At 38.1% G+C, this 61,022-nt stretch overlaps 14 protein-coding genes and 1 long non-coding RNA gene across 23 annotated transcripts; 9 read left to right on the top strand and 6 right to left on the bottom strand.

Annotated features, from left to right (window-relative positions):
- The first annotated feature begins 2,110 nt into the window (after positions 1-2,110).
- Positions 2,111-3,351, top strand: LOC119072464 (superoxide dismutase [Cu-Zn]). The gene is made up of 3 exons (XM_037177688.1): positions 2,111-2,290; positions 2,719-3,076; positions 3,143-3,351. Exons 1-3 carry the CDS (start codon positions 2,225-2,227, stop codon positions 3,172-3,174), a joined length of 456 nt encoding a protein of 151 aa, XP_037033583.1. The 5' UTR covers positions 2,111-2,224; the 3' UTR covers positions 3,175-3,351.
- Positions 3,169-4,607, bottom strand: LOC119072462 (mitochondrial substrate carrier family protein ucpB-like). Its single transcript, XM_037177686.1, has 3 exons — positions 4,407-4,607; positions 4,143-4,347; positions 3,169-4,084 (listed from the first exon to the last, which is right to left on the bottom strand). Exons 1-3 carry the CDS (start codon positions 4,505-4,507, stop codon positions 3,479-3,481), a joined length of 912 nt encoding a protein of 303 aa, XP_037033581.1. The 5' UTR covers positions 4,508-4,607; the 3' UTR covers positions 3,169-3,478.
- A 276-nt stretch (positions 4,608-4,883) lies between these two features.
- LOC119072455 lies at positions 4,884-6,714 on the bottom strand. The gene is made up of 2 exons (XM_037177679.1): positions 6,491-6,714; positions 4,884-6,426 (listed from the first exon to the last, which is right to left on the bottom strand). The coding sequence occupies exons 1-2, from the start codon at positions 6,602-6,604 to the stop codon at positions 4,900-4,902; spliced, it is 1,641 nt and encodes a 546-aa protein (XP_037033574.1). The 5' UTR covers positions 6,605-6,714; the 3' UTR covers positions 4,884-4,899.
- A 2,950-nt stretch (positions 6,715-9,664) lies between these two features.
- On the top strand, positions 9,665-12,593 carry LOC119072454. Of its 2 annotated transcripts, none has more exons than XM_037177678.1 (4): positions 9,665-10,186; positions 11,620-11,840; positions 11,895-11,999; positions 12,160-12,593. In XM_037177678.1, the coding sequence occupies exons 2-4, from the start codon at positions 11,686-11,688 to the stop codon at positions 12,512-12,514; spliced, it is 615 nt and encodes a 204-aa protein (XP_037033573.1). In that variant the 5' UTR covers positions 9,665-10,186; positions 11,620-11,685; the 3' UTR covers positions 12,515-12,593. The 2 variants fall into 2 exon arrangements, with proteins under 2 accessions (XP_037033573.1, XP_037033572.1); XM_037177677.1 differs by having other exon boundaries at positions 9,691-9,922.
- Positions 12,594-12,865: 272 nt separating this feature from the next.
- On the top strand, positions 12,866-14,479 carry LOC119072138 (putative mediator of RNA polymerase II transcription subunit 26). Its single transcript, XM_037177280.1, has 3 exons — positions 12,866-12,932; positions 12,993-13,575; positions 13,651-14,479. The coding sequence occupies exons 1-3, from the start codon at positions 12,866-12,868 to the stop codon at positions 14,417-14,419; spliced, it is 1,419 nt and encodes a 472-aa protein (XP_037033175.1). The 3' UTR covers positions 14,420-14,479.
- A 1,082-nt stretch (positions 14,480-15,561) lies between these two features.
- Positions 15,562-17,189, bottom strand: LOC119072453 (BTB/POZ domain-containing protein 3-like). Of its 2 annotated transcripts, none has more exons than XM_037177676.1 (2): positions 17,088-17,189; positions 15,562-17,022 (listed from the first exon to the last, which is right to left on the bottom strand). In XM_037177676.1, exon 2 carries the CDS (start codon positions 16,997-16,999, stop codon positions 15,629-15,631), a length of 1,371 nt encoding a protein of 456 aa, XP_037033571.1. In that variant the 5' UTR covers positions 17,000-17,022; positions 17,088-17,189; the 3' UTR covers positions 15,562-15,628. The 2 variants fall into 2 exon arrangements, with proteins under 2 accessions (XP_037033571.1, XP_037033570.1); XM_037177675.1 differs by having other exon boundaries at positions 17,093-17,189.
- A 2,024-nt stretch (positions 17,190-19,213) lies between these two features.
- On the top strand, positions 19,214-25,915 carry LOC119072452 (stAR-related lipid transfer protein 7, mitochondrial). Its single transcript, XM_037177674.1, has 6 exons — positions 19,214-19,635; positions 19,804-20,134; positions 20,195-20,361; positions 20,428-20,775; positions 20,834-20,969; positions 25,422-25,915. Exons 1-6 carry the CDS (start codon positions 19,387-19,389, stop codon positions 25,514-25,516), a joined length of 1,326 nt encoding a protein of 441 aa, XP_037033569.1. The 5' UTR covers positions 19,214-19,386; the 3' UTR covers positions 25,517-25,915.
- A 5,283-nt stretch (positions 25,916-31,198) lies between these two features.
- LOC119072451 (antigen 5 like allergen Cul n 1-like) lies at positions 31,199-32,670 on the top strand. Its single transcript, XM_037177673.1, has 5 exons — positions 31,199-31,356; positions 31,415-31,659; positions 31,894-31,975; positions 32,045-32,213; positions 32,276-32,670. The coding sequence occupies exons 1-5, from the start codon at positions 31,326-31,328 to the stop codon at positions 32,505-32,507; spliced, it is 759 nt and encodes a 252-aa protein (XP_037033568.1). The 5' UTR covers positions 31,199-31,325; the 3' UTR covers positions 32,508-32,670.
- A 3,659-nt stretch (positions 32,671-36,329) lies between these two features.
- On the top strand, positions 36,330-38,332 carry LOC119072450 (protein disulfide-isomerase-like). Its single transcript, XM_037177671.1, has 3 exons — positions 36,330-36,741; positions 36,810-37,842; positions 37,913-38,332. The coding sequence occupies exons 1-3, from the start codon at positions 36,525-36,527 to the stop codon at positions 38,295-38,297; spliced, it is 1,635 nt and encodes a 544-aa protein (XP_037033566.1). The 5' UTR covers positions 36,330-36,524; the 3' UTR covers positions 38,298-38,332.
- A 1,160-nt stretch (positions 38,333-39,492) lies between these two features.
- On the bottom strand, positions 39,493-39,955 carry LOC119072449. The gene is made up of 2 exons (XR_005086867.1): positions 39,811-39,955; positions 39,493-39,746 (listed from the first exon to the last, which is right to left on the bottom strand). It is a non-coding gene; the product is annotated as an uncharacterized LOC119072449 (long non-coding RNA).
- On the top strand, positions 39,704-46,344 carry LOC119072446 (ornithine aminotransferase, mitochondrial). 3 transcript variants are annotated; one of them, XM_037177665.1, is made up of 6 exons: positions 39,704-40,361; positions 44,077-44,252; positions 44,318-44,456; positions 44,818-45,127; positions 45,580-46,084; positions 46,153-46,344. In XM_037177665.1, exons 2-6 carry the CDS (start codon positions 44,078-44,080, stop codon positions 46,323-46,325), a joined length of 1,302 nt encoding a protein of 433 aa, XP_037033560.1. In that variant the 5' UTR covers positions 39,704-40,361; position 44,077; the 3' UTR covers positions 46,326-46,344. The 3 variants fall into 3 exon arrangements, with proteins under 3 accessions (XP_037033560.1, XP_037033561.1, XP_037033558.1); XM_037177666.1 differs by lacking the exon at positions 39,704-40,361 and adding an exon at positions 42,471-42,589; XM_037177663.1 differs by lacking the exon at positions 39,704-40,361 and having other exon boundaries at positions 43,596-44,252.
- Positions 46,345-46,347: 3 nt separating this feature from the next.
- Positions 46,348-48,675, bottom strand: LOC119072447 (uncharacterized protein DDB_G0286299-like). Of its 4 annotated transcripts, none has more exons than XM_037177667.1 (5): positions 48,528-48,675; positions 47,476-48,017; positions 47,267-47,410; positions 46,587-47,023; positions 46,348-46,523 (listed from the first exon to the last, which is right to left on the bottom strand). In XM_037177667.1, exons 2-5 carry the CDS (start codon positions 47,986-47,988, stop codon positions 46,496-46,498), a joined length of 1,122 nt encoding a protein of 373 aa, XP_037033562.1. In that variant the 5' UTR covers positions 47,989-48,017; positions 48,528-48,675; the 3' UTR covers positions 46,348-46,495. The 4 variants fall into 4 exon arrangements, with proteins under 4 accessions (XP_037033562.1, XP_037033563.1, XP_037033564.1 ...); XM_037177668.1 differs by having other exon boundaries at positions 48,456-48,566; XM_037177669.1 differs by having other exon boundaries at positions 48,401-48,536.
- A 2,409-nt stretch (positions 48,676-51,084) lies between these two features.
- On the top strand, positions 51,085-54,694 carry LOC119072445 (zinc finger protein 569-like). Its single transcript, XM_037177662.1, has 7 exons — positions 51,085-51,487; positions 51,552-51,780; positions 52,026-52,158; positions 52,240-52,332; positions 52,400-53,671; positions 53,744-54,130; positions 54,190-54,694. The coding sequence occupies exons 1-7, from the start codon at positions 51,298-51,300 to the stop codon at positions 54,634-54,636; spliced, it is 2,751 nt and encodes a 916-aa protein (XP_037033557.1). The 5' UTR covers positions 51,085-51,297; the 3' UTR covers positions 54,637-54,694.
- An 853-nt stretch (positions 54,695-55,547) lies between these two features.
- LOC119072444 lies at positions 55,548-56,484 on the bottom strand. The gene is made up of 2 exons (XM_037177661.1): positions 55,942-56,484; positions 55,548-55,869 (listed from the first exon to the last, which is right to left on the bottom strand). The coding sequence occupies exons 1-2, from the start codon at positions 56,363-56,365 to the stop codon at positions 55,697-55,699; spliced, it is 597 nt and encodes a 198-aa protein (XP_037033556.1). The 5' UTR covers positions 56,366-56,484; the 3' UTR covers positions 55,548-55,696.
- A 995-nt stretch (positions 56,485-57,479) lies between these two features.
- On the top strand, positions 57,480-59,407 carry LOC119072443. 2 transcript variants are annotated; one of them, XM_037177660.1, is made up of 7 exons: positions 57,480-57,964; positions 58,031-58,240; positions 58,297-58,570; positions 58,635-58,662; positions 58,718-58,823; positions 58,880-59,206; positions 59,267-59,407. In XM_037177660.1, exons 1-7 carry the CDS (start codon positions 57,544-57,546, stop codon positions 59,299-59,301), a joined length of 1,401 nt encoding a protein of 466 aa, XP_037033555.1. In that variant the 5' UTR covers positions 57,480-57,543; the 3' UTR covers positions 59,302-59,407. The 2 variants fall into 2 exon arrangements, with proteins under 2 accessions (XP_037033555.1, XP_037033553.1); XM_037177658.1 differs by having other exon boundaries at positions 58,629-58,662.
- Positions 59,408-61,022: the final 1,615 nt, after the last annotated feature.

The following is a 61,022-nucleotide window of genomic DNA, read 5'->3' as shown; positions in this document are numbered from 1 at the left end:
CTCAGTCTAAATCCAGCCCTGCAGTGTTATATAGTGGGTCAAACGTATATTTGATGTAAATAATTTATGAACTTTTTACAATCGGCAATTTCTAACCTTCTGCTGTGTTGTTCTGCAAAGTCTTGTACTTCATTTCTTTAAGCCATATAAGAGAACCACAGCCACCAGTTTGTATTGATGAAAACTCACTAGCCATTTCATAAAGTGTAATGAGCAGCTAAACTGGATATTATTAAAAATTCATTTTCAGAATTTAAGTTTTAGTCACAGCCATAAAACTGCAGATACAGTCACTTGGTTTCGGTTCCACCCCAGAGCCTGCTTTCGAGAAATATATTTCTTGGAATTTCTCGATTTTCTTGAAATTTTTTTCGGATTTCTTGAATTTCTCGAACCAAGAAATTCGGGAAATACAAGAAACTTTTCAAGAAAATCGAGATATCCCAAGAAACTTATTTCTGACTGTTCCAATCTGTGCTCCAATTTTTCATTTCAATATTCCCACAAGCATACCATAAACCATTTATAGCTATTTTTGTACTCTAATAGTCCGTTTCCAAGCGTAATGTTAAAAATATCGACAGGGATTCTTTTGAAAAATAGCAGAATAAAAAATCGGTTCGATTTCGTTGGGCTGTTTTTCAAAAGAATTGCCTTACACTTAGGAATGGCTTTCCGTTTCCCTGTATTTTGTTGGCCCTTTAAGGTGTAAGCTGGCAACAGTATCTCCAGGAATTTAGCCCGAAGAAAATTGGAAAACAAGAAACATTTCATGAATTGGCAGTTCGGATTAAGGTCTTATCCGAAATAACCTGCAGCCAGTCCTCCACTTTCACTAGGTTACGGTTCCCAGAGAAGTGGCGGATTAAGGAATCCAGCGTCCTGGGCATTGGTTGTCATGAAGTGAGTAGGTGATTGCAGCGCCACATGCATTGATTGTGAAGTAGTGAGGAAGCTATCGCGAGCGGAGCGAGCGAGTAAATTTTGCGATTTCCTACTTTCGAACCTTTGTATTTCTCATTCTTCAGCGCCCAAAATTTCCAGCGCCCTGGACAATGTCCCGATGGGGTTAATCCCCCACTGGCCCAGAGTTTTTGTCGCTTATAAATTTAGTGGACAAAGTAAAAACGCTCGTGCTGGCTCAGGAGAAGGCTCGCGATAACGGCAGTCATGGAGGCAGTCACATCAGGATTCATTCTAATGGTTAAATGGTTTCCATGGTCAAGCCGAAAGTCGATAGACAATGGTTTCGAACGTCAAGCCGAAAGTCGGTAGGCATGGTTGTAATGACTGAATCGATTGGGAAATGGACAAAACCGTGAAGTCATTCGGTAATGTGGTCGATGGTTCTATCCAGCCGATAGGAATCGAAAGACTCCACCTAATGGGTACAAATGCCGTACAAGGTCGGTGTGGTTCAAGATCCATTGCGGTACAAGGTCGATGCGCCACAAGGTCGATAAAGTACAAGGTCTATGTGGTGAGACTTCGAAAGAGCATTAACTGGAAATCGGTCGCAGATAGTAAATGAAGTCGAAGATTGGTTGCTCACATTGGTCTGCCACATCAAATCAAAATTAAATAAGAAAAATGTAAACGGAGAGAGAATATAGTAAATATTAACGACTTAGTACCCTCAGTTAGGATGAAAATTGTATTTGTTACTTTCCAATAAACAGCCGTAAGGTAAAGTCATGTTTCATTGGAGGTCCGGATAAAGGACTTGTACGAAATATCCTGAAGTCAGTCCACACATTCCATCACACACAAAATACATTCTGAAGGACAAGTGGATATGTCATAGAGTATACCTCTATGTGATAGGCCATTCCAGACTTTTTTGTGAATGAAATTGAAATACCTTACCTTTTCCCGCATTTATTTCAAACAATGTTGAAGCAGTCGATATCCATGGGAGAAGTGAAGTTCGTTGAAATCACACAAACATCAAGTGGAAAATTGTTGTATTGTTGCCCTACACAAATGAAATGAAACCGGCTTTTTATACGAACATAAAATAAAAATATTTACAAACAAACAATCGAACGCTCGTAGTGGTTAGAAGCCGAACATTGACGAACAACAATTTATCATTCAATAAAAAAGTGAACCGAACGAGAAAAAAAAAACTTCAAGTCACTTTTCTGAAGGAAGTCTAATTGAAAACGTCGTCGTGAACATTCACCATAGATAAACTCCATTTAAATCGAAACGCAATAAGAAAATGTCGACAAAAGCAGTTTGTGTAATCAGCGGAGATGTTAAGGGAGTCGTATACTTCGTCCAGAATGTAAGTGCTTTAAATGACGTTCTAACCGAGCAAAATATAGTCCGTAAGCTTATCAACTTATCAATGATGATTGTGCAATTAAAAAAAATGTGGAGGAAAATTTTAAAGTATGTTGATGGCACAGCTTTCCACTGTGATGGACATTAACTGTTGCATCAAGTCACAGCCACTAAGTGTTGCTATGATCAAACATAATGTTTTCTTGTCCATTTTCATAGTTGCATCACAATCAATTTTTCATAATTTGTACTTACTAACATCATCAACCGGCTTCGTATATTAATACCATTCCAATGTTCAATTATACGTCATCGTTGACCGTACACAGATTGTTGAGATCGTTTGTTGGTGTATTTTCCTTTCGTTCACCAATTTATATTTATTTTCTTCATCGAACGATAAAATCGAATACATTTTTATCGACATAGGGTGACAGTGTCTCTGTGACTGGCGAAGTCACCGGTTTGGCACCCGGCTTGCATGGATTCCACGTCCATGAATTCGGCGACAACACGAACGGTTGCATGTCGGCCGGACCCCATTTCAATCTCAACAGTCAGGAACACGGTGGACCCACTGATGCGGTAAGACATACCGGCGATTTGGGAAATGTTGAGGCCAACGATAATGGGGTGGCCAAAGTCGACATTACCGATAAGCAAATTTCGTTGGTCGGTGATAGTAGCATCGTTGGCCGTACGGTGGTCGTACATGCCGATGTGGATGATTTGGGCAAAGGTGGACATGAGCTTAGCAAGACAACTGGCAATGCAGGAGCTCGTTTGGGTAAGATGAATGAATGTGTTTCATCGCCAGGCTGAGCTGGACTAATCGAGAAATTATTTCGTTTAGGATGTGGTGTCATTGGCATTTGCAAGGCTTAAGTTGCAATAACGTAAAATACAAAAATGGGTGGAAGAGATGCATTTCGAATTTTCCGTTTTGTTATGAGATTAGCACATAGTCATGGATCATGGGATCAAATCACTTTCCTTTTTTAAAAAAAAACTTTTTTTTGTCTGTCGAAATGAACACATGAAAATAAATGGATTCCCTTCACTGTAATGTCGTGTTTAAATGCATGGACCAACGGTGTGTATCGTCGATCAATATAATCAAAATGTCTAAGATTTCGGGTCGGAATTCTGTTTATATTGAGTTCACTTTACGGAGTTACAATTATGTCAATCAAATCGGTTTCAATCCGAAAGCAATGCACATGTTATCGTACATCAACAGTGAAATAACTGAATGCGGTCCAAGGCGCATCCAATTCGGCAGAAAACCTTTGTACAAACCGAACACACCTTCCGCCTTAACCGATTTAACAAAACAATCGAAGACACCGGAGTATATGCCCAAGTGGGCGGGCGTATTCTGATACCGAGTTTTGATGACATCGACGGGTGACGTTGTTATTGTAGCAATGAGACCTGCACAGAATGACGCTACCGTATGCAAAGCCAAACCTTCATTCATGTAGTCTCGTTCGATTAGGAATCTTTTAATTTGATCGTACGATGCTACTTGACTGCCGGTGATGACAGCGGCACGGATCATCGTTGGCGCCCAGCCTTTGTACAGTCCAGCAATGCCTTCATTTCTGCCAACATCAATTAGACCGTGTGTTAAGCTACGGTAACGTCGTTCACCTTTGACTTGAAGACGGATTTTTACGACATCTAGCGGAGTAGCGACAAAACTCGATATGCCGCCTGAGCAGATGCCAGCCAAAATTTTCTCGTGAAGATGAACACCACCTCCGAATACGTTTTTAAACGGCTCGTACAGGTACTAAGATTCAAAGAATATGTATCGCGTCATTCAATCATTATACAATAGAGCAGCATACAATCCTCATGCCCGAGTAAGTAACATCTCTTAATGTCCCAGGAACGGCACCGCGCATCAGTCCAGAAAAACCCTCCTCTCGCATTATGCGAAGCGATCCGCGAACGAAACCCTTGTAGTAACGGCTCTGCATTTGTTCGCCGACATTTTGCGTTTTCTTCAACTCTCCATCCACTTGCATTCGGGTCTTAATCACATCTATAGGACTTCAATTAATTGATATTTTAGATGAGAACAAACAGAAAATGCAATCGATTTAACTGACTTTGTAACAAAACCAGCGAAACCTTGAGAGGAACTGGCGAAAAAGAACCGAAGAAGTTCGTTCGATTTCGGAGAAGATGTTGTGTTGGATTGTGAAGCCATATCAAAATTGTAAAGACGCGTATCACTGTGTACATAAAGTGCTCGGTACAGTGATGCACCCTTCTCGCAAGAGATACAATTGTGAACTGAATTTATACTTCGCTGCTTGGTTCGATGGCAGTAAACAGATAACGATTGTCAGACTATCTGCGATAACGTCGTTTGAATCTACAGAGTTCTTATTGTGGTATCTTTCTCCGTTCGCTTTGTCTCGTGTGAAGCACAATGCTTTTCAATGTGTCGCTGGAGCGGAGAGATAAAATTTTCTAATTTGAATATTGATAGATTCGAGGCACTGTGTTAAATAGTGAGTTCTAGGGCTTCACGAAATTTACACATCACCACAAACTGCTGACAATGAAAACACAGATTCATGAAATTGTATCAGCGCTTTATTCAAGCCTAAGCCAAATCAACTCTTTCTTTCGCAATGGCATAGGTGTGAATGGTTCCACTGCTTCGAAGCCCAAGAAATTTTCTTCGACTTCAATGTTGAAGGTTTTTCGTCCAAAATTTTTCCTTCTTAGATCAGCTGCCGTCTTCTGCTTTTCCTGCAGTTCTAATTTCCGTTTTCTCTTCCTTTCCAATTTCTGTTTTTCCATCCGTTCCAATTTCAGTTTTTCCTTTTCAATCTTCAGTTTCTGTTTGTCTTGGCGTTTACTCTTTGCTGTTGGCATTGTAGGCACAATATTTGTTGCAGTGTGATCCTGTCCACACAGGTTGATGTCGGTTCCCCATTCGGTATTGATGATTTTAGAATCGGTGGACTGACTATCTTCGCTGACAAAACTTGAACGTTCAACATTCGATTCAATTGGCATGATATGATCTTGCGATGAGTCATGAGTCATGACATGATCTTCGGATGACATATTTTCTGGCGGAGCACGATCTTCGGTTAACAGATTTTCAAACGTTTGTGTAGCAACTGGCGCTTCCATTTGATCATTGGTAGGCTCGACTTTGCTGTGATCCAATTTGTATAACAGACATGGTCTCGTATCGGTTGACAATTTATCCGATCCGAGTGCCTCGGGCGCAGCAATCAACTCAATTAGAATTGGCTGCACATTGTTGGCTTCGGTAGATGTTTCTGCGTTGCTAGTCGAAAGGTCAGTGTTAATGGTATTGAGATCACTGCTTTCCTTGCATTCGTTCACCGTCGTAAATTCCAATTCTTGAATCTGCTTCGGTTCGGTTTTACTCACGACGTTCAACCATTCGAGAAATCCTAACGGATGCTGTTCCACAACAGATTGAACTGGCCTGGTCTGTCGATTCTTGCTGTTTCGGGCCTTTTTAAATGACGTGAGGTCAGTTTTTACAGCTGGCGCTATGTTCCGGATTGCTGTAGATTTGAATGTGGTTAAAGGACGTCGCACTGGCGTCTTCGATTTGAGTTGATTGGAATTTGTCTGCTTAGTCGGCGATATGTGTTCAATATGCTGCAGGCATTTTGAAAGCTTTGGAGCTGTTGATTGGGGTGAGCACACAGTTCCATTTCTCGCTGGAGAATTAAATGTTGCCGGTGTTGTAGCTTCGACCTCATTACAAAGATCATTTATAATGTCTTTGATATCACAGTTTTGTCCCTCCGACGGCGCGGATATAATACTGTCCAGATCATCGGTATAAACATCACCCAACCAGCTGATATTGAACTCATCGATGTCATCGGTTTCAATTTTGGTCGGTGATGTGAATGTTTTCTGGTCCGTTTTACTGTCGTTCGTTTCCGCAATCCGTTCATAGCGGAAAATCGTACGGTCGACAAAGTTCTTGTATTTGAAATTGCGGAATGGATACAGACATGTCGGACTTTCGCATTTGTAGATGGCTTCGTCCAAGTTTACGTAACTGTACTTTAGAAGGCTCTCTTTGCCCACGGTCCTGCATTTTGGACATAGCTCTTTCCGTTCCTTAGGCGAAAGAAATCCAAAATTTAATAGCTTACCGAAAAGCTTACTATTAGTTCAAACTAACCTCATCAAACGGTTCACTCAACAACACCTTTCTAGCGTTCCATTTCAGTAGAACGTCGTTGACATCTTTGTCGATTGCCTCTCGTATGTACTTCAATCGAAATTCAATCGACATTTTCTATCGAAAGTTTAAGAAAAACGTTCTCAAACAATTTAAATGTTAAAACAATTTGCCGGTGGCGGTATGTGATTTGTGATGGTTTTTGTGCGTGTTGATGGAGACGAATAAACTGTCAAACCGAAATAGCGCGATTAGTGCTCAATTGAGTGAGTTTTATCCAATTTACGCGGAAAAATTTTTCATTTTAAACATTCAAAACTTGCGACGTAAAAGCTAGTATAAGCAAGGTTCTGAGTTTTTAGTTAATTTTTTATTGCAGATAGAAGACCCAAATTAAATGAGTAAAAATTGATCGACACACACACACACACACGTTAGCCGTATTTAAATTCCTATTACGAAAACCAAAATTCCAACATTTGTTCAAACGAATGAATTAAGAGACATCGATGCTTTGCTGAAAAGCTTACAATTGAAATCCAAGGGATCTCCGAATCTTTTTCGGTATGGATGGATTCGTTGGACTCTGCTGAGTCATTCTCCAAACACTTTCACCTGAGGTGTGTACCTCTGGAAAAGTGATCTACACCGCATGGGGCAAAAGTGTATTTAGGCAATATTCTCCTTACAACTAATCGGATAAATGTGAAATGATGGTCAAATACTAGCCTCAACAAGGTACACATTTAGCAGTATCGATATGTTCGAAAAGGTTCTGCTACGTGGCTCCAGAAGTACTTTTACCTCGAGAAATTGACGATTTTCAAAGAGGTCCAGAGGACGGCGCGATCCGGATACCTGCAAAGTAATGGTATGGGATGTCGATCCGTGAGATCAAGCATTGTCAATAAATTTAAAAGTCAGTTTTCTTCGACTCAATTTGAGTCATTCTCGGTGTAGTAGTGATAGCAATAAAGATGCAATGGGTTCAAACGAAAAATTATTGTTATTCAAATTCTAAAATACTGTAATCCGGTTACTAAGCAAAAGTATAATTGAAATGACACAAAAATTAAGAAATTTGCATCTAAAATCCGGTCCACACAATATACCTTAAAGATTTCTTTACTGATTCCGATATTTATTATTTTCTTTTAAATGTAAACTTACTAATAAAAAAAGTTTACACTCGCCACACTATGAAAACACTATATATATCACGCGTCAACGTTATCGGAAAACACACTTTTTTAGTTCTCTCTCAACATACCTGGTAATTATGTATAGCGATGGGAACACAATTTAAAATTAATTACCGAAGATCAAAAACAACTAAGAAATCACAGATTTTTTATTATGTACCGTTAAGGAATTTTAGGGAATTTAATTCCCTTAAAATAGGCACTGCATCGAATCATCAACTCGTACGGTAATACCGCCCAAGACAATATCGGCCAGAATACGATGATAATATCCAAGGTCATTACGGCTCTCACCTTCAGCTCGACCAGCAATGCCCACATTTTTGGCAAGTAGTGCATAATCTTATATAATCACGTCATTAAAAAAGGGTGGTTTTCCCCCTCGATATTTATTTATGCTGCTAGAGTGTCATTGTTTCTTTTTCTTTTGTTTTAGTGTGAATGTTTTTGTTTTCTTGTTGTGAGAATTGGGGTGAAAGTGAAGTGAAATGGATAAAGTGCCGGATGATGTGTGAACGAGTGAATGTGTGTTCAAGGTCAGATCCTTATTCTTTGTTATATTTTTATAGTTTTTCAATAAAATGTTCGGTAATGGTTCGCAAACGATTGGTGACTATTGTTACGTTTACTGATCTTGTGTTTTTCTAATCGTGCTTTTTCCTTTGATTGACATTTATCCTCCTTACCGTAGAACGCATATAAATTGAAAAACTACCACACATTGTCGTCCCTGATGAGTTCCCCAATGTGTTTGTCTTCACTTTACATTTCACGGGAATTGTAAAGATGAACTCCGAAGTTTTTGAATTTAGCGGAACGAAACGGTGTCTCTACGTACTCTAGGGATAAACGAGACTCGGACAATTTTTTGTTTTTGTTTAATTCGCTCTTGCGTTTTTACGCGAATTTGACTGTACTTGGACTTAGAATATGGCCCTTCTTTCGTGGTCTTCATTGTTCTGCTTTAGCTCGGTTGAAGTCTTGAATATGTTGAGAAACTGACGCTGAGACTCTGAGTGAACGATGGATCAATGGACGAAATTTCTTTTCTTGCACAGATAATCCGTAGACCCTCTAAACCCCTGTGCGTCTTTCTCTTAAGACGACAAATGTGATATTGGGGTCAGGAATGAATGTGTTAAGAGGTAGAAAAGACGAGGAGGAGACGATTGCTTCATGGATCAGCGAGTTATGATTCACTTCAGGTTATACTCTTCAATGAGTATATAGAAGAGAAACGGGCAAGGTAGGATAAGTCCCAAACACACCGATATTTTTGACGGGGCATTATTGTTGGGAATTATTGTTTATGTTGTACATTATCGTTTTTGTCCAAAAAAGCTGGGGTCCTCTATTAATGCCCATGGCGGTATTACCGTCTCTAGGACCTCTAGGACCATGTTATCGTCTTGAGGACGATGTTATCATCTTCGAGTTTATATTATCTTCTGAGTCGACAATGATCGTGTAGAAAAGTCATGTCTCTCCCAGTGAAGTGGCAGTTTTTCCCAATTTCTCTAGCTCTTTTTAGATTAAACGTCCATTATATTAAAATCTATATTCAGATCTATATACTTGAAATACGAGACTTTCTTTATCGAACAAAGAGAAGACAACACTCTGTTCACAATCAGTTAGCTCTTCCTTTTACTGTGACTTATTTTAATTAAAAACCAACATTTGCATCTCGCCTCGTTGACTTCATGTGTGATAAAAGTACGTGCACCTTTACATTTGCACATAATACTTTAATAAATATACGAAACACTGAAGAACAATATAATGTGTAGAAGGCAAGAGAGTCAATCATATAATTTATTTAATTGCTTCTGTTATCAATGTAAACTATTTGTATTGAGCTACACAAAATATCTCTGACAAGTGATAATATGCAATCAAAAAGATTAGCTAAAAACAACGATTCAAATATAGATATAAAATGTACATAAATAGCTGTACAGTCGTCGCTGAGAGATATCGCCTTGCTTTGTACATTTACGATATTTGTATAATTTACTAAATAGATTTCATTGTGTAGTAACGTATACCTATTTCGTTTACATTTAATGCTATCTTTCAGTTAAAAACATTTTTTTGTCAATGTGAGACATGATTGCAGCTCTTCGATTAGGCTCTGCAAATTAAATTTTCAGTTATCAATTAGTCATTTAGTTTAATAGCACTAGTTCAGTGATATATTCGGGCGAATAAATTCAAATGAAATTGATTGGTAAGATGGATGTTTTAGTGATTTTCTTTGGAGGCACCAAGTTGGAGTCATTCTGTTTTTTATTTAATTTTTTTAAGTTTTGGATAACGTCAGTGACTCATATCGTTTAGTATATATATCAATTGTTTGTTTTACAACCTAATTTCGATGAGATAAATTAGTCATTTATTGTGCGCCTTACACTTTAACGACTGAGAATTCGTGTCTTAGTAGTGCAAAATTGTTCAATGAAAAAGTGTGCAAGAAACATTTTGGTGTAGCAAGGTAAAAAAGAACTATCGCAGCAGAGCAGCTCGGAATTCGTTGAGATAAAATTGTTTTCTTTGGTAGCAATTAGTGGTTGAGTGGTTCGTAAAAATTGTTTTATCTTTAAAGTCAAGTCTCGCTTTGAGAATTCTTCAGTAGAATAAAACTTAACTTGTTACAGACAGCAAGGATTTGACTAGTATTATCGTCAGGTCTATTACTTCCATCGATCAAAGTATTTTTAGTCTGTTGATTTCAAATCTTGTACTTCAATTTTTTTAACATGCATTTTACTATATAAAGGTCCATATTACCCAGAGCTTGTCATTATTTTTGTCGTCGTTATCGATAACATATGAATGACCGTATATGACATGTTAAAAATACTACTGAAAGTAAGGTATAATTAAACCGTAGTTCAATCACAGTTCCATTACATCGGCATCAAGCTAAAATTATTTGAATTGAAAAGGTAGAACAAGAAATCAGTGGCATATGTAGATTGGAGCAATTGAACCTTCTTTTCATGATAATAAAATTAAATTGATTCCAAGGCGACATTGTCTTATTGAGTATAACAACATGTGTACTGTGTACTGCATACATTAAATTAAAATTCATCGTTTTGAACTTTTGGCTCGTGATTGAAGAGCAATCAGTTGTGTCGTCGAGAAGTATTGTTACTCGATTGAACACTTTTTCTTAATATCTTCAGCGATTTCAGTCTTCAGTCTTGATAGAGCGTCTGATTCGATTAATAGACTAGGGGGAAACTGCGCGAGCAAATACTGGGACAGGTGCTATTTGCTATTTGCTATGGTATCTACCAATAAACGCCAATTCACACCAATAGACACCAGTAGACGCCAATAGACACCAATACTTACCGATAGAAGGAAATTGTTCGGCAATTAATGCTTGCTTATAGTCGTTATTGGTAACTATTTGCATCTATTGGTGCCGGCCCATCGTTAATAAAGGGCATAATTTGAAGTAGAATGGATAAGTCGTTTGACCAATGAACGTCAACACAAGTTATGGTCGAATGTCAAACTTTGTATGGAACGGAGGACATAGCGATTTCATATAAACAAACTCACCTCTCATGAGAGGTGAGTTTGTTTATATGAAATCGCCATGTCTTCCGGTTGTATGAATCGACTATACCTGGTTTTGACTCAGTAACTCTTGGTCGACATTCATTGCAATGGCTGCAAAATTATGAATGAGAATCTGTCAGCTTAACTCTTATCCATGCTCTTATCCATTACGCAATTAAGGATGACTAACGTTTCTGATGAAAATAAATCATTGCAGATTGGGTCGCTAACGTTAATTTTTACGGAATTTTATGCCACAAAAACATTTAGTCTTTTTTTTCAGCTTATCAACGCAATTTTATATTTTTTATTGCACACTTCACTTTATTATTTCGTGGATTTCCTTTGTAGATTAGCACGGTATTTTGGACGACGTAAATATCGTATTCCTGTCAGTGCAAATTTCAACTATTTACAATGGACATTGAACTGCAAGACCAAATATATATTGTTAGTGCTGCCTTGGTTGTTGTTACGGTGGTTCTGTTAATATTCTGCATCACACTTTGTGTCAGCATTGGCCGATTGAAGAAGACTATCAGCGAACAGAACAGACGAGATGTTGCAACAAGGTATGACCATGAAATTGAAATGAAGAACAGAAATCAGTGAAAATGAAATTGCAGAGAAAGCAAATACGCCTACAATAATCCTTCAATTCAGCCAGATGAGGAGCTTCACCACAGGGGTTATCTGATGCATCAAGGCCAAATAGTTCCGCGTGTCATGAGGTATGTGTTTGTAAATTCGTAATCAGATATTTCAATTAAAAAAAAGTCCAGCAAGTGTCATCAGGTAATGAGTCACTTCCGTTGGCTACTGCGAGTAAAGAAACTTCTCTCAATTGCTCACTTAAATCGATGTTAAGTAAAAGTAAAATTTGAATTTCAGCACCAGCAACGGTGGATACTCTACAGACCCACCACGTAAACCAACGAAACCAAACAGTCGCTCCTCTCGAGATTTTATTCCGATCAACGACCGAAACGGTACCAAAGACGCCTCAAAAGATTTCCGAACCGTTTTGAATCCGAATTCAAGTGTTTTTGACGACGACGTCAGTTACAACAATGAAAGTCAACCGGTGTCCAGCAAGGTACCGATAACAGTAAACAATGTAAATAGCAATCGATATACGCCACCCAGGCCATCGCAGTTCAACAGTAACATTACACTGGGACAGAATCAAACTGAGACCAGACAGGAAGGTGTAACTTACTTCAACAATAGGGCAATTGACTATTAACTGACGCAAATCATTACTGAAACATTATGTTACGGACGAACGACAATAAAAATTATTTCGAAGAAAATTTAGCGGCAAATGGGAATTTTATTTCAAAACAGAAAAACATGTTCTGCAGAATTGCATCTGACTATACTTGGTAATCATCGTCTATCGTCATTGCTGTGACGGTTTTTTGGCGACTTAATTAACTTTTGCTATCTCTAAATTTGACCTACTCTTAGTGGAACAGACAGTATGCTTGCAAATTATTATATATTCGCAGCTCAGTGTTCGATAACATTATCGCAGTGATTCTCTTGGTCATTGGCAAAAATTCTAAATCTGTTCATTTCAAAAGTGTACCTCGAAATGAGAACTTACCAAGTTTTGATATTATTTGTGTCTTTGTATGCCAGTACTACATGTACAACCAATGGTTAGTCTTGATAAGTGTTTTTTTAAACGTGTAACTGAACTGCGTTCTTTTGAAAATAAGGTCTATATTTTCAACACCAACCTCCACCACCATCAACAAAGTGGGCATTTGCACAGTCGTATTCCTGGGCAGCTTCTGGCAATAACTTTTATCCAATAGGACAACAATCACAAACCCAAATGGCACCGCAACAGCAGGAACAACAAAGACTGCAAGACCAAGTTCAGCAAGCAACGCAACAACAGCCAATACAAGATGAGCTGAATCGTCAAGCCCAAATTCGACAGGCAAAGGAGCAACAGGCAATACAAGATGAGCGGAATCGTCAGGCCCAAGTTCGACAGGCAATGGAGCAACAAGCATCGCAAGAACAACAAATGCGTCAAGCCCAAATTCGGCTAGCACAGGAGCAAAAAGCATTACAAGATGAACGGAATCGCCAAGCCCAAATTCGACACGAAAAGGAGCAGCAGGCAATACAAGATGAATGGAATCGTCAGGCCCAAGTTCGACAAGAAAAGGAGCAACAAGCATTTCAAGAGCAACAAATGCGTCAAGCTCAAATTCGGATAGCCATGGAACAACAGGCCTTGCAAGATCAATTGACTCGTCAAGCCCAAATCCGACGGGAAATGGAGCAGCAAGCAGCACAAGAACGAATGCTGCAACAGCAGAAAGTAGATCAGGAACGAGCGTTGCGAGCAAGGGAGCAACAGGCAGCACAAGAACGAGCGCTGCAACAGCAGCGAGCAGAACAAGAACGAGCGTTGCAACAACAAACAATGGAAGAGTCAGCATTGCGGCAGAGAGCACTGCAGCGTGAGCAAGATCTGCAACGACCACAACAACCGATTGTACAAAGTGAAAAAGACAAACTTCGATCTAATGACGTCATAGTGCCGAACGAATCCAATGGACACGCTAATCCTAATACTATGAGAATTGGAAATGATGGTTCAAATTTCTTTCCGCAGAAAAACGAGTTTCCACAGGAATTGTCAGATGAAATTGTTCGAAAGGTTATGCAAGAAACTCGTGGTCTGCCAATGAGTAGGGAAGATATTGAGAAAATTGTGCGCAATATTTTACTCGCAACTGCATATAATAATGGCAGAGATCCTAACTCGAATAGTAATCGCTTAAGCAGATATATGGATAATGGTTATGGAGACGTTTCAAATAACAATCAGAATTTGAATGGATGGAATGGAATTGCTGGCAATCAAAGGGAAACATTTAATGCAAGAAAAAGTACTACTAACCCAACAGAACAATTCAATTCCGAAACCGAATGCTTCTTTAACTGTGGAAATTCGCAAAGTAATGGACAACCGATTGCTGCCGCGGCAATGGCAATGGCTCATTCAGGAAATTCACAAAGTAGTGGACAACCGATTGCCATGGCCATGGCTAATTCATTTTTTCCAATAAACAAATTGACTGATCCAAGGATAGGAGCTAATTCATTTACATATACGAGTGTATGATTTAACATGCATTGTTCATATTTCTAGAATGGACAATAAACCACTGGTATTGAAACAAAAGCCCAACCATATCCATATCATTTTTTCTTCATTATACCCAAAATGACAGAAACTCTGGAGGGAGATGTGATACACTACTTCGTTCTAGTGTTTAACATAGCTAACACGTGAGACAAATATCTGGGGAATATTTGGTGCTGAAATTTAATTTTGAAAAGAAAAATTTGGTTCACGGGTGGTGACCGAACCCACAATCTTCAACTTGCCGGGCTGATGTTCTATTGAGCTAGCGTGGAAATCTTCTTTTCAAACCTAAATTTGAAATTACACGAAAGCTGATCAATTGTCGAACTTGGTTTAAGTTAGAATCACGCTACTCGCCTGGTCGACTCACCCGGTTCAATTATATTTTTACTTTGTCTAGTCCAGAGTGGAGAGCCGAAAAATAAACGCCGGCGGCGTCTAGCCGTCTAACAATATTTTCTACAAATTCTTGAAAATTTTCTTAAATTTCTCAAATTTTCTTAAAAAATTTACGAAAATCAAAGTAGAAAATATCTTAAAGATAGGCATCGCAAGGGACATTAAAAGTACGGGTACATTCTCAAGTGACTGTATTGTCCCAAAAAATGAATTTGTTGGTTTGTGTCATCTTTTTGTCTCTTATGGATAAAATATACACCAGCCGCCGAGTTAGCCGACCTAAACCACTGGCGGCGGCTTACGGCGGCTAGCTGCAATTAGCCGACCAAAATCTCCGGCGGCGGCGGCAGGTCGTTTTGAACCTAGCCGCCGTTTTTCGGCGGCTGAAATTTGGCGGCTCTCCAGTCTGGTCCAGTCATCTGCAAAATGTGACTTTTCTGTTGAATTTTTGGTTTTTGTTTTCAGCAACTTCATTTTATTGGACCATCAACATCTAATGGCAAATTAAGTTTTCTCTGTGCCTTGGAACTTTATGGTGTTTTCAGAAAGAACACAGACGTCTAGACATGCAGTTAATTTGTCCTTAATAATAATCGGAACCTTGACGCACATGGCTCCGTTGGCTCCGACTGGTTTAAGCCCCTCTCAGTCAAAGTTTAACAACTTGGAGTACTTTTGTACTGGTCAGTTTTAGAAAATAAAATTCGAATAATTTGAACACGGATCTTGAACTCCTTCGCGAAGTTTTATTAAGCGAAAAAAAAATTAACAAATTTCCATCGAAAATTAGATTCGGTTAAAGAACATTGCGCTGACTAATCCGCAACCGTTGAACATTATTTGAAGAGCACCAAGCTCTACTGTTCCATTAGCTGTTGCTATATTGAATTGTCCGTTATGAGCAGAGCTCATTACAATTTTATACGAGCGCTTTGGATGGATGATAATGGGTTTGTCAAATTCAACAAAAATATCTTCTTCAGAACTCATACAAAAATTGGCCTTAAAAAGTGACTCTTCAGTGAATTTTCCATGGTAAATTTGAAACAAATCAATTTTAATGGTGTCAGGGTCACGGCTGTCACGGCCAAATATGGCTTGTCTGGTAAATTTAACTTTCGCCAATTTAATTCTTTTCAACAGAAGTGGCTTATTGCACGAAAATGTGAATGAATCTTTCGTCTGTCGGAATGGATCAAATCCGGGTCTCAATTTATCGGAAAGTGAACACTCAAAAACGCGTTTTTCATCCCAAGTGAATATTTCGTAGCTAAGAGGCTTTGTTGTGAACAAATCGGATTTGAATTCTTTGTTTGCAATGATCTGCAAAATATCCCGTACATCCGTGATCGAGAATAGGTCAAAGTACTCTGCATTGCGCGACACAAAATCTTCGAATTTCATTCGACGAAAATGAATGAAACGCATCTCTCCACTCAATTGCTTTCGTAAATTTTTTACAATGCCAGCATCCTGCCCTTTCTTTTCGCAAGACTTTTTAGCCCACGCTATGCAAGCATCGAAAATGTTTGTTTCTTCGCACAACAAAGAATCCATTTTCAAGATATGTTGCAGTACAGTCCGATCACAGTTGAGAAAGTCATCCGTTTTTAAGACATCCTCAGCGTTACCAGAAATTTTTCTTTCACAAAATCGCTTCAAATCGTCCAAATTAAATTGAAGAGCCAAGTGGTAAGCCTTACAGACGTCGTTGTTGGTCATCGTGTTTTTTAGAAAATCAATGCACTGGACCATACATCTTTCGATTCCATATTGCTGGACAAAGTTAATCACTTGAGCGATGTTGTCCGATGTCATTGTTATGTCGTCCAAGTAGAAAAACTGCAAAAATTCTTTAAACGCTGATGAATCGCCACTCACTATGTTAACTACATCGCCTTCTGGAAGCGAACCATGAAACATGGTTTCGAAAACATTGCTGCCTGTTGACAGAATCAGTTTGTGAGCTGGAACGCGTTCGATGCCATTCGCTCCGAATGAGAAGTGAATGTCAGCAGTCTTTTCATCCAGATACAATTTATGAATTATCGAAGCGCATAAGTTTGTGTTGGTTGAGGACGAATCTTTGCCGTTATGCAACACTTCGACGCCATTATCCATTTTCATTCGCTTTGCTTCGTTTTGATATTCAGCCATTTTGGTAAGATCTTGACTGAAACCTGCACAGAATTCGTTTTATCTTTAAATATTCCATTTTTAATCCATCACTTCCAAATAGTAGTACCTTACCTTCGGCCTTAACTTTTTCTTTTTCACAACTTTAGCGGTTAGGACATCTTCTCACTTTGAATGTGATATATAATGAATTGCCAGGTATGGCCGATTCTTCAAAATGAGTGCGTTTGAAACATTTTTTAAAATCCTCAGCGGTAACATAAAACAAGGTAACATAAAAGACCCAAGGTTCTGAACGAACAGCAAGAACAGGTTAGGACCGTTAAGAAACTTGTGTGTTAATCACGAAGGCGGTGGAACACAAATTTTGACAAGCCATGACTTGTGAAATGCACTCATTACGTAAGTGTCTTAACCATTAGACCATACCTGGCAATTTACATTCTATTTATTGATGCTATTAAGACTCTAATCACGTAGGCGGTGACATAAATATTTCTCTGAGGTGCCAACCAAGGTTCTGAAAGAACAGGTTAAGACACCCACCAAGGCGGTGACACCAATATTTCTTTGTGGCGCCGTCTTCGTTTACAAAAATTTATGAGACAACTTCAACTTTAGAAAAATAAAAAAATGTAAATTATTTTGTTCAAGTTGAATTTTCACACAATTTGTGATGAGTGCGTTTAACAAAGTTGGTGTCACCCACCCGCCTTCGTGGATCGTGGATGTCTTAACCTGTTCTTTCAGAACCTTGGGTGACACCAACGTTGTTAAACGCACTCATTACAAATTGTGTGAAAATTTCCAAGGTTCTAAAAGAACCAGGTTAAGACAACTCTGAGTTGAGGTGTCATAGCCTGTTCTTTCAGATAGCAAGTCTATGACGATTTCAACTTACCGATTATTTTTTAAGTTAACATTTCACACAATTTGTCATATGAGTGTGTTTAATAAATTTTGATACCAACCGTGGGCGTCTAAACCAAGGTATATACATACTGAAGGTAACGCAAACCCTCAGGGAATAGCAAGAAATACGGATCCAAAGTTTCGGTTGAATATAATATTTGTTATTCCGAATAAAGCTTTTATTTTATCAAAGTAAATTGTGATCATTTTACATGTGTTGGTTCAAATATTTATAACTTAAAAATTTCGTCAAACTTATAGCTTGTTTGGTGGATACCTAAAATGCTGGCTGCGTTGCCTTGTTGAATAGCCAACGATAAACGGTTGTATAAGAATTGTTTTGCTCGAATGTCACCAGTTTCTTCAATTAACATTTTGCCAATTGAATCTAAGAATAATTTTGTTTCCTTGCACTACGGGCCTAATGTTTCGAATGCTAAACCAGCCAACAGAAAACCTGACGCTTTGAGTTTCGTATAATGATGGCATGCTCGTTCAGCCGCTGAACCTGCTACCTTGCTTGTAAGGTATGATTTGTTATGTTGCATCCGTGACATTTGGCATGATCATGTTGTTGGGACTGCGTTGTTTAGTATTGAGTGTTGGCATGTGTTGCAACCTGACAAAGTGAATTTGACTTGTGTCCAACATTATAAGGATTATATTCACCTGAAACTTTGGATCCGTCTGATCTTGCGGATTTGTGTTACCTTCAGTATGAATACCTTAATCTGAACCTGTAACAGGTTATCTGTTCTTTCAGAATTTTTCTCGCTCTAAGAGGGGAGTGGCATCAAAATTTGTAAAACACACTCGTGAAAATTCAACTTGACGAAAATATTTTTTATTGTAAGTAAGTATTGGGGATTCATAAACCTAGATGAATCCCCAAACTGGCTGACACAGATTTTGTGATCCACTCAGTGGTGTTTTAACCAAAGTATATAAACATACTGAAGGTAATGCAAATGCTCAGCAGATCACAAGTTTTACGGAACCCAAGTTTCGCGTGAATATAAGACTTGTTATGTTGTTTGCGTAACGTTTGGCGTTTTAATGTTGTTGAAATGTGTTGTTCTACATGCAATTTTGTGTGTTGAGTATAAAGATGCAACCTAACAAGGGGAATTTGACTAGTGGCCAACATTGTAAAATTATATTCACCCGAAAGTAGGGTTCCGTGAGTTTTTGTGGATTTGCATTACCTTCAGTATGTTTATATGCTTTGGTTTCAACCTGTTACTTTCAGAACCTTGGATATGATCACATTAAAAAGTGAGCGACGTTTAACAGAAATGTCAATGACAAAAGTGAACAACATTTAACAGATAATGTCAGTTATGTCACGCGAAAAATTATATCAAAATCTTTTGCTCCTCTTCACTCAGATTTAATTTACTCTGTAGTCAGTACCCCTCACAAATTTTAATCGACGAATTAAATTTAGTGTGTTGCAAACAATGCTGATCCATCCCTGTGCAGTGTGTACGTGATTGATGTTGCAACGGCCGACCGTCATGATGATGAAACAGAATCTATCATACAAATTGGTACTATCTCGTCTCAACAACTACATTGCGACCAATTTAAAAAATCGATCGGACACTATATTGAGGTTATGGGCAGCACAGTGTGAAAATATTGTCGCGCAACGGTTTCGTCGCGGACAGCAAGTGTTAAGCTTATACGCAAAAATCTGGGAAGACCGAGCCCTGAAGGAACTATTCTTTCGTCTCCGTCGTCAGGTATGTCAAAGGCGAAATTCATTTGTATTATCCAACCAAAATACGTTCGAATGTATTGCGGCGGCGAATGTTTATATCTCTCTTTGTGTTTATGCATCGTTTGCTTTGAAATCAGCAGTGAATGTTCTAAAAATAAATTTTCTTTTTTAAAACTCTTTTAATTTGTAGGTTCATCGTCATGCGAAAGGTTTGATGCTTGGCAGTGTCGGTGTTTATGCGTTCGATTGGGATAGCGAACGAATTACATTGGATTCAATACGTATGCACTTTGACGAAATGGATAACGTTCGGCGCTTACAGAAAGATTCAATCATCTGCAGCAATTGCAATCGACGTAAAATAATTGATTGTCGCGTCGAGGGTATCGTTTATTGCACCTGTTCGAAGGAGATACTCAAATATGCTGCTTGCGAGGACAACGAGTGGAAACCTTATTTGGAGAGGAAGAACATGATTGTGTGGAGGAGGGAAGAGAGACCGGGACTGTATGCTTATAAAGGTTTCGCATGAACTTCCAAAGATTTTTCCACAGTTCTACAATTCCATCTAATCGTTTTAGTGTACGCGTCTTATCCTGATGTATCAGCCGACGATTTCCTATTTGTTCAAACCGACACTACTTACCGAAAAGTATGGGATAAAAGTGCAATCACTCTCGAAGTAGTTGATAATGACCCGACCAACATTACAAAGAGTCAGGTCATTTACTGGGAAATGCTGTGGCCTGTAAGTGAACGATTCGTCGTTGCCTGTCCCAACTTATTTACCAACCGAATTCCATTTCCATTCCAGAAACTGTTCGCAAACCGTGACTACGTATTCAATCGTCGCTACCTGGTTGACAATTCACGCAAATTAATTGTCATTGCAAACAAAAGCATCGTCCATCCGTGCTGTCCGGTTAAGCCAAACAATCAGCGGGTGCGTGAATATTGGAGCTACATGGTGATCAAACCGTCGACAAATAATTTTAAGAAACCCGGTCTAGAATATGTGTTAACCTATTTCGACAATCCGGGCGTTGTGCTACCTCCAGCCATTACATCATGGGTGGCCCAGAAGCAAATGCCGGACTTTTTGAATAAACTGTATTGTGCCACATTGGAGTATGCGAAACAGAGGAAAGAGGACGATGTTGTGGTAAATGTTGCTGATGATACAGTGGCACGAATGGGAAGAGTAAATTGTTCCATTTTAGTATAACTGTTGGGACCGTGTCCTCGATCCAGGCTTTGAATATCCACCAGATCCAACAATAAATTACGAAGAGAGCGATTCCGACGACCGAGGGGATGACGGATCGAATGGCAACAGTCGTGATAAGTCTGAGAAAGGTGAGCGATTTTGGATTGGTTTGTTTGTTTCAGTAGATCTAGTTTTTAAGTGAATTTGTTACGTACCATGGTTGACTTCCAGTCAAAACTACTCTTTAAAAGACGAAAAAACCACTCACACTGCTTGCTGCACTTTATAGTTCGTACATAATAACACTCATGCGTTACAGATTTTAGATTCGCTAATGACGCTCCATCGTTAACAAAATCGAAATCTGACCGTTTGTTGTCTTCTGAAACTCTTCGGTTGGTGACAAGAGCTTTTGATGTTTGGGCAAATGAATGTTAAATGATCTTAATGAGCAATGCAATCGGGTAGGACTTTACCTGAAAAAATATGAATAATTTCAGATTACAGTGAAGTTAACCAAATTTTGGTCGATTTGAAATTGTTCGATTTTTTAAAATGAAATTTTCCTTGAAAGTCTCAGGATCATTTTTCTCTCACAAAATGAAACAATCACAAATGTTTCCATTACGGGATTACATTCTGTAAAAGGATCATTTTTCAAAATCGGCCAAATTCTAGTCAACCAATTGTAGGTTGAAACCTTAGACGAACTATATCTGATATCTGATACATCTCGCAATGAGAATGGACTTTTTTACCTGTCGTCTTAAGAAAGACGCACAGGGGTTTAGAGAGGATCTACGGATTATCTGTGTAAGAAATGAAATTCGATCCACCGTTCATTCAGAGTATCAGCGTTAGTTTCAGTTTCCATCACATTCAAGACTTCATCCGAGCTAAACAGAGCAACAAAAAGCCATGAAACGAGCCGTCAGAACAGTCGGAGCGTTTGCTGCGGCTGAGCCCCGTACATCCATTGCGCACGTGACCCTAGTTCGTCCGTCGCCCTACTCTTACCGTAAGTCTACTGCTAAACGTCGGTAAAGTAAAATTCTTATGAAATGTGTACGTCTTAAAAATTGCGCATAGCGCAATTACGAAGCCTCGTACGACGTTCATTTCAAATGTTACACAAACTACACTTCTCACTGATCAGTGACTTTGTAATTATCATTTTCATCGATTTATATTGTTTTTACAAAAATCCAAAATGGCGGCCGACGGCCATTTTGTTAGGAGGTGGAATAGTACGGCTGCTTTACGTTCGTTAGTTTCTTTCAAACAAAAAAATTCATGAAATTCAGTCAAATTTTACTCGTGATATTAACAAAAAACCACCAACTTCACTGTACGGCCGAGTAGCCACATATAAGCTCACTCCAAGAGACCTAGCTCACGCTCCGGTAAACCGAATTTCATAAACTTTTTTTCCCGGACTGGTACGGTCAATACCTATCTAATAAAGCAAAATCTATCTAAATCCGTTCAAATTTGGCCAGCCTACAAGCAAAAACGGCTTGCCGCCCTGTACCTAGTTCACACCAAGGGGTTTAACTCACGAGTCGGTCATCCAATTTCCATAAACTTTTTTTTCGTCAATCGGTAAATCTTCGGAAAACGTTAAATCACTTATGGGGCCCCAGCTCGGAGGGGTCGACCCAAAATCGCCCATCTTCGAACTTGCCTCACCATTTTGACTAAAAAAAAATTGAAATCGGATTTGATTTACTCAAGATATCGACGTGACAGACGGACGGACGGACAGACGGCCCAAATTTTTATTGCGGATTCGTCATCTATGAACATAGGCAAACACTTTGCCCTTACCGTCTGCTTCGAATTCCATCAATTACACACGGCATCGTAATTCTATAAGCCCCTTCGTACTTCGTACGGGGCTAAAAAGGGCCAAGTTCTACGTCCAAATACAGTCAAATCCCTAGAGTACATGGAGACACCGTTTCGTCCCGCTAGCTTCAGTAAGTTCAAAGTTCATTCCCGCGAATTAGATAATGAAAAGAGACACATTGGGGGAACATCAGGGAAGTCAATGTGTGTCAGTTCTTCAAACAATATGCGTTCGACAGTAAGGTGCTAAATGGATAACTGTTCAAAGAAAGGAAAACGCACGATTAATAATTCGTCTAAGCTTGAAACGTCATTGTAATGAAAATGAGAACGAGAAGCATCGTCGTTATGTAGCTTTTAGACTGAGTTTGTTGAGTCGGTTTTTTGAACAATTTTCTTAAATCGTGACATCCTTTCGATAAGCGAAACTCCTTTGCAAACATTTAGGACACCGTTTTTCATCATTCATGAAAAATAGGGCAATTCTTTTCATTTTATTTATACTCGATGACTGAATTCTGAGGTCGGGCACTACACACCAGCATTTTGTTTGACCAAAATCCGTCGTGTCGAAATTTAATTATTTTCAGTGACGGTTGTCAAAGTTATACTATATATACGCAATATATCCAATTATACTCAATATACTAGATATACGAACTTATATCGATTATAAATAAAATGAAAGGAATTCCCCATAGGTAATGGGTACTATGTCCCTATAGGTCCCATGTAAAAGTTTCAAAAATCGATTTTAAACGAGCCATCAGAACAGTCGGAGCGTTTGCTACGACTGAGCCCCGTACAAACCCGTATATCTATTGCGTACGTGACCCTAGTGCGTCTGTCACCCTACTTTGACCGTAAGCCTATTGCGCCGGTTAAAGTAGTTAAAGTAAAATTATTATGTAATATGTACATCTTACAAATTGCGCGTAGCGCAATTACGAAGCCCCGTACGACGTTCCTTTCAAATGAAACAAAAATTTCAAATCGCCCTAAAATTTTATTTTTTTGAAGGGCCTAGTATCGGCCTCAGTCCGAGGACCCAAATTTAAAATTTTTTCAACTACATTCTATTCGGCCTTTGATTACCTTCCAAATGAAACAAAAATTACGAAAAACGGATGAAATTTACTCGAGTTATATGTGAAATACACATAGGGCCCTAGTAGCGGCCTTAGGCCAAGGACCCAAATTTAATTTTTTTTTCAACAACATTCTATTCGGCCTTTGATTACCTTCCAAATGAAACAAAAATTACGAAAAACGAATGAAATTTACTCGAGTTCTATGTAAAATACACATAGGGCCCTAGTAGCATTTCACTTCTAAGGCCCTAACTCACGGTCCACTCACCCGATTTAAAAAAACTTTTTTTTCCTGGATTGGTATTGACAATACCTATCATTTGCCGTGTCATTTACATTTCCATCGTTTATTTTGCCATAAATATCACCAAAAGACCTTAAATCACTTAGGTGGCCCTAACTCACGAAGGGCCGACCCGAATATGCCCATCTTCGAACTTAGCCTCACTATTTCGACTATCTTTCAGGGAAAAAAAAATTTTGAAATCGGATTTGATTTACTCAAGATATCGACATGACAGACGGACAGACAAAATTTTTATTGCAGATTCGTCATCTATGAACATAGGAAAACACTTTGCCCTTACCGTCTGCTTCGAATTCCATCAATTACACACGGCATCGTAATCCTATAAGCCCCTTTGTACTTCGTACGGGGCTAAAAGTCGAAATTCGGTTTGAGAACTTCATCGAGCTAATTGTGTGGACAACGAAAAAATATTTCTCTCAAAAGTAGGCATGTAACAAAAAGTTCTCTGGATTCTTGTAATTTTGCCAGGACGATGAGAAGATTTTTTTTTTTGAAATTTTGCCTGTTCAACAACTAAAATTTTTGAATTCTTAGACCATCCAGGACACTAAATTAAAACTTTGCACCACGCTTCTGATGTTGGTCGAATATACATTTTTCCAATGCCAATGAATTCTAATTATATTTTTACAATGAAGGATTTGACGAATTTCAGGTTTCCCGAACTAACAGACAGTAAAACAATCAAAAGCAACGAAATATTTGCAAACTTTATTCTTTCTTCTTCGTACTAATTGAAAAATAGGAATTCCATTGATGGGATAGTCTCAGATATTTACTGATTCCTACGATTGAGCTCGATTTATGGAAGGTAAAGAGAAAGCACAATTCGTCCAGGTAGATAGCCCGTGTCCTGTGCGAATGACTGCCTTTAATAAACAAAAAAGTTAGAGAAACGTAGAGGGTTCTACCGAAAAAGAAAAGTTGCATCAGGCACGTACCACAGTCACCTCGATATACTATTTTCGGGTATATTTCGGGTATGTATGAGCATACATCAATTATCCTTTTTCATTTAAATAAACGGAATCAACTGAGGAAATTGAACAACATTTTGATTCAACCACCATTATGTGTAGAGCTATGTGTTACTTGCATGCGCAAAAAAAATATCCCAATTATCACTTTGGTACATTTCCTGCCCGTTGTAACATTGTTCTCAGTGTTGATTACCCGATCTAACAATTTAACCGATATTATATCAGCGATGGTTCAACTACTATCCAAAATTCCATTTTTGTGGAATGGATTATTCTTACTCCTCCATTCAAAACAACTGCCCAGTGTAAATTAGTTCGTCATGGATGCCCGAGCACATTAGTAATATTTTTTCCCAATTTTATTTTTCACAGACAATTCGCTAGACGAACAGATGGATGAAGCTGACACGGCTCCGAAAAAATCTAGTTGGTGGAGTTATCTACTTCCGTATCACTATTTTGCGTGAACTCGATTTAAATTACTAAACTGATGCTGGACATAATATTGGCGTAGAGTGGGGGAGAGATAGTGTAGTTTTCGTACAATTTGTAACTATTTTTTTTTGTGTTTAATTGATTAATTTAAGCGATATAGAGCATGCAAATACTGTGACACATTATACACAGAATTTCATATGGCAAAACAAATGATGCAATTTTTACTACACAACAACATTTTACGGTTAGATATTTTTTAAGTTTAATTAATTACGATGCGATAGAGGGAAAAACAAAAACCGAAACCAAAAATAAAAAAGTTAAATATTTCTAAGTGAACTTGAAAGCGGTTACATAAAAGCAAGCAAAATTTGTTAAACAACAAAGTGATAGGAAATTATAAACATTTTAGTAAACTCAATGCAAAATTGTTTTTTTGTGCGTTGTATGCGATTGTGCAAAGGAAACATTCAACAAACAGGCGAAAAATTGGTCTTAGAATATGGAGGTCGAATTCTGGGTAAGAATCAAAGCCTGTTATCCTGACATTTTCTCTAAATCTTTGCGAATTTTCACGGATTTTCGAAAATTTTGTGGGGCTGGCTAGAGGTGATAGAAAGCTACAAACTTACAAGGTCGTAGCCACACAAGCTTCGAAGAATTTTTTTGAAAGTGGTTTAGGCTTCTAGGGACGATTATCTATCTAGAATCTCAAGAATTTGATTTTCTGAATGCGTTCGATTTCCATGGGTCGTTTTTCAAAAGAATCCCTCTAAACCTTTTAATCTCTTGAAGACAGCAACTTTTATCATCAGATCGATCGGTGCAAAATCTAATACCAATTTTACTCTGTAAAACCTAATTAGCCAGAATGCATAGCTTATATGGGTAACTACAGCGTTAGTTGCGTTACAAATTTCGTCATTTTTGAGGCATAAAGTGAGCTGTGTTGGCTATGTTTTGCGGTAACAAATCAGTCTATAAATTTTCCAATACTCAGGAGACCCAGTGCTTTCATTCCAACAAGAATTGGAATTTTTACACTGCGAAGTGTGTCTTGTGTGATCGAAGAAGTCGGCGGTTAGTTGCGTTACACGTTTGTGACTTTCCGAAATATTTTCACCAAATGTAAACTGATTTCTGTAAACTTTTTTTTTTCCTGAAAGCTATGGTCAAGACGCGCAGTTTAAGCCCAATATGAGGTTGGCCCAAAATTTGTAGGAGATGTGTCTATAAGAGTGATATTTTTCGGTGGTCATTATTGGCCAGAAATATTTTTTTTTTGAAATTGGCGGTTTTTTGCCCCCAGAAAAATTTGCTTTGGCTCAAAACCGTTTAAAAAACTGGTTACAAAATTTTTCAAGATAACCTTGACGAGTCAAAATTCGAGAATGACACTTATCACCACTGTGAAGCTGATTTCACCTACTTCACTCACCCATCTAACTTGATCGAGCCAAAGCTATTTTTCTCGTGAAGTCATATGCTGTAGCTTTCGAATGACACCGATCTTCAGTTTTTATATGAAAAAATTTAATTTTGGCAACGTTTGGGTCGAGGTGCTACTTCCTTTGTTTCCAGTATTTCTTGCAGTGTTTGATGTCAAATCTTTTACTTCTGACAGCACTACAATTGTTAAAAGTTTCCTATGTGCAGAATAAGCACCAGCTGAATATCACCAGCTGATCTACTAACACACACTTACCGCATGATTCATACGTGTTATGTGCGAGCATAGATGACGTTAACGTAGACATGCACTGTGTGTAGGTTGTCTTTATATTGTTTACAATACAAAGTGTTTTTGTTTGAACACCAGCTGGTGATATTCAGCTGGTGCTTATTCTGCACATTGGAAACTTTTAACAATTGTATGTAAAGGAGAACTGTAACAGTGCCACTGTTCATAAAGGTCATCCCTTATCTTTGAAGCTACCAGCTGGTTCACAAACACACAGTGTTTCTAAAACAAACAATCAAAACATGAACTGAATGGTGTCTATACTACACCGATACTGTTTATGTGCGACAACTCAGTGTTTGTATGCAACTTCTCTTTAATTTAACTGCTGGCTTTTACGTTTTCGTATCTTCTCATAATGGTTGGGTCATATAAATCGTAAGTCAATGAGTGCCTTTAGTAGGTAACTTACTCCAGACTATAACGTGACTTTTTTTTCGAATATTTTAATCTAACATCGACTTGGACGGAAGATTTGACCTCTTTTATGGTTTTTCCGAGAATTCAGATGTGAAGCTTTTGGCAAATTTTCAGAGGCCTGCTCTTTACTTCCGACTCATTGTTTCCAAAGAGCATTGCTAATATGGTGATTGTTCATTTGCAATTATTGGCTGTGAGGACATAAACTGAAGTTAGGTCTGGACAACCAAACTGCAGAAATAAGACGTAGGATTGGTCTTGCATGGGCAGCGTTCGGAAAACTCAGACTAATTTTCAAAAGCAAAATGAATAGTAGTCTGAAACGCAAAGTTTTCGACACTTGTGTCCTTCCAGTGCTCACTTATGGAGCGGAAACGTTAACTTTAACAAAAGCATCCGAAGATAAATTGAGAGTGACACAAAGAGCCATTGAACGGAGTATGCTTGGAATAACACTCAGAGACAGAATGACGAATCAATGGATTCGACAACAAACCAGGGTTGTTGATGTCATGGAAAGAATAGCATCTCTGAAATGGAGCTGGGCGGGACATATTGCAAGAAGGACAGACGAACGTTGGACCAAAAAGATCATGAACTGGCGACCATATAAAAGACGAGCTATAGACCACCAGAGAGATGGACAAACGGAATTAAGAATATTGCAGGTACAAACTGGCAGCAAATGGCAATGGATCGTACGAAATGGAAAGAAGTTGGAGAGGCCTACATCCAGCAGTGGATAGAAACAGGCTGAAAAAGAAGAAGAAGAAGAAGAAGAAGGCTGTGAGGAACACTCGAAGTATTCCTTTATCCATACTACTTCTATTCAATGAATGAATGAATAAAGTTTGTTGCATTTGTCCATTCGGATGTGGAGGAAATCTACAACCATTCAATAAACGAAAGTGGTAACAATTTACGATGTAAACATTTTACCCCAATAGGTTATCACAAGATCATTCATCCTAGATGACGACAAAAGGAAATTGTATTCGGAATGCGATTAAAAAGTATTTCTGTTTGTTATGTATTTAACACGAAACTAAGCCAGTGATTCGCTTCATACAGTAACGTACAGAAGTGTTTATCGATGAATTTTCTACGACGAACATCAGAAGTAATTCAAAAAAACAAAACGATTTTTTTCAATATAACCCAAATAATCAGAAAAAAACATGAAAAATTGGCACGTAGCACAGAAAAAAAACTTTTCAAGATAATTTTTTATTTGTGATTTGCATCGTTTCGTTTGTTATGATTTTTTCTTCATTTACGTACACATGTTAAACATTTAATTAAAAAAAAATATTCAAAGTTTTCGTGAATTAACAGTTCATAGACAGGATATACTTGAGAAACCAGTTACTTCGACATATTAGATTTTTCTTTGTCTGTTTTATCATATATTTCAATCTCATAGCATCTTTGCTGTTACTGCGGCCGGCAGCCATTTTGTTAGGACACTGAAATCACTTACTGTCTGAATTACCTTTAAAATAAAGAAAAATCATGAAAATCTGACGAAATTTATTTGAGGTATTATGTGCAAAAAAGATTACTACCTTCACTGTACGCCCGAGTAATTGTCTGTGCTCAAAGCATTGGGCCAAAAGGGGGGTCAAAAGTCTCAGAAATTGATAATTTTAGAGCGGTCTCTTTCTAATAATAATTCTATGGTCGAAACAGAATGTTTCAAAATAAAAAAAATAAATAAAAAAGTGGTCCTGACCCATCGACAAATTTTTTCATCCCATGGGATGTTTTTTTTGTTTTTTTTGCTAAAAGCTGACGACCACTGGGGGTGAGTGGATTGATGACACGGTAAGACAGACGCACTTGAACTTAGCTTTGTATTGACACCACATCTATGAAAAATGGTTTGCAAATGGCCAGGGACAATGGCATCAAAGTTGATGAATTTTCTGGGACACTTTTTGGGAAAACCCTAATCACGGCCCCATTTCCACTTGACCAGAAAAATATTTTTCGATGAAATATCAGCATTGAGCCATATGTCGAAGCACCATTTTTTTTAGAAAAAAATTCTCTAGTTTCAGAGATATTTGGCTTTACGGTTTTTCCTGGAGAAAAATTGCTTTTCCATTTTCCAGACTTTTTTTTCATAGTTTCGCCTTGGGACAAAATTACAGAATTTTTCTCTTAATTTGGTCATTTGGCATGAAAAGTTGTATACGCATCTGTTGTGGACGAAAGATCTTAGGCACTTTCGCTTGTCAACCTCACTTCTTGAGCGGGCTGAAACTCGCGAAATTGCCTAAAACCTACCGTCCACAACAGATACATAATAGTACGTTACGTACCTGCGAGATAAAATCCCCTGAGTGAGTAAGCAAATTTTCCCGAAGGTGCGTATTATATTTGGTATTTACAAGCACAGTTCGCGAAATCTTCGAACAATCGGCTAGCCATGCCATCCGGATTTATGAAGAGTATGGTACCAATCGAATCCTTGCTTCATTACGAGTTCAACGAGGTACATCTCGCCTCTCGCGGAATTGTCGTTTTCGTACTAGAGCACAAGTTTTTATACTTTTAGGAAGTAGCGAGTCTTTGCCTTCCAATGGAACCCTCAACCGTCAGGTTCGCTGATGCGCGCAGGCGTCACTGGTCAGAGAAACATTTTTGTCAATACAGTCGTTGAAGCCAGTACAGCCAATGGTTCGACGTATTTGATGTCTTGTGTGATTGGCCTCTAGCACTACAATCCCCTAAAATTTGAACGAATTCGACCCCTCATTACCCGAGATAATCAGGGTGAAAAAATTTCCACCTGAAACCCACCGATATTTCCAACAGCTCTAGCACGAAAACGACAGTTCCGCGAGAGGCGACATGTACATCTTTGAACTCGTAATGAAGCAAGGATTCGATGGGTGCCATACTCTTCAAAAATCTGGATACGTTGAATTTATCCTCCATACAAATTGTTCGAAGAATTCGTGATTTCATTCTTAAAAACACTTCCAGAACAAATGTTCAAGGAAAGAGAGACCTCAACTCAAAGATGTTACCACTTACTCATATGGATGTGTGTAATAGTTAGGAAATGACCTGCTTCTCCTCACATTTTGAAGTGTTTACGTCTGTTGAAAATAAAAATCCAACACACACTCAAAAAAAGCATACATCTGGAGCATTCATAGCCGGAAATTCAAATAACACTTTCGCTCCAATAATTACCGGTCGCTAGAGGCTCAGTAGCTGTGCTACTCATGCTAAAAGTGCTTCAAAAAACCGAAATTTTTTTGTTTTTTGTAAATTTATAAGACGCAAAAGATCTCGAAGAAGTTGTCTCTACAGAATGACGCCAAATCGAATAAAATCAACAATGAAACTCCAAAACATTATTTGTACCCGCTGTCTTATCAAATTTCACCTTTTTTATCAGTTAATAATGAATGTTTCGAAGAAAATCTCGTAAAATCAACCTTCAAAACGTAGTTACTTTGGATTAAGTGTAAGGCGTTATATGTTTCCCAGAAATAGACAAAAAACATTGTGGTTGATGGAAAGATTGTTTTTCAGTCAGTCGAAAACCAGAGCCTATAAAAGCGTATGCAAAATGCCACTTTAACATCAGTGTTGTGACCTTCACCGGCGTCCCAAGAACATATTTGGAAAGATCGGAATAGTTGAATTGAAACGTTTCAAAAATGAAAAACTTGTGTGGAATTCTACTTGGAAGTAATAGTTAACAACAATCGCCTCTTATTTGAAAAATACTAAAAACTTCTCTTCAAAGTTTGTTTCACCATTGCTGGCACAAATGCCGTTGACTATTGCAGCGTAACCATATGCCCTTCGAAGAATCACGTTGCTTGTAATAATACCGGTACGTTCAGCTCAACCTGTCCACCAGTTCATAATATTGTTGCCATGACGAATGAACTGAAAGCCTTGTTGCTACAGAAACATAATAACGCTCGTATGGACATTGCAAATGGCAAAATAGCAGGATTCTCCCAAGCCGATCGAATGATCGAAATGGTATAGTATGATGAAAACGGTTTTGAATCGAGTGGTATCCAACAAATGACAATTTTATTCCTTAGGCATAAATTTATGCATTTTTCTCGCATGAAAAGTTGTATACGCATCTGTTGTGAACGGTTGATTCTAGGCTTCTTTCGATTGTCGCCCTCATTTTGTTCGGGCGAAATTGCATAAAATCGAGCGTCCAGAACAGATACATAAACAACTATTTCCATTCACTCTTTGCAGTCGTGGGATGACGAATTGGCTAGCTTTGCAGAAATGAACGTTAAAACTTGTAAAATGGAGCATGATAAGTGCATGAATACCGGTGAGCATTTGCGCCCGGGTATTTTATCTTTGCCTTTCGCATTTTGATTTAAATTCTTACATTGACCAGCTGTTTTCAAATACGCCGGACAGAACCTGGGCTTGAGATACTGGACTGATCCCACATCACAAAACATCACAACGGATGTTAGTGTAATTTTCAGTCTATGGTTCAACGAGTATGTAAATTGCAACATGACTCAAATCGCCAAATTGAGCTCCACAAAATCAGCCGATGGGTAAATGTTCCGTTTTGTACCACAAGACAGACGATAATTGTTGGGCCCCTTTTTTTGTTCAGAAAAACTTTCGGTCATTTCACTCAAGTTGTCATGGCGAATTCTGCGAAACTAGGCTGTGCAGTTTCATCGTATGGTGATACCGGTTACAGATCAGGTCTTTTGGCGTGTAACTATGCCCAGACGAATATGATTACTTGGCCGGTATACACTACTGGTGAACCGTGCTCGGGATGCAAATCGGGATGCAGTGCCACGTATCCAGGATTGTGTAATGCAAGTGAGGTAGTTTGAAAGGATCGCCTGTCAAATGTTTCCCGAATTTCAAATTGATTGTCCTCGAATAAAAGATCAGAGCCTTATTACATCCTGCATGTACGTATATTTACCAGATATTAGTCTTAGAAGTAGCTTTGATTATAAATAAATATTTCCAACAACTTGAATCTTGCCACTACTTCGTTCACGTCTGTATCTAAACCTCCGTCTTCAACTTAAGAATTTTTGCAGAATATTTAGAAACATTTACTCTAAAATAAGACCTCGACTATACTTACGCCAAGTAGTGTCAACGTCAATAATTAGAAGATTTCTCGGGATCTTTAGTCTATGAGGCAGGGATTACTTCAATATTTTACATGCGACGAAAACCGTACATTTCATGTTTCAAGCACTACTTTCGACGCCCTCAGCATGTAATAGTACATTTCGTACCTAGATACGAACATATTTCATATTTGACGCAGAAAAAGTGTGACTCAGTCCTAGGTGTGAATAGTTATTTACATATCTGTTGTGGACGGTATATTTTAGGCAATTTTGCGAGTTGTAGCCCGAACGAAGTGAAGTGTCCACTTCAAATAAAGTGAATGATTATTTTCTCAGCCAATATGGCTGGACCCACCATTTTAGGGGTGAAGATGAATATTTTCTACCCTAAAGTGACGCCTCTCAGATTGAGAAAAAAAACCAACGCTTCATAGTGGACAAAATATGGATTTTCGCATCGCTAGCATGAAAATAACTATTTCACAACGCAGGCGTAGTAATTTTCTCACCTCCGATGAAACTATGTTGAAAAACGTTGATTTTAACTCGAGAAACAGGTGGAAATTGCATTTTCTCGGGTGACTTGTGACCCTCGCTACTTCTGGCCACAAACAATAACACCCTCGAAATGTAATTTGAAACCTTTTTGTTGAACAAATAACTATGAAAGCCGATCGTTAGGCACAAAGACTTTTCGTTTCACCATTAGATAAACGGTGTTTAAAACCAAGATTGGTCTCTGATACATCTCGCAATGAGAATGGACTTTTTTACCTGTCGTCTTAAGAAAGATGCACAGGGGTTTAGAGGGTCTACGGACTATCTGTGCAAGAAATGAAATTTTTTCTATCGATCCACCGTTCATTCAAAGTCTCAGCGTCAGTTTCAGTTCGCTTAAAGCTCCAACTCAAAGTTCACCACACTTCCATCGCATTCAAGACTTCATCCGAGCTAAACATAGCAACAAAAAAGTTCTCTGATACATCTCGCATATGTCTGATACCTGATACATCTCCATTCTTATTGCCAGATGTATCAGACAAAATTTCATTTCTTACACAGATAATCCGTAGACCCTCTAAACCCCTGTGCGTCTTTCTTAAGACAACAGGTAAAAAAGTCCATTCTCATTGCGAGATGTATCAAAAATTTCATTATTGTAGAAGTGTATGAATACAGTGTAATGAAATTTACGATTTTTGGTCTCCTAATTTTGTAAACACTTGGTGTGATATTACTAGAGAGCAGCCTTGTTAAAACCCATATTCAGCAGCCAGCTTTTCCTATTCAAAATTATTTCTTGTGAGGGATTCTTTTGAAAAACAGCCTACCGAAATCGGACGCATTTTCCAATCGACTTTTTTTATGTGCCTAGAAAGGACTTCGGCCCTAGAAGCCAAAACCACTTTCAAAAAAATTCTTTGAAGCTTGTGTGACTGGTGAAAGGTGATCAAAAGCCGAAAACTTGCACTTTTCTTACCAAAATTTGTCCGGGTACACGAGCCGTACATGGTGGTGTGGGGTGTCATTAGAAAGGTAATCACATGTACTATTGAGCCGAATAGAGACTCATTGGTTTTAAAATTAATCCACACTGAAATATGTGCAGCTGAAGTTTTCAACCGATTTGCACTTTTCTTACCAATATTTCTCCAGTTACGTACATATAGGTGTAGGTTATCATTTGAAAGGTAATTTTATGTGCTTTTGGGCCAAATAGGGTCTTATGGAGTTTGGATGTATATGCGATGAAATATGGGCACTTAAACATTTCAACTTCTCATATTTCATCGTAGATGCTTTCAAACCCCCATAAGACCCTATTTGGCCCAAAAGCACATAAAATTACCTTTCAAATGATACCCCACACCACCATGTACGGCTCGTGTAACTAGAGAAATATTGGTAAGAAAAGTGCAAGTTTTCGGTTGAAAACTTCAACTGCACATATTTCAGTGTGGATTAATTTTAAAACCAATGAGTCTCTATTCGGCTCAATAGTACATGTGGTTACCTTTCTAATGACACCCCACACGACCCTGTACGGCTTGTGTACCTAGAGAAATTTTGGTAAGAAAAGTGCAGATTTTCGGCTTTCGATCACCTTTCACCAGCCATAAAAGCTTCGAAGAATTTTTTTGAGAGTGGTTTTGGCTTCTAGAGTCGAAGTCCTTTCTAGGTACCTATAAAAAGTTCCACTAGAAAACACGCCCGATTTCGGTAGGATGTTTTTCAAGAGAATCCCTCTGTAAGTCACAGATTGGGGCAAGATTAAGATCTTATAATGATGTTGTGTCAATCATCTCAATCCAAATACTAATGGCTTGGTGGTCCATTGGTGTGTTTACATTTTATTGACTCTAGTTGTCATACAACTTAAGTATTGCATAAATATTCCAATTTCAATTCATGATGACCGATGATCCCAATTTACTTGGTATTATTCCGACTCTACAAAATTCATGGTCATTGCCAATGGCTATTATACAATCTTGAACTTGATTATTATTTTGTTACGTTGAAAACAACTAGGAGCAATTCCGAAAAATGTTTGTTCACGTTTAAATCGAATGATGAGAATCGTACAGTCGTCGTCGTTTTATTGAAAACGACGTTGCCGGTGCAGATAAAAATATCAGATACAGAACATCGAACATTTACGATAAGTTTATCAATCGAACCTCAGCTTCAAATGTTTAATCGGCCAGCTCAATTATCTAATTGTCACTCGATGTGGCAGCAACGCAAGATATGTGTAGCCTCAGACCCGTATTCAGAAGACAATCTCAGATTGGGTTGCTGTCTCTATGATAGATTCTACACAATACTATAACTGAAATATTACAGTGCAGGTGTGAGGGTTCAAACAATTGATGTAAGTCCTATTGCAAGTGATGTAATAGTTATTTGTGTATCTGTTTTGGACGATTGTTTTTAGGCAATTTCGCTTGTTGTAGCCCGAACGAAGTGAGGGCTACATGCGAAAGTGCCTAAAATCATTCGTCCAAAACAGATACTCAAAAAATTTTTCATGTAAGGGGTCGAAAACCAGAGAAAAATCTCAAAACTCCCTCATTTTCGGCCCCGACACATGAAAAACAACATGTGAGAATCAAACCTGTAGAGAAATGCGTGAAAACAGAGCATACTAATAGAAATAGAGTGGTATGTCACGACAGTGTACACTGTTCACACTGTTTCAACTATTTGAATTAATGCACTTTTTACAGTGTTTTACGTTTGTATGATACACTGTCCAGTTTCAGTACTCTATTTAGAGTACCACTCATTCTTGAAGTGCATTGAACTAACACAATATTCTACCACTATGCTAAGTACTTTGGTAGACGAGCTAGCGAGTTACCGTAAAGTATCTCGTTGAAATCTGCTGCGCAGTCGTTACGGCCCTTGTATGTATCCTATCGAAGACGAGAGAATTATGCAAGCAAACAGATCTACTTAAGAAACACGTAATTTAGCCCATACCGGGTAAATCTCTAAAATTTGCTAAATTCTGATAAGATAATCTCAGCAAAAATCTGAGTGTATACACTTCGTGGTCATCTTTCAGCCAATCAACATTTCACACGATTTATTATTTCTTCGCTTACCGTGGACTGCGATTAGGCTGTAGGTGGAAATATTATCGACGGTATTTTTTCAATCATTTTCGTTAGTTCATTGGCACAATTCGGCCGTATCGAAACACTTCACCTTGTAGGCTTTTAGCTCTATTGTGATAAAAGACTTAAGTTATTCAGAATGCGGTGGTTAACTCTATTAGTTTTATTATTGGCAACTGTTGCAGTTTATAGTGAAGATGAAGTAGAATCAGGATCAGGCGAAGCAAATGAAACAGAAGGAACCGGAACACAGGAAGAAGAGGTTGACGATTGGGAAGACGATGGAGTCGCGATACTATCAGCAGAAAATTTCGAAGAATTCATTAAGGAAAATGAATTTGTTCTTGTCGAATTTTGTAAGTTTCACAAATCCATCAAGGTCCGTTAGGATTTTCCTCCTAACCGAAATATTGTTCTCATACAGACGCTCCATGGTGTGGACACTGTAAATCATTCGCACCCGACTACGCAAAGCTAGCTAATGAATTGGAAGAGAAAAGCTCGCCAATTAAAGTGGTGAAGGTCGACGCGACGAAAGACTCCAAATACACCGAAGAATATGGTGTGCGAGGATATCCAACTTTGAAATTATTCAGACGTGGTTCACATACCGAATTCTGGGGCCCAAAAACGATTAGCAAGATTGTCGATTGGTTAAATAAAAAAACTGGTCCGTCTGCCATCGACATTAAAAGTATAGAAGACGCTGAAGAATTTATTAAGAGCCAAAGCGTGGCAGTTTTTGGCTTTTTCAACGATTATGAGTCTGAAGAAGCAAAGGCATTCCTGAGAGCGGCTGATTCTATTGACGATTACCGGGCGGCAATTACCAAGAACCAAGACGTTTATAAGAAATACGAAGCGAAATCCGGTTCCATCATTTTGTTTAAGAATTTCGACGAGGGCAAAGCAATTTTTGATGGAGAGTTGACGGAACAGGAAATTCAGAAATTTGTGGCAGTATACGCAGCTCCATTGATTATTGATTTCAATAGCAAGTTAACTCACATTGTATTTAGTGTTATCAGGAGTCACGTATTGATGTTCGTGTCGAAGGAGGCTGGACACATGGAAGAATATGTTCAACCACTTAGAGAGACGGCTGAGCAGTACAGAGGCAAAATATTATTTATTGCTCTCGATACGGATGTAGCAGACCATCAACGAATTTTGGATTTCTTCAATATCAACAAAGAAACAGTTCCAACCATACGAATGGTTCTTTTTGCGAACGGTGCCAACAAAAAGTATAGACAAAAGGATGATGATCTGTCGCCCGAAAGCATTAGGTCATTCATTCAAGATGGTATCGATGGTAAATTGAAGGTTGAAGTTCTTAGTGAAAAGCTTCCTGAGGATTGGGACAAAACTCCAGTCAAAACACTTGTCGGAAATAATTTCGATGAAGTCGCTTTCGATGCTGAAAAAGACGTATTCGTCTCATTTTACTCGCCATGGTAAGCTCATTAGTTTTCCTCTGAGTTAATTAGCAGTGTGGATTTACATCCTTTTGCCTTCATCCACCAGGTCTGATGACTCCAAAAAATTGGCACCGATCTTTGACGAACTTGGTGAAAAATACAAAGACTCTGAAACGGTTGTCATCGCCAAATTTGACGCAACTGCAAATGAACTCGATCCGGAACAACCGAAAGTCGACACCTATCCCACATTGAGACTGTACAAAAAGGGTGACAATGAAGTTTCGTATTACGCTGGCAAGCTATCGGTGGACGCTTTTGTCAAATTCATAGAGAGTGGCGGAGAAGAGATCACACCGGTAGATGTAAAGGAAACGGAGGATGAAGATGAGTCCGAAGGTGTGGAGACGTCGGAAGATGTGGACGATGAGCCGGAGGAAGATGAGTACAAGTTTGAAGAAGATGAACGGGAAGACAAAGATGAACTTTGAGTTGATACAATATTCTACAATAAATTGATTCCGTTGAGATGGTATTTCCTCTTTTGCATAATATACACACAGCTCATAATTCAACTGAAGTCTTTCTATTAACTAAGTGCGACAAATATAAAAATTGTGGGACAACTGAATGGTATAATCAAAGAGTACGAGTTATTGTAACTAGGTCCTACCTTATGGGTGGGTCACGTCCCTTAACTGATGAGCTTATCAAAAGACATTCTTTCATTTTAACCTCAAAACTTTATTCTCTAAATTAAGACCAGATAATACTTAAGCCAAAATGCACTTCAATGAGGTAAAACGACTGTAAAAAATTTTTTAAATCGAAGACAAAGGCTAGGAGATAATACCACAGGAAGTGTGATAACATCCAATTGGCATTTTTAACTGTCTAACTTCGTTCGGACTGCAACTAGTGAAATTTCCTAAAATCTACCGTCCACAACAGATACGTAAATAACTATACTTTTTGGAAATATTACAGAAAACAGGCTATGACAAGAACACTGACTAATGCCGCATTAAATGCGGTCTAATATTGTAATGAAAATGAAGTGAAAAAATTTCAAATCAATGTCCTGGACATTCTTAGAACAAATGAAGTAATAGATACTTTAGTAATCTTCTGGATTCCTTGCTGTGACTGTGAAAAGTCCCTCATCAAATGAATTCTGCTGCCTGTTTTACTCTACCATGTCGTGGTTTGCAGTCAGGAAAACTGTCTTTTGACTTAGATGCCTTGTAATGGCATGTTAATCCAAAACACCGTATCGAATTTGTGTCATTGATTTTAAAGAGCTTTCAAGAGCTTTAAGCTTTTTTTGTATAATTAAGTTATCGAATGGAATCCAGAAGAGGCTCAAGCTCTTTCGAAAGCTCTTCAAAGCACACAAACAATGCGGTACAGTGTTTTAGCTTATCACGGCAGTGGTTAAAGTTGTAATCGTTCTTCCACCGTTTAGCTCTCAGTTTACTTTTTAACAATGGAAAGTGGGTGGAGTTTCCATTGTTTGATCGTAAACTTGGAGCTGGACGGCGTAAGTGCGTGGACAACTAAGGTTTTGATTGATAATTACCTGGAAAACTCATACTTGTAACTTTTACGATAAGAACTGAACTATTGACCTAAAAAATTTAAAGATTTTTCCAGAAGAAGATTGTTTCTAAGTTGAAAAATCATCCATAAAGTCAACGCATCACATACCGTTTAATGAACTGAATATAATTAAAAAAAATTGTTCAAAATACATCACCAAAATAATAAAAACCGAACAATTCAATAATATCACCGCGCATATATTATAATTAATAACACACTCAGCACCATTTGATTCAAATTCACGAGACTAATCACCAATTTACATAATAAAATCAACATCCAACCAGTAAACGCTTGGATACTGACATGTGCAGAACGAAGTGGACCGAGCTACTACCCTGAAATATTCCATTTCTATTAGTCGCGCCAATGGAAAATTTTCAAAATAAATACACTTATCACCAATTCATAACATTCGTATAAAGAAGTGGCCGTTTAAATTGTTGATTCGCAAATAAAATTGGCACGCGAGTATGATCAAGTGGACCGAGCTGACACCCCCCGGTGATAAAGATTCATAATGACAACGACAACGACAAAAAAAAACGTTTGAAATCGACGGATTGATTACGTATATTAAATAAAAAAAGTTGTTGCTATTTATAGTATCGTTGAAAGTATATTTTGAAATAAGTTTTTAGAGCACGAGATTTGTTTTAAATAAACAAATGTATGGCGCAAATTGTATACTACACATTATGTATATGGCAATATTGTATAAATAAAGTGGATTATTACCCTTATGGTTTAGGTTCGAAAAATTCCACTGTTTGAAAAATAAACGGCAAGAAGATATAAAAGGAAATGAAGAAGAAGAATTGGTTTAATTCACCGGAGAAGTCTGTAACGAAGAGCAGCGAGCAACTATCAAACCGTTTCTAATATTTCTACTTAAAACATTTTAATTTAATTTTAATAAATCGATTAAGGATCAATTAACAAAAATATTTAAAGTGAGTATACAGGAAGTGGAAGTGGATATTATGACTTAAGATTGTGCTGTTGTGCATAGCTAGAATCAGATTGAAATATAGTGCAAAACAGTGAGTTTACATTCGGAAAATTATACATAAAGTCATTAATTCGATCGAATAACTTTGATATAGTTTCAACTTTCAACGAACGAGTTGTTTATAGTGCGTAGTAATCTACTGTTCTATTTATAGTTTCACGTTTATACCATTAGATAGGTCAGGCATCGGTCAGACGATTTGTGTTTCAATAGATTGTATGGTATGATAATCCCGTGTTTCGCATTTAACGCATTAAGTGTTAACACACTCTTCTTATGAAAACGTTTTTTTATATAGAAATTTATGTGTGATTTACACACTGTGTATTCCACAGTTAATAAGTTATTTGACTTGGCACGTAAGTTAGCGGAATTTTTCGATAGGAAAATTGCGTTCGTAATTATGAATACAAATTACGTCAGCGTTTGATTTGCAGTTGAAAAATCAAAATAATTTTTTTTATGGAATAAATTCGTTAAGACTCAGAAAACCAACAATCTACCATCTCTATCGTCCTTAAAATTTCTAACGAATATTCCATTCATTAGCAGTGTAATATTGAGGTTATTGAACGATGTGCCGTTTATAGATCAATAGGTCAAGTGAGATGTGAATTGATTGATTTTCTTGTTTATATAAATTTCAAGCGCATCATTAGGTCTGCTACTTCTTGCGCCAAGTATGCCATAGTGTTTCGTATACAAAATCTTTTATTTCGTTAATTTTAGCAAAACACTTTGCTACATAAGACTAGTCAACGTAACTTATAGAATTGTGAGACAACATTACCTTGAGCATTTCGTTGCCATCGATGATAAATGACTTAGCCATGTCTCACTGCAAAAAAAAATTCGGGTCATAGCGATAATATTTCAAGTAGTAGAATATCCTGAAAGAGGTTTTACACATTTAGTGGATGTCGATGTGCAACAAAGGCTAACACATTTAGAATGCTCGGGTGGTTAAGTGGGGTAGGATATATTTAGATCAGAAATACTCAAGAAAGTGCAATTTCGTAGTCAATTTTTGGCCAAGACATTATTTAAACCTGTTACAGCCGACAGTATTGTTATTGGGTCTATTGATTCCATCGATCATAGTATTTTTAGTCTGTTGATTTCAAATCTTGTACTTCAATTTTTTTAACATGCATTTTACTATATAAAGGACCATATTACCCAGAGTTTGTCATTATTTTTGTCGTCGTTATCGATAACAGATGAATAGCCGTATGTGACAGGTTAATTCAATTTTTAACCGAACCGAATTTTTCGATTTGGATAAAACTGAACCAAAAATCTCGGTTTTTCGTATAACCGGCTCATCTTTAATTATGGCTTCACTGTGAAAAAACGATTGTAAGAATATCTCGCCAAAAATTAACATTTAAGTTCTGCGGACTTTTTTCACAATAAAGCCCTTCGAAATTTCAGGTCAGAAGAGAAAACTATCATTTTCTCGCCTGCGTTGTGAAAAGTAATGTTTGGGAGGAAAGTACCTCATTAGGAACACTGCAATGACACATCGTCTTGCATTCGTTTCTTTTCAGTACATTCGGCATAATACTGTCAATACTGTCTAGTGTAACTCTATGAGTAATCTACTTTCCTTTTGTAATCAGAATCTTTTAAAAATTAGCCATCAGTTACCTACTGATCCAATAGGAAATCCGAAATTATAAATAGAATAGAGAACAAACCGAAACTGTTCGTCACAGACAAAATACATACAGCAGAGTAAGCAGATATTGTGTTCGACGTCAATGTATAGGGACTACTTGTTGAGTTGAATTGGCAAAAAAGCATGTTTCACCCTAACAACTCGAAAATACCAACAGATATTGCGAATAGGTTTACTTTTGTGAACTGGGTTTTCATAGTTTTATAACAAACCCTGGCGAGCAATTTTTTTGTATATTTAATTGAATGAGCTGACCATGTTTATCGTTCAAGAGAAGAATATTATAGTCACGATCGTGTAGCACATTGACTCGCTAACAGTCTTTTCGCTATACACCGAATGAGTTTGTGGCTATTTTAATAACGAACTATTTTAAGCACAAATTCGAATTCCCATTGAAAATTGAAGATCACGGACTTTAATATTTCATTCTCAGTGAGACTGCAAAGCTTTGAGATTGTTGATTTATTGTGAATTCCTCTAGAATTGTAAGTATCCATAACACTGTAAGTTAATTCGAATTAGTAGCGTTTCTAGTTGCAATTCCAAACGGAAAGGAAAATTAATTCCGCTTCAGATGTGAGACATTCCTCATGTAGCTTTTCGAATACGGTTACGTTTAGCTCACAGAGGCTTAGCTTCGGTGTTTTGTTTGCCATGTAATTTGTTTCGATATTCGAGTAAATACCCCTAAGTTATCCAGTTCGGCACAACCATACGCTACGCGTGATTCTTGGAAAGCACGACGAACACGAGCGTAATTAAATAATTATTTTTCTAAGTAATTATTAGTAATCGAAGTTTACAAACTACCATATGATACATATATCCACAACCACAACTATCAGGCTCTTCATTCATTCATTATCTAATGTCTTGATATTATGTTTGCCGCCGACAATGACATTATAGTCTATTATCTCATTGGCCGCCGAAACGATACCCTAAGCACGGACAGCAATGTATCCATAATCACCCAAGGGCTTCTTGCAAAAACACACCTCAGTTTGTCAAGAAGGGACAGATTATCTGTTCTGAAGAGTGTTATTTGTGCCCAAGTTCGATAATTCAATCGATCGTATGATAAAATATTGATTGTTTCCTTAGAATCGATTGTCGATATTTCCGATTAATCGATGCAATCGAATGCTTTTATCGATAATCGATGAGACTGTAAAGCTATGAGATTGTTGATCGATGAATATCTGCTGATCATCGGTAAATATCGACAGATAATTCGATAAATATTGATCGATAATTCTATCATCGGTCGATATTTATCGATTATCGATAAAACATTCGACTGCATCGATAATTTGGTAATTTTATCATTGATTGATAGTTTTCAGTGAACATGCCTATGCCTACGTTCAACTCGCAATCGAATCGGTACATACACGGCAGAGTAAAGTTTATTTTACTCTTCCGTGGTACATACAAATGTTCTACTGTACTGATTAGTTTACATTACGTGGTTATGGTACAGATTGAGTCATCGCAAACAAAGAATATCACAAACTTAATTTCTTCGAAGAAATCTACCCTCTGTTCATTATCCATGACAAAGGTCACTCATTATAAGTGAAATAATCGACAAAAAATCTATGGATCTTTGTTATCACCAATTTATGGTTGTAACGTTTTTCACATAAAAGAGCAGCTCACCACAGTTCGTATTCATATACTGTCCGAACTTTCTGTGAGAAACATAAAATTTGTAAACGTTTACTCAGCTCCTTTATTGATAGAATTGTTTGTGTTTTTAAACATTTATCAGTGGAAAAATTCTTATCGAAACAAATATAATAAATCGTGCGTTGCTAGCTCACTGTGTGTGTCATTTATTGAAATTATTTTGTGATTCGAAATTCCCGATTTTAAAATTTGCTACGATGGCAGCCCTTGTGCGAAAATTAAATAAATCTCAATGTCTGATGCTAAAGAATTATCTGACCAATAATCATGGTCTATCTAGAATGGTTATGTCAACTCAAGTGGATCCACGGGTAGCAAATGGAGAGCCCGTCGGCAAGGCTAAAGTGGATGTGGATGCAAAACCGAAACTTACGTCACAAATGATTTTCGACAGAGAAGACAAATATGGCGCTCACAACTACCATCCGCTTCCAGTTGCATTATGTAAAGGAAAAGGTAAGAATGGATGGGAGGGAAATTTTGTTCAAATTGCTGATCCGGCGCATTTGGTAATATTACAGGAGTGTTTTTGTGGGATGTGGAAGGAAAACGGTATTATGATTTTCTCAGTGCATATAGTGCAGTTAATCAAGGACATTGCCATCCAGATATCATTGACGCTCTGACTGACCAAGCTCAAACATTATCATTGACTTCAAGGTAAAATACTTTTGTAAATTAGATGGTTCTCGTAGGCAATTTAGGCTGTGAATATTCGTAGGGTGAATAGTTTCAGCGATATAGCGAGTCTTTAAGCAGGAAAACGTTTACCTGTATACGCAAATTTCTATTCACAGAAACGCTACGAGTAGCAAAATGCTGGAAACACACTACGAGGCATCGAAAACGTTTTTCGTTCAAAATTCTCTTTATTCTTTGACGCTTAACGAAACAGTAACAAAGAAAAATTTGATCGAACCACGTTTCACGAATCAATGCCTCGTGTGTTTCCAACATTGGCTCTTCCCAATTATGTCCAAGCTTGAAAATACAAATTTTTTACCAAAATTTCCTTCCACAGAGCATTCTACTCAGACGTGCTGGGTGAATACGAACAGTTCATCACAAACCTATTCGGCTACGATAAAGTATTACCTATGAACACTGGTGTGGAAGGTGGCGAAACCGCTTGTAAATTGGCACGTCGTTGGGGATACGATGTGAAAAAGATCCCGAAGAATCAGGCACAGATCGTCTTTGCTGAAGGAAACTTCTGGGGCCGAACACTGTCGGCTATTTCCAGTTCCACAGATCCGAGCAGCTACGATCGATTTGGTCCATTTATGCCGGGATTTTCGTTGATTCCATATAACGATTTGACGGCATTGGAGGTAAGGCTTGGAACACGTTTTTTGATATTTCGAAATCTAAATTACTTCAACCGTTAAGCAAAATGATAACATTCGTTGACTGGAAGCGTTTTTTTTTGCACCAGTTGATAACGACTATAACATCGGCGGTCAGCTACTATGTACTAGACTCGTATCGCACACATATACGTTGATGTGTGTTATCACATGTTATACGAGTCACTGTTGAGCCACATTTCCTGTTCTATGCAGTTTCGTTGTGTTAATCTCACGAGACTGACTTTTACTAATTCTGGTTCATCCAGTTTTGTCCACTAAATGGTTCAAGAAGTCTCACGAGACCGACTGCAATTAGTTTGTTACATCCAGTTTTGTCCACTCGTGATGGCGTTGAGTCTGAGTAACGATTTCCCAATACGATTTTGATGTACACGTAGCTTCACAGCTAAATCGAATATTTTGTGTTATTGCAGGCTCGCCTAAAAGATCCAACTGTCTGTGCATTCATGGTGGAACCAATTCAAGGCGAGGCTGGAGTGGTAGTGCCCAACGACGGATATTTGAAAGAAGTGCGACGACTGTGCACCCAATACAATGTGTTATTCATCGCCGATGAGGTGCAAACTGGATTGGCACGCACCGGGAAAATGTTGGCATGCGATCATGAGAATGTTCGGCCGGACGTTTTGATATTGGGCAAAGCATTATCGGGCGGCATGTATCCGGTAGCAGCAGTATTGTGTGACGATGACATTATGATGACCATAAAGCCGGGCGAGCATGGCAGTACGTATGGAGGAAATCCGTTGGGCTGTAAGGTGGCGCTGGCTGCTTTGGATGTATTGATCAAAGGAAATTTAGCAGATAATGCCGAGAAGATGGGACAGAAGCTTCGTTCCGAATTGGGAAAATTACCGAAGGATATTGTTAGTATTGTACGGGGCAAGGGTTTGCTCAATGCGATCGTTATCAATAAAGGTGAGCGAAATGAATTTTTATCGGAAATGGAGCGGAGGTGAGACAAAGTTTTCCTTTTGTTCTTTCAGATTTCGACGCATGGGAGCTTTGCATTAAGTTGAAGGAAAATGGTCTTTTAGCCAAACCAACGCACGGTGATATTATCCGTTTTGCGCCGCCACTAGTGATTAATGAGCAACAGCTGGACGATTGTATTGATATTATTAAGAAAACAATTTTAGAATTTGCTGCCAATAAATGAATTGAAACCACCAATCGACTTGCAGTTCCTTACTTTTTATTATTCCAAATTTCATGCGACTACAGTCAACTATTGATCCCAAATGAATCAAAATGTTTTACATTACCAAAGGAAAGATTTAATTCATTTTAATGGCTTGTGCGGGAACGATGATTCCAAAAACTTGTTTTTTATTCATCGCAGTCGTAGTAGGAAGCTCTGAAATTAGCATGATTCAATTAGAACGATTTCGTTGGAAATGAATGAGTGGTCAGTACTCACCGCTGGCGTCCATCGAAACGTTTCGACAGCCGACGACCTTTGGTTACATCCATCAGTGTGTAGCGCTGTGTTTGCTTACGAACCGGTCGTAAGTCTTTGACTGTTGCGTTGGCAATCAGTTCCAATTTGGCCGTAAACTTCTTGATGAGCTCTTTGCAGTCGAGATTTTCTTCCGGTTCCCACGAATCGGATCTCCATGAGAAACCTTCCCAGCGAATGAGAAAGTCTCGCTTTTTGTCGCGGTGATACCGAACGTCGATAATTTTTTCCACTTTCCATTCTTGATTTTCGTCGAAAGCTTCTGAATCGTAGTCGGGCTGCTCATCGATTTTGAGTTGTCTCTGTACCGGTTGGACTGGTTTCTTTTGTCTTTTCTGGCCTGGGAATAAATCTCGTTTCTTTCGACGTTTATGTGTGGAGAAGCTGGCCTCGGGACGCTTGAAAAGCAAGGAAAATCGGAACTTAATCGGGTGGTGAAGACGTAGAATTGTTGAGTCAATCATGCGACTAATAGGGCAAGTCTATCGATTAGAGTTCATGCTCATGGAAGGTTTGACTGATTGTCTATCAGATTTGGACATTGTTCAATGAACAATTCCAATAGTTTTCAAAACGAAAGTTTGGAGAAATCCAGCGATCTCGATCTCTAGTAGTCAAATAAGTGTTCTCATCGGACTCACCTTCTCGTAGAATTGTGCAATGAGTCCCGTACAGTGCAGATCTCTTCGGGACACCCAACTGTCGGAGCCAGAGTCGTATCCTTTCCATCGAACCAAGAAAAATTTCGTCTTGTCTTCGATTTTGTAGTCAATGATCTCTTCAACCTGGTAAACCGAATGGTTCAAACATAGAAATCGAACGAGTCATTCAAAATCAATTTCAACGTCACCTCATATTCCTCTTCTTCCTTCTCTTTCTTGGCTGACACTTTTGTCGGCTTCGTTTCACGTTTCTCCGGTGATCGCTTCGTCTGCGATTCGTTCCGACCAGCTTTTTCGCTTACATTTGATCGATTGTTTTCTTGCGAAGACTCTTCGGATGATTCATCCTCATCGGTTTCAGGTCGTTTTTTGCTGGTCTCTTTAGTGGTCTCTGCATTCCGTTTCGGTCGATTAACTGGTTTCACCGAACTTTTTATGGAGCGTCCGCTCTCTCTTTTTCCATTTTTCTGCTTCGACTTTTCAATTTCGTCCTGCGATTCCGAATCATTAGCCTGCTCGGAATCTGACTCTTCGTCAGATGTCTTATTGGCTCTGGCTTTAGTTTTGACAGATGACCGCTTATTGTTCGATCTGCCCCCATTCTTCTTGCTGACGTTCGTCTTCTTAATTTTCGACAGGACTTCATCGTCACTGTCACTGCTACTACTAGCTTCGTCTTTACGCTTCTTGCGACCGACCATTGTGCTGCGTTATGTGCTTTTCAATGAATCTAAAATTTGATAAAATGTTATTGGCTTTGTAGACGTAGGGAAATACAGACAACACATAGATAACTCAGAATTGTATGGCCGGTTGCATGCATTGAAAGGTGGCAGTTCACTGAACTGAGTTCAGCTTCTATTTACAGACAAACATTGGCAATACTAAAGAATCAAAATCTTAAAGGAAGTCGATGGGAATCAAGTACACGCACCGCAAGGGAAGTGTTTCATTTTAATGATTTCAACATAACTGTGAACAGTCGGTTTAAAAAGTTATTTAGGTTCGACATTCTGTTCGAGTATAAAATTTTGTTTTTGTTTTTCTTTTTCATCAATTGTTTTGCCAACTAATGTAACCAGAAACAGTTATAAAAGAATCATTCGAATGGACCCATAGTACGGATATCGGTTTTTATCGTTTGAAAAATAGCGTAAATTTACAGTACATCGAAGGTTTTTGTTATTGCTACCAAATCTCTATTATCAAACAAACATAAAAAAATTGATTGACATTATACCTTACGACTGAAAATATGGCGGGACTCCACTCTACAATGACTGATGGTGCGTTGCGTTGCATATCAAAAGAAATATTTTGGATCCAATGCGTTAAATGTACTAGATGTACTAGAACAATCCAATATGATTCTGGTTTAAATTTTCAGATATGAAGAAAAAATTCGGGGTTTTGTGTAGTGTCTGTTCAATCGAGGCGAAATCCAATATTCAATAATGTTTCCATTTTTTTTTCTCGAGTAATGTACAATAAGGCTGAGTGCGCCTAAGAAGTGCTTGAGCGATTATTGATAAAAGCATGATTATTATTGAGTTGTATACAATGTTTTTCGCAATAATGGCGATGGAAAGTCCTACTTTTCGCCGCTGGTTGCGAAATAGTTATTGGTGTATCTGTTTTGGACGTTTGATTTTAGGCAATTTCGCGAATTAGAGCCCGAACGAAGTGAGGGCTACATGCGAAAGTGCCTAAAATCAATCGTCCAAAACAGATACTCAAAAAAATTTTCATGTAAGGGGTCGAAAACCAGAGAAAAGTCTCAAAATTCCCTCATTTTCGGCCCGACACAAAAGTATATGTTTTGATCTCGAAGAAGAATTTTTTTACAGGTATTGAATTTTCATGATTACGTTCACAAAATGTTTAGTTTAAGGGGGTATAATATACCTATGTATGTATACCGACTTGTAAAATAAAAATCAAAACCCACTGCTGACCAGTAGCAACCATCACCATCGATATAACATAGGGTAGATAAGCAAACACAATAGTTATTTACGTATCGATTGAGTAGGGCAAAAGAGTTACGTATTAAGTTTTGTATGCTTGCTTAGAGGACCGAAAGTAAAGAAATGTCAATTCAAGGGGCGAAAGCGAGAGCTTTCGCCCCGCGAATTGACAGCTTTACTTTCGGTCCTCTTAGCAAGCATACAATAGTTATTTAAGTATCGATTGAGGAGGTCGAAAGAGTTATGTATTAAGTTTTATATTCTGCCTACTGGGGACGAAATTTGAAAAATGTAAGCCCAAGGGCCAAAAGTGACAGAAAAATATCTGTCACTTTTGGCCCGTGGGTTTATTTTTTTTTTCTTTCGTCCCGCAGTAGGAAGCATATAAAGTACGTTTTCATGTGTTGGGGCCGAAAATAAGGGAGTTTTGAGATTTTTCTCTGGTTTTCGACCGCTTACATGAATTTTTTTTAAGTATCTGTTTTGGACGATTGATTTTAGGCACTTTCGCATGTAGCCTAAAAAATTGCCTAAAACAGATACACAAATAACTATTGTAGGCCTGCTGAGAGAACCGAAAGTAATTACAGGCCTACAAAACTTGATGCGTCACACGGAAAAGTACATTCGGACTTCAGTCCTTGTGACGTAAATCTATTCTATTGACAGAATATATGTCTAACGTAACTTACGTTCTAAGAAAGCGCGCGGAATAAAGCCATAGGTTTGTTCCAAGTAACTGTAAACACGCATTTTCACTGGTCGAACGAACACGATTTCATCCACAGAGATTGGCTTTCATATAAACATTGATGAGGTTATGTCTTTATGGAGGAAATTTGACAGTAAATTGACAATTCGAATGGCCTTGAAACAAACCTATACATCGTTGGCAACATAACTAAAGGGCGGGCGTATCTCCGATATCTCAGAAACTACTGATAAACTTTTTTCTGCCTTTAAAGGCAGTGAGAAGTTATGAATTTTGAGCCCGATGTAAAGTCAATCGGTTATATGGTTCGGAAGATATTGTCGAAATACTGAAAAAACATTTTTTTTAAAACAACATTTGTAAGACATTTGAGCCGATTTTGATACAATTTGATTTTTTGACCCTGAAAGGTAGTAAAAAGTAATGAATTTTGAGCTCAACATGAAGTTAATCGGCCATACGGCTCAGAAGTTATTGTGGAAAAACTGAAAAGCCTGTAGAGAATACGACTAAAATTGCTGATTTCACTGAATTTTTTTTTATGCTCAAAACTTAGAGTAATTATACCTAGAGAGGATAGTTGTACGACGAAATGTGGTCCCAACATCAGTTCGACATACATGTCAGACGTTGGAGTAAGGCAGAAATTCACGCCGTAAGTGTGGTCGAAATTCAAAATCTTTCTCCCGCAAGTGTTTCTAACGCGGCGTCATTTTCATACAAGGAAGCGTTGAAATGAATTTTTCGGTTCACTTTTTCATCGACTCGTTTACTTGAAATTCAAAATAGGCATACTCACGGCGTGAATAAAGCTGTCTACCAGCGCCTTCTCATTATTTAGGTATGTACTGGTCTCCCCAAATACTAAATATTACAAATTTTAAATGTGTTAGTCCCCACATTTAAAATTTGTAATATTTCCACAATTAATGGTGGCTTTGGTAAATATCTAATATGAGGAGTGAAGGCGTAGAGAGATTTAGTTGGATTTCAATGTTGATTCATTCTCTTGTTCTCATCAGTCCATGTACACTGATGACACTGATGATGACTTATGGTACCACACACTTGGAGTGAATGCAAAAAGTGAACGTTTATTGTGTTTTGACATTTTTCATTCCAATATATTTTTGCACGAACCGCAGGAACCTGTCGAACACAATTTTTCGCTGTCAATAATAATGATCTGATAAGCATAAACAAAATGCTTGTGTGTTCAGTGTTGCACTTGATGTTTTGTTTGTAATTTCCATTTTAAGTTTTCGCTATTCGCGAAGCAGTGTCCGGCACAGCCCCGACGTTTAATCATTTTACGACCAACGAAAGAAAAGATGGAAGACCCAACATTCGAATCGACTATGGTCAACATAAGTACCGACGAGCATAAAAGACCATTTCAGTGTGCAGTCTGTGCTGTTCGTTTCGGCTCACAAGAAAATCTGGATTCACACAAGATAATCCATCAGTCAGATGGAGTACTGAAATGTTACATCTGCAAGAAACGTTTCGAGACGGTGTCAGGTTCGTTTCACTTGTGTCCCTGTTGACAAGACGTGTTTTGCTAAATATTCCCATTTATTTTTAGCGCTGACGGCTCACAATGTGGTGCATTCGAATAAAAAGTTCAAATGTCAGCTATGCGATGTTTGGTTCAAAACTAGTGGGAATATGAAGGAGCACATGAAAGTGCACAAAGGACTGGTGTTCAAATGTTCATATTGCGGAAAGGATTTCAATAAAATTGGAAACTTACGACTGCATGAAAAGAGACACACCAAGTCGTTGAAACAGTATCACTGTGATCTGTGTCCAAGGTTAGATCAACTATTCAACATTGTGCAGCAAGGCTCGGAACAGGTTTCATTCAAGTCAAGCAAAATTAACTCAATCGTCTTGGTGGAGACCAACGGAATAGATTGAAGAATCTATGATATCACTGATGTCGACTGCGAGACATACCATGTTCAGGACGACCAAGACTTGAATTATGCCTCTTCAGAGCCTTACATGCGACACGCAACCAACACCAATCGTCACGGAATTTTTGTTTTTTTTTTAGAATTTTCTCTCAGAAATGCTTGCTCAAGTACCATATGAGGACTCACAACGGTGATCGACCCTTTAAATGCTCGGCATGTGATTCTGCATTTGCTGACAAAAGCAATTTGAGGAAACATTTCAGAATTCACTCGGTAAGTGCTCTACTCTTACCAAATACTTGTGTGCGCACTGCACACTGCGTAGCCGATCTAACCATCATTTGTAAAATTCAGGGTGAGAAGCCATTTCAATGCGACCTGTGCGATAAGACTTTCAATCAGAAGAGTTCACTAACATGCCACAAGAGAACCCATGTCACTTTCAAGGTATTCCCGCAGCTTTTTCCTCTTCAACGCTGGGCCAATTAAAATACAATTTTTTCTCATTCCTCAGCCCCATGAATGCCAACACTGCGGGAAACGATTCGGTTTGAATGAGGAATTGATTGTACATTTGAGAGTACACGGCGAGAATAGAAAGTTTCGGTGCAGCATCTGTGATGATGAGTTCGTGGAACATTGCTACTTGAAGTCTCACATGCGGATCCACGATTTGAAAACAGCTGGCAATAAATCGGTGCAGGTGTTTAGAACAGCTGATATCGACCCGGACGAACCGACTTGTCTCGTATCGGTCAATGGTGATGAAAATATGTTGGAAAGCATTGTCTTGAAGAAGAGGCAACAGCACAATAAACGGCCATCACCACCAAAATCGTCGGAAGTACCATCAATGAAACGATCGACAACCAGAACTAAACGGCGCCCAGTCAAAGAAATGACAATCGATGACAGTCAAAAGAAAAGCTCCAATGAAGACACTACATTAGACGACGTCACAGACTCTGTGTCTCGGTGTGAATTTTATGAAATTTCCCCATTGCTGGACAACGATGTTAAAACTGAAATCAAAGAAGAGCTCAACGGTATTGATGACACAACCGCCAGCATTCCGTTTATCAGTGTTTCGATCAAAGTGGAGCCCGGCGATTTGATGTTCACCGACCAAGACTACGATGACTCTTCCAATCATTCCAATTTCGATGTGGCTGCTCAATCTGCCACTTCTGATTCAGAAGATGAAAAGCCACTCATCCAACGTATTGATGCGAAACATAGTGGTAAAGCTAGATCCAGCCACCGTACACGAAAGCCAATGGAACAATTCAAACATATCATCGAATCGGCGTTTCCTGTGGTCCTTGTCGAACGACTACAGTATCCAGCAATCACGTCAGCTAAAATTAAAAGTGAGGAAATTGTACCTAGCGTTCCGCTGAATGAAAGCATTGATGCGACAGAAGACAATGTCAAACAAACTCCGGCCACGAAAGATCGATCATTGTTGAGCAGTGACGAAAGATCGGCTCTGTATAAGTGTTCCTATTGCCCGAAAGAATTGAAAACCTGGGCCAGCCTGATAATGCATGAACAAATCCATCGCAACACGTTCGACTGTCCAACTTGTCACAGCAAGTGCTCCAATATACTCGAGCTAATCAAACATGCCAAAGAGAATCCGAGTTGTTCGCGAAAAAATGACAGCTCCTTCAAATGTACGATCTGCAATAATGGCATCAGCTACCGGAACAAAACGTCTTTCGACTATCATATGACCAAGCATTCGGGCCTCCGACCATTCGTATGCGATGTGTGCAGCAAAACGGTAAACATTAAATCATTTCGTGTCTCTTGAAATCACGTAAGTGAACTCAATTGTCCTCGTTTTACTTTGCAGTTCCGTTCGAAAGAAACGCTCCGCCAACACATGAACCGTCATGACAATTCCTACAATTACAATTGCGAAGTGTGTGGGCGAGGATTTCCCAATAAGAACTCTTTGCAGCAACATCAACTGAGCCATACCGACTCAAAGCCCTTCAAATGTGACGTGTGCAACAACTACTTCAAATCCCAAGGACGATTGTACAATCACAAGAAAATCCACATGAAACCGCAGTTCAGTTGCTGTTACTGTAGCCGTCAATTTACGATCGTGGGCAATTTGAAGATTCATGAAATGCGGCACATGAAGAGCGAATTGGTCGACAAATTCAAATGCGAAATATGCGACAAAGAATTCCTTTTGAAGCACGACCTGAGATACCATATGCGTAAACATAACGTAAATCTTCGCCCAATTCCTTTGAGAGTTCCATCACTAACTCTCTTCTTTACTTACAGGGTGAAAGACCTTATCCGTGCACCTTGTGTCCGTCACGATTTGCCGACATTAGCAACTTGCATAAGCACATAAAGATACATACCGGTGCCAAGCCATACGTCTGCCACTGTGGAAAATCGTATAATCAACAGAGTTCGTTGAACACACACAAAAAGACGCATTTGGTGGCCACTCTGGTCGAGAAATTTCTGTGCAACCACTGTCCGAAGAAATTTGCTCTAGAAGAGGATTTAACACTTCATCTCCGCAGCCACGGCATCCATAGCATGTTCAAGTGCAGCTTTTGTGAAAAGGAGTACGAGTTGTTGAACCATCTGCGCAGTCATCGCAGAATCCATTTGAATTTGCACATGAAGAGAAGTAAATTTTTGTGGCCCGAGAAAATGAACGAAACGATCAACGTATCCGATGGTGTGGAGGCGATGAATGTGGATCTTGAGACTTAATTTGTTGGATGCGTTACGATGATACGTAACTTACTTTGTCAATAAAAATGTTTTTTTTTTTCAACAAATCTCTTATGTTTGGCCAATGCAACTTTTTAGTCGAGTTATGCGCCTGTTCATCATTCATCAAATAGAAAAATGAAATAAATCCTCACTCACTCATTGATTGTTGTTATGCCTCCTAATTAAACAAGACTAAGTTCTTGTGCCAGAGTCATGAATAACTTGTCTGTTGTCGAAGTCTGTTAACAATACTCCTTCGTCCACTGTCATGCCATAACATGGGCATAATCTGTGTTGTAATGCCTACAGCTTCATGATCTTCAGTCGAGCCATTGACAAATATATAGCAATAGTTATGACCAGGTCAGGATTCCATCAATTTTATCAAATGAAGCAAAACGAAAGTCTTGAGGTACATCCAATGGCAACATTTTCTTTGACTGTGTGCTATCTTGGCTCATGCATATATGACAAGGAAACAAATGGTTCTTGAGGTGCACGGGGTGCATGCAGCTACGAATTATTTTCTTCTTTTTGTGAATTCGAGCATCATTGATAACACATGTCTAGCCACTTCTAAAAGGTACTGGCCATCATCGTGTAACCAAACACTGAGGCCACTCACACAGTCATACAATGCACTATATGTACAATGTACGACACAAATGGAAGTGATGGTTGAAAGTTTACAGCGGCCTTTTAGATTGTTTCGATCGACGCTTCGATGGTTTAACATTTCAAAATCTAGATTTTTGTTGATCTTCGGCTCAGACTCGACGGAATCTACATTTTCTAATGTGAAATTAACAAAGATGTGAAACGTAAGACAAATGGACCTTTGCCAAAAAGGAGTCTTGTGTACCTCAATGCAAAGTATGTGTGAAGTGAGACGACTTACAATAGCCATGTGTAGCAGAAGTAATTTATTGACATAATTGTTGAAAATGAGTGGCACCGGAGAACTGGCTGTTGCACATGTAAATTCGGTGTCTAGGCGTATGGCACCAATATCGTATTTTCCACTTATCTTATACATTGTAATGAGCTGCGAGATCTTTTATTGCGTTTGAATGTAGGACATAACTTCAGGGGCCAGTGCAATAACGGTACTAGCTACATTCTCGCGTCTCTCTTTTTTAGCTTCAACCGTAGCTTTCATCAAGCTTCGAAGTTCTTTGCCAATTGCGCTTAACAACGTCATTTCCACCGACAATCGATTTAGACACTTATCTGGGGTTGTAAACGATTTATTGTTAAACGGATTTTTGTTGTTGAATGACTAGCATTTAAATGAAAACACACCGACGACCTGCAACTTTTTCCGGACTTGTTCCATGCAGTGTTTTAATGCCATCAGGGCCTCATCGTATTCTTCGCTCAATGAGCTTCTCAACTCATTTGTTTCCGATTGAGTGGCATGATGAAGATAAACTTTGTCTTTCAATTTTTTCATAGCATCGGTTATAACGCCTTCCATATGCTTCAAATTGTTTGACTGAATTGCATTGGTCACATCTTGGATAAGAGTGTTACGCATCCGTTTAAAGTCTTCATACTGATTCTGATAAATGGTAAAATTTTTGCCATCATTGTTCCGGCGAAAGAGATCCAAAACCGATAGACTTGTTTTTTCTAATTGATTTGTCGCACCGTTCCAATAATCAAAAGCGTTTTTCTGTTGTTTCGATAGTGGACGGACGGTGGTATGTTTCTTTATTTCACTCATTGCTGACCAAATAATTTAAAAATGATTAAGAAATAAACAAAATATTTCGGTACGCTCAAGAATTTAACCAGCCACAGTGTCATGTTTAATGAATGAATAGGCGGTGATCGATTACTTGGTTTTGAGCAGTATGTTGAAGTAGTTGAACGAAAGTAATGCTGCAACCAGAAGAAGTAAAAGATGTACTAATGACGACTCGTTACTATCATGGAAGTAAGCCAATGAATTAGAATTAAAAAATCGTGAAGACGCACTTAATAGTTTTGTTGAGAGCTCCGATTTGGCTCACAACTTTAAATGACTAAAAACTTAGTTAACTATAGTCGAAACTATAGATGAGTTGTAACTAGTAGAGCATGGGACGTCCATTAATTTGTTTTTCTTCTTTTCGACAACCTCAATAATAATTATTGCTCGACACAATTAAACCGTAAGCCTCTACTGCTTCATAATGTTCAGAGTCTTCTAATGACACGACCTTAACCAGCGATTCATTTTCTCATGTGAATCTGGTGAATACTTATGAAGCTCGTGTGTCACATGAACGGTTACTATAAAAATCAATGAAAGTAAATAGATAGGTATGGCCAAACGTTCAAATTTGTTCTAGCCGGAGCACATACGAATTTGCATGGCGCCACCTCAAACGAACTCATTTCTAGTGCAAATTACTTATCTACTTTCATTGTAAAAAATGATGTCACGCTCATAGACTCAAGAAAACCAAGTATAGAGCCTTGAAGAAAACGTGATGTTTCTAACAAATTTTGGTCCATTTTGTCTCTTCTTGCGTGACGAGGGGGAGGGGATGTCGATAAATCTTTAAAATAACGTAACGATCCCATAATAGAAAATCATAAGATTAACCTTTTACACACAGCAAGGATTCAAACTATTTTTAATCTGTCAATTTCAAATCTTGTACTTCAATTTTTTTAACATGTATTTTACTGTATAAAGGACCATATTACCAAGATCTTGTCATTATTTTTGTCGTCGTTATCGACAGGTTAAAAGTTCTAGTCGTTCTGGCACAAAAGGGAATCTAGAACAGTATTTCATTTTCATTACACGAACTACGAAAATTGTAACGCAGCAGTCAACGAATCAATTTATGACAAGAACTTTCACATCCCTCAGCACATAATGCAAATTTTGTTAAAATTTTAAAATTCAAAATGAACAGAAAAACGAACATTTTTCTGTCGAAACTGTCCAATAAACAGAGGCACACGTTGGACTATTGGAGAGTGGCGACACAGGAAATCGAAAATACTTGTCTGTCCGTACTCAATCTGATGTATCAGAATGACGACTATGCGAATTATTTGAGATACCAGCAACAGTTCCAAAATTTTAAGGAAATTCGAAACGTTTTGTCGAACATTGTCTTGAAAACGGTAGAGACCAACAATTTGCTGTTCATGGAAAGTGTGGTCGTGAATTCAGTCAAGCAACTAATGAATACGATTGTATTGAATTCTGCGGGAAATGAAGGCACGATCAGAAAAACCACGGCAATAAGTCGCATGTACAACGAAATTGCATTGATCATAGTAAAGTGCATGTTAATATTGAAAAAGAAAATCCAGGACGTTGGTTCGTTGAGTACCTTATCACATTCGGATATCTGAATTTTTCTAGAAATTTCCGTTCATTTTTAAGATCAATACCTGAACAAAATTCCGACAAGACAAATCAAATACGAAACTGAAGCTTACAAAACTCTAAGAATGTTGGATGCCTTTGCCAATCGACTTAACTTTATGCTGAGAAAGACCTTGAAGGGTAGAAATGAACAAAACGGACAAATTGCTGAAAGTGTGTTCCAATCCGTCGAACTGATTATAACTTCTGTTCAGAGAATATCGTTTGGTATGCTAAGTGCTGCATATAACTCCAGCGTTAAGAATGTTGTAATCAAATTCTAGACAAACGAAGTCTTTGCAAAATTGAGCCGCCTGTATCTAGTTCAACATCATATATACCGAACTCGATACCAACCGAAAACAGAGACAAATTCATTCAACGTACACGAAATGTTTGGTCCTTAGTACAAGAGGAAAAATCTGCTCGAATCAGCGACACTTTACCCGATACGCCTCGCTTCATTGAAAATATTTTAAACGACAACAGTTTGCGGTATCGTGATAAGTTGAAGATTATTCGGGAGAGAATGAAAGGCAGCACTAACATGCGTCACAGGTGCGTATTCGAAGTTCAACAGAAACAGTCAGATGATGATTTTCATTTTAACATTAAGTTACAGTCATGACGACGATATTCCGTACGGATGGGTAAGGGGCGCTGTCGTCATTTTACGATTCGCTTTCGTTACTTTGTCTTATTTAGATTCATCCCACCGAAGAGCAGATCGAAGACTATATTTGCAGAAATGGTGGTTGCCCGACCAGCACACTTCAAGCGATAAATGCAAAGGAAAGGTTTACACTGACAGGTGACATATTTGCTCAGTCTCAAAGGTGTCTCGTCTCAAAAATTGACCTCATTTAGAAATCGTAAAAATGTTTCCCTGTTCCACGCAACATCTCCGTTTTCCACCGAATCCATCGAACGCTTCTATATTTACATCTAAAGCGCAAAACCAATCCGAAATCAGTATCATCGACGAAGATTTATTGGAAGGATTGCTGTGGCGATGGCATGAAGTCAGTGATTCTGAATCGACAATCAGTGTTAGATTTCAATTTGAAATGAGCGACACTCACCGTCGGGAGAGATGGCTTCGCGGTTTCCGGCGTGTGCTTGAAGTGGATCCTGATAAAATGATTGAACTTCAAAGAGAAATTTTAGTGGCACAGCAGTCGAGGTCGTATACAGGTGATTTTTGTTTCAATTTACTGAGAAATTTAAAGTCAATTAGTGTCTCTCCACAAACAGAGCTGAGAGATCCCTGTAACAACCCAAGTAAATAAATCGAGAACGACACTGATTCTCCAAAATTGATCAATAATTTTGTGTTGCAAATCGAAGAAGAGATGCACGTTTCTTGTTATACCAAATAAAGTAAGAAAAATTCAAAGGAAATGTTTGTAGAACATTGTAGTTTGGTTTTTTAGCAATGAAAAATCATACGTAGTTTCCCTTCAAGTGCAGCTTTTCAAAAGATAAAATTCAAATGACACAAACCGAGGCGAAAATCACTTCAAAATAATCATATTTAATCCAAAAGGTCATTTACCTCTCGACCCGAACCCGAGAAAACTTAATTTCGAAGGAAAGATTGCATCTTTAAACAAGAACTGCCCTTCCGGCTAGATTAAATCGTTTCTGACTTTTATAAACAAAAATCAAATTTGTTCATTTGTGGACTGCTCTAACTGTAATACAAACTTTTAAATCCTGAATCTTTCTAGTGATTGCTCGCCAACTGTAAGTGGATCATAAGTCTGATATAGATTGTGTGGAAATTCGATTTATAAGTTTTCAATCACAAGAATATGCGGCTAAAGTCTAGTTCACCGGCACTCGCTAAAAGTAACTTTTGACTGTTCCAATGAGTTAAAAATGACTGAAAAATGAAAATCAGCTAAAAAACAAGCGCGGAAAACAAAAATAACAAAAAAAAAATTTGAAATTTTTTGAAAAAAAAAAATTGTGTCACGTATATTTGTATATATCGAGCATATTGATCCATATCGAGTATATTCGTATATATCGAGTATATTCATCCATATCGAGTATATTCATCCATATCGAGTATATTCGTATATATCGAGCATATTCGTATATATCGAGCATATTCGTATATATCGAGCATATTAGTATATATCGAGCATATTAGTATATATCGAGCATATATGTATATATCGAGCATATTCGTATATATCGAGCATATTCGTATATATCGAGCATATTCGCATATATTGAGCATATTCGTATATATCGAGCATATTCGTATATATCGAGCATATTCGTATATATCGAGCATATTCGTATATATCGAGCATATTCGTATATATCGAGCATATTTGTATATATCGAGCATATTTGTATATATCGAGCATATTCGTATATATCGAGCATATTCGTATATATCGAGCATATTCGTATATATCGAGCATATTCGTATATATTGAACATATTTGTATATATCGAGCATATTTGTATATATCAAGCATATTTGTATATATCGAGCATATTCGTATATATAGAGCATATTCGTATATATCGAGCATATTCGTATATATCGAACATATTTGTATATATCGAGCATATTTGTATATATCGAGCATATTTGTATATATCGAGCATATTCGTATATATAGAGCATATTCGTATATATCGAGCATATTCGTATATATCGAGCATATTCGTATATATCGAGCATATTCGTATATATCGAGCATATTTGTATATATCGAGCATATTTGTATATATCGAGCATATTCGTATATATCGAGCATATTCGATATCGTATATATCGAGCATATTCGTATATATCGAGCATATTCGTATATATTGAGCATATTCGTATATATCGAGCATATTTGTATATATCAAGCATATTTGTATATATCGAGCATATTCGTATATATAGAGCATATTCGTATATATCGAGCATATTCGTATATATCGAACATATTTGTATATATCGAGCATATTTGTATATATCGAGCATATTTGTATATATCGA

The sequence above is a fragment of the Bradysia coprophila genome (genome assembly GCF_014529535.1).
Source record: "Bradysia coprophila strain Holo2 chromosome IV unlocalized genomic scaffold, BU_Bcop_v1 contig_81, whole genome shotgun sequence".
In the NCBI taxonomy this organism is placed as follows: Eukaryota; Metazoa; Arthropoda; class Insecta; order Diptera; family Sciaridae; genus Bradysia; species Bradysia coprophila.
The sequence above is the reverse complement of the archived record's forward strand: the minus strand, read 5'-3'. Positions and strand labels throughout refer to the sequence as shown.

Bases quoted from the DNA above. Each gene is read 5' to 3' on its own strand.
- LOC119072464 (XM_037177688.1), top strand. From the start codon at position 2,225: ATGTCGACAAAAGCAGTTTGTGTAATCAGCGGAGATGTTAAGGGAGTC. The intron at 2,291-2,718 runs GTAAGTGCTTTA...TTATCGACATAG, and splicing joins TCGTATACTTCGTCCAGAAT to GGTGACAGTGTCTCTGTGAC. The intron at 3,077-3,142 runs GTAAGATGAATG...TATTTCGTTTAG, and splicing joins CAATGCAGGAGCTCGTTTGG to GATGTGGTGTCATTGGCATT.
- LOC119072454 (XM_037177678.1), top strand. From the start codon at position 11,686: ATGGACATTGAACTGCAAGACCAAATATATATTGTTAGTGCTGCCTTG. The intron at 11,841-11,894 runs GTATGACCATGA...ATGAAATTGCAG, and splicing joins AGACGAGATGTTGCAACAAG to AGAAAGCAAATACGCCTACA. The intron at 12,000-12,159 runs GTATGTGTTTGT...TTTGAATTTCAG, and splicing joins ATAGTTCCGCGTGTCATGAG to CACCAGCAACGGTGGATACT.
- LOC119072138 (XM_037177280.1), top strand. From the start codon at position 12,866: ATGAGAACTTACCAAGTTTTGATATTATTTGTGTCTTTGTATGCCAGT. The intron at 12,933-12,992 runs GTTAGTCTTGAT...TTTGAAAATAAG, and splicing joins TACTACATGTACAACCAATG to GTCTATATTTTCAACACCAA. The intron at 13,576-13,650 runs AGCAGCACAAGA...GGAGCAACAGGC, and splicing joins CGACGGGAAATGGAGCAGCA to AGCACAAGAACGAGCGCTGC.
- LOC119072443 (XM_037177658.1), top strand. From the start codon at position 57,544: ATGAACAGAAAAACGAACATTTTTCTGTCGAAACTGTCCAATAAACAG. The intron at 57,965-58,030 runs GTTCGTTGAGTA...TTCATTTTTAAG, and splicing joins AAAGAAAATCCAGGACGTTG to ATCAATACCTGAACAAAATT. The intron at 59,207-59,266 runs GTGATTTTTGTT...CTCCACAAACAG, and splicing joins GCAGTCGAGGTCGTATACAG to AGCTGAGAGATCCCTGTAAC.
- LOC119072453 (XM_037177676.1), bottom strand. From the start codon at position 16,999: ATGGCTGAATATCAAAACGAAGCAAAGCGAATGAAAATGGATAATGGC.
- LOC119072446 (XM_037177663.1), top strand. From the start codon at position 43,994: ATGGCAGCCCTTGTGCGAAAATTAAATAAATCTCAATGTCTGATGCTA. The intron at 44,457-44,817 runs GTAAAATACTTT...TTCCTTCCACAG, and splicing joins ACATTATCATTGACTTCAAG to AGCATTCTACTCAGACGTGC. The intron at 45,128-45,579 runs GTAAGGCTTGGA...GTGTTATTGCAG, and splicing joins ACGATTTGACGGCATTGGAG to GCTCGCCTAAAAGATCCAAC.
- LOC119072451 (XM_037177673.1), top strand. From the start codon at position 31,326: ATGAAAAACTTGTGTGGAATTCTACTTGGAA. The intron at 31,357-31,414 runs GTAATAGTTAAC...TTCTCTTCAAAG, and splicing joins GTGTGGAATTCTACTTGGAA to TTTGTTTCACCATTGCTGGC. The intron at 31,660-31,893 runs GTATAGTATGAT...CACTCTTTGCAG, and splicing joins CCGATCGAATGATCGAAATG to TCGTGGGATGACGAATTGGC.
- LOC119072462 (XM_037177686.1), bottom strand. From the start codon at position 4,507: ATGGCTTCACAATCCAACACAACATCTTCTCCGAAATCGAACGAACTT. The intron at 4,348-4,406 runs GTCAGTTAAATC...AATTAATTGAAG, and splicing joins TTCGCTGGTTTTGTTACAAA to TCCTATAGATGTGATTAAGA. The intron at 4,085-4,142 runs GTATGCTGCTCT...TTTGAATCTTAG, and splicing joins CTTACTCGGGCATGAGGATT to TACCTGTACGAGCCGTTTAA.
- LOC119072455 (XM_037177679.1), bottom strand. From the start codon at position 6,604: ATGTCGATTGAATTTCGATTGAAGTACATACGAGAGGCAATCGACAAA. The intron at 6,427-6,490 runs GTTAGTTTGAAC...CTTTCGCCTAAG, and splicing joins TGAGTGAACCGTTTGATGAG to GAACGGAAAGAGCTATGTCC.
- LOC119072444 (XM_037177661.1), bottom strand. From the start codon at position 56,365: ATGAGTGAAATAAAGAAACATACCACCGTCCGTCCACTATCGAAACAA. The intron at 55,870-55,941 runs GTGTGTTTTCAT...TTACAACCCCAG, and splicing joins GAAAAAGTTGCAGGTCGTCG to ATAAGTGTCTAAATCGATTG.
- LOC119072445 (XM_037177662.1), top strand. From the start codon at position 51,298: ATGGAAGACCCAACATTCGAATCGACTATGGTCAACATAAGTACCGAC. The intron at 51,488-51,551 runs GTTCGTTTCACT...ATTTATTTTTAG, and splicing joins ACGTTTCGAGACGGTGTCAG to CGCTGACGGCTCACAATGTG. The intron at 51,781-52,025 runs GTTAGATCAACT...TTTTTTTTTTAG, and splicing joins CACTGTGATCTGTGTCCAAG to AATTTTCTCTCAGAAATGCT.
- LOC119072447 (XM_037177667.1), bottom strand. From the start codon at position 47,988: ATGGTCGGTCGCAAGAAGCGTAAAGACGAAGCTAGTAGTAGCAGTGAC. The intron at 47,411-47,475 runs GTGACGTTGAAA...TCGGTTTACCAG, and splicing joins AGGAAGAAGAGGAATATGAG to GTTGAAGAGATCATTGACTA. The intron at 47,024-47,266 runs GTGAGTCCGATG...TTGCTTTTCAAG, and splicing joins TTGCACAATTCTACGAGAAG to CGTCCCGAGGCCAGCTTCTC.
- LOC119072450 (XM_037177671.1), top strand. From the start codon at position 36,525: ATGCGGTGGTTAACTCTATTAGTTTTATTATTGGCAACTGTTGCAGTT. The intron at 36,742-36,809 runs GTAAGTTTCACA...GTTCTCATACAG, and splicing joins ATTTGTTCTTGTCGAATTTT to ACGCTCCATGGTGTGGACAC. The intron at 37,843-37,912 runs GTAAGCTCATTA...TTCATCCACCAG, and splicing joins GTCTCATTTTACTCGCCATG to GTCTGATGACTCCAAAAAAT.
- LOC119072452 (XM_037177674.1), top strand. From the start codon at position 19,387: ATGTTGCAACGGCCGACCGTCATGATGATGAAACAGAATCTATCATAC. The intron at 20,135-20,194 runs GTTTCGCATGAA...TAATCGTTTTAG, and splicing joins GGGACTGTATGCTTATAAAG to TGTACGCGTCTTATCCTGAT. The intron at 20,776-20,833 runs GTAAATGTTGCT...GTTCCATTTTAG, and splicing joins GGAAAGAGGACGATGTTGTG to TATAACTGTTGGGACCGTGT.